Source organism: Cannabis sativa, chromosome 3 (genome assembly GCF_029168945.1).
Source record: "Cannabis sativa cultivar Pink pepper isolate KNU-18-1 chromosome 3, ASM2916894v1, whole genome shotgun sequence".
NCBI classification, from domain to species: domain Eukaryota; kingdom Viridiplantae; phylum Streptophyta; class Magnoliopsida; order Rosales; family Cannabaceae; genus Cannabis; species Cannabis sativa.
The window spans coordinates 19,793,507-19,865,595 of record NC_083603.1 but is presented as its reverse complement, the minus strand read 5'-3'; the positions used below and the strand labels follow the sequence as shown (position 1 = coordinate 19,865,595).

The window sequence follows — 72,089 nt, the reverse complement described above, 5'->3', positions numbered from 1 at the left end:
CTTGTTATCTCGTCACTACTACCTATAACAACACATGGGTCAAGGCCCTATCATTAAAATTTGTACTCGTACAGTACAACAGAAAGAACACTATTTTTGACCAATAACTACACGAACTCAGTGAAAGTTTCCTTCATGAAAATTATAGGAAATTCAATTATCTTTCCAACGATATATAGATCATTAAAAATGGATTAAAACTGAGGGAGTTATGATAGTTTTACTGAAACTATTTCTGAGAAGGAATATGGAGTAACGAATCACAGGAGACATCGGAAATACAAAGTTTTGATACTGAAATATTCTAAATCAGAAAATACTCTCTTCATAAAAGTTTTAGAAAATCGAATTCCCTTTCTAATGACACAAAAATCTTTAAATCGGAGTTATAACGTAAGAGATATAGATATTATACCGAAACAGTTTTTTTAGAAATCCTGAAACAAATGGATTTCAAACTACAGCAATAAAACAATAATTTTGACTTATAATAATCAATAATTGGTGAATGGTTTCTTCATAAAACATTTAGAACATTGAATTATCTTTTCAACGGTACCAATATCGCTAGAATCGGATCATTATTCAGAGAGATATTCAGATTTTACTGAGATAACTTATATAGAAAATATGAAAAACGATTTACAATAAACAGCGTAGAAATACTAATTTTTGACATAGATAAATTTCGATTCAGTAAAACCTTTCTTCATAAGAATTATGGAAAATGTAATAAGCTTTCTATAGACACCAAGATTGTGAGAATCGGATGAGTATTTTAAGAGATATGATAGTTTTACTGAGACACGTTTCATTTTGAAAAATAAGAAAAGGAGACCTACGAATATTGTCCTATTGTGATCAATAAATTAGTAAATGTAGAGTTTCTTACCTCAAATACATCAAGCTGATTGGATCGATAGACATAAGATGATGGTGATCAAAGATGAGAGTGAAGAGAGGTATAGATTTGGCTAAGGATGTAATGGAAAGATGACTTGAAAATTTTAGGGTTAGTCTTGCTCATGGGAAGAAAAGAACGATATAATTTTAGGGTTGAAGGAAACCTATACTATCTGACTCTTATTAGGTTTAGTTTTATGAATAATTATAATAATAACATAATAACAATAATAATATGATAAATTATTAAATAAACAAATATCTAACTTTTAAATTTAAATTGTAAGCTCTCAATCTCGTAACTTTAGGGCTTAATTTTTACCTAGAAAAATTACGAATTATGATATAGCTATTTCTACGAAATTTATAGATCTTTGAATTATCTTTCCAACGCCACTAGAATCACCTCAATCGGAGTTATAAAACTCTAGATATGGTTGTTTTAGTAAAACAGTTTCTAAACCTGCGAATTTCTCTAAACTTACGAATTTTCTCACATTAATTAAATAATAATATTATTTAATACCACTTATACAATTATTTAAATCAAATAAATATATTATAAAGAAAACTTAATGGACTTTCATATCGGGCTTTAATTAAACGATTACGTACTGATGAAAATACCATAATATTTTACTTTCGTAGTTAATACAACTTTAACTCTCTTTAGAAAATTGGTACAACTACTCTAAGCAATAGTCTCTACTCACTAACAACACAAATGAATGAGATAATTATCCTCGCACCATTAATATTCCAAAAAAAAAAATTAAATACTATTTTAATCTTGATATTACAAGGGTGTAACGGTAATCTAATCCATTTACAGTGTAGATCATTCATATAGAGGATCATTGATCAAATTAGGATTATAACAATGGATAACTAATGATGTGTCTATATGGTGGAACATATAGAGCATTCTATATACTGAGAGTGCAATTCTAAGTTCTATGCGTGGATTCAACGAAGAATAAATAAGTTAGTGAATTTTAGTAATAAATTCTTGATCTACTTATTGGAAGCTCGGTTATATAGACCATGGTCCCCGCACTAGTTGAGATAATATTGCTTGTAAGAGTCATATAATTGGTTTTGATTAATCCATTATAATTCTCAAATTAGACTATGTCTATTTGTGAATTTTTCACCAAGTAAGGACGAAATTGTAAAGAAAGAGTTTTAGGGGCATATTTGTTAATTATGATACTTTGTATGGTTCAATTAATAAATATGATAAATGACAATATTATTTAATAATTATTTATAGTTATAAAATAGTTAGAATTGGCATTTAATTGGTTGAATTTGAAAATTGGCGTTTTTGAGAAAATCAGATGCAGAATTGAGAAAACTGCAAAATCCAAGTAAGGCCCATTACTCTACATGGCCGGCCACTTGGAATGAATTTTCAAACTGATATTTTTATTATTTTAATGCCAAATAATTCAAACCTAACCTCAGTGGAATGCTATAAATAGATAGTGAAGGCTTTAGGAAAATTACACAATTTTCTTCTGACTTTTCATTCAGAAAAAACTGAGCCTTTCTCTCTCCCTATCTTTGGCCGACCCTTTCTCTTTCTTCTTCCTCTTCAATTTCGAAAAATTACTTAGTGTTAGAGTAGTGCCCACACACAGTAAGTGATACCTCAACCATAGTGAGGAAGATCGTGAAGAAAGACTTTCAGCAAGAAGGAGTTTCAGCACTAAAGAATCAGAGAAAGAGATCCAGGTTCAGATATTGATAATGCTCTGCTACAGAAAGGAATCAAGGGCTAGATATCTGAACGAAACGAGTCATATTATTTCGCTGCACCCAATGTAAGGTTTTACTAAACTTTATATGTGTTTATTTCATCGTTTTAGAAAATTCATATTTAGGGTGTTAATCAACATACTTGTGAGTAGATCTAAGATCCTGGTAAAATAATTTCTAACACGGAACTAGTCCCATGACTACTCGAGAACAATCCTATATGGCCAGAACCTTCATAACTATTCAAATTCACAAAACTCCTATACGAAACCAATTGTTTTTAAACTTAAAACGAAATTAAACCATACCTTAAGCTTTTCCTGTTCAAGGATTTGCTATCCTGCTACTATCGGAGCTTAGATCGCTAAGTTTTGGATAGAAAATCAAGGAAAATGGATATAGAAGGAGAAGGTTTTGTCGAAGGAAGGAGAACGAGGATTCGTTCGTTCGTTCCTTCTTCTTCTCTACTGTTATAACTTAAAACTTAATGTATATATATACATTTTTGAAACAAACGAAACTGATGCTTCGTTTTTATATATAATAATAATAATATAATATTAATAAAAACTTTATTATTTATAGTTATCTTATTATTTTTTAGCCACTAAGAAATCTCTATTTTTAGAGTATTTGGCCAACTTCGAGTACCCTAAAATACTCCGATATTTTTAAAATCAACTTATCCTAATAATCCCATCAATATTTCTAACTAAAACTGTTGTGACATTTTTGGCCTCCAATCGGGTCTCCAGGGTCGCCGAACATGAAAATATTTTTATTTCACAAATAACTTATATTATATCCACGTATTTCAAATAAATCTCCGTAATTAACAAATTACGCTTATATATCCACTTATCGAGTCTTCAGGGTCCCCGAATCTAAAAATTTATTCTACATATAGCTCATATTACATTCACACATGCTATATAAATCTCCGTAATTAACAAATTACGCTTATTTACTCACTTATAGCAAAATTTAAATTTTAGGCTGAAATACATTAGTAGGATCATAATCCTACTTATTACCTGATTAACCCATAATATAAATATAAACCCTATTATTTACCATTAGGCTTATCGGGATATTACAATCCGACTAAGAGCTTGTAAGCCAGAGGAATTATTTGAAAGGGGGCTATCCCTATCCGCGCAATAAATTTTGCAAAGTAACTCCTCAAGGGGAGTTATGCCCCACTCATGATGTGGGACCAGCTCCAAGCACTAAATTCCTCTGTGCTCACGGAAGCCGGCTCTTCTACGGTAGATAACCTATGCCACATCAACCCTGGAATGTTGTGTACTCTGGCTTTGGTGGGATAAATCTCCAGAATGCCATATGATCTGAAGTTGTAGAGTTTTTGATCTGTCTCCCAGATGGAAGCATTGAATACATGCGTAGGATGTGGATGTTGGGTTTTATGCCCTAAATAAAACTCATTTCAATATAATCAGATTTACTTATTAATATAGATCAGAAATAACATTTAGTGTTGCATGGTTCACATGATTTATTTCATGATTATATGTACATAATGTATAAATTCATCTGAAACCCTTTTCACATACTTGATCCTGTTTATTGTGCCGTCAACACATTGGAAAGTAAACATGACTATGTGAATAAAGTTTCCTAGATTTATCAGACACAGGGTTTTACTGATATGATAATCTACAACAAGAGTTTACTTGCATTTGGAGAAGTGCTATGTTCTTTCCAGAGCATTGGTTAAAGTAAAGCTCAGGTTGGATGCATGGAGTATGCATCGGAAGGGATCGATATTGAACTTTGACTTAGATTTAATTAAACTTACCGTAAAATCTATTCAAGTCAATATCGCCTAGTTGATCCTAGATCAAATGATCTTAATCCTGTTATGATTAGGCTCAATCTTGAAAGGCTATTCGTGTTCCTTGAATTGTTAGTTAAGCCTACCTTTTGGTCAGGGTGATACGTACTTTTTGGGAACACGGTAGTGCAATTGAGTGGGAGCGCTATCATAAACATGGAATCTATAGCTTCTATCTGGCGAATAGTAAGCAAAGGATGATCTCCTTCGAGCTTGACCAAACGAACATAAATGGTGGAGTACTCATTTCACATAAGCCGAAATATCATTTATACGGGGTCAAGTGTTTTAAGGAATAAATACATTGTAGGGTGTAACGGTAATTTAATCCCTTTACAGTGTAGATCATTCATATAGAGGATCATTGATCACATTAGGATTATAACAATGGATAACTAATGATGTGTCTATATGGTGGAACATATAGAGCATTCTATATACTGAGAGTGCAATTCTAAGTTCTATGCGTGGATTCAACGAAGAATTAATAAGTTAGTGAATTTTAGTGCTAAATTCTTGATCTACTTATTGGAAGCTCGGTTATATAGACCCATGGTCCCCCCACTAGTTGAGATAATATTGCTTGTAAGACTCATGTAATTGGTTTTGATTAATCAATTATAATTCACAAATTAGACTATGTCTATTTGTGAAATTTTCACTAAGTAAGGGCGAAATTGTAAAGAAAGAGTTTATAGGGGCATATTTGTTAATTATGATACTTTGTATGGTTCAATTAATAAATATGATAAATGACAATATTATTTAATAATTATTTATAGTTATTAAATAGTTAGAATTGGCATTTAAATGGTTGAATTTGAAAATTGGCATTTTTGAGAAAATCAGGTGCAGAAAAGGTAAAACTGCAAAATTGCAAAAAGTGAGGCCCAAATCCACTAGTATAGGGCCTGCCACTTTTGTAGGAAATTTAAACTGATATTTTCATTATTTTAATGCCAAATAATTCAAACCTAACCCTAGTGGAATGCTATAAATAGATAGTGAAGGCTTCAGGAAAATTACACTAAATTTTCTACACTTCTGATTCAGAAAAACTGAGCTTTCTCTCTCCCTATCTTTAGCTGCCACTTCTTCTTTCTCTTCCTTTGAATTTCGAACTACCTTAGTGTATGAGTAGTGCCCACACACATCAAGTGATACCTCAATCATAGTGAGGAAGATCGTGAAGAAAGATCATCAGCAAAGGAGTTTCAGCATCATAGATTCAGAGAAAGAGATCCAGGTTCAGATATTGATAATGCTCTGCTACAGAAAGGAATCAAGGGCTAGATATCTGAACGGAAGGAGTCATATTATTCCGCTGCACCCAATGTAAGGTTTCCTAAACTTGATATGTGTTTAATTTCATCGTTTTAGAAAGTTCTTATTTAGGATGTTAATAAACATACTTGTGAGTAGATCTAAGATCCTGGTAAAATAAATTCCAACACATATAATCTTAATTATATGTTCAAAAGTTTATTCCCTGATTTGTCAATTCACTGGATTTAGACTGGCATGACAATCAGCGATAGGTATTCTTACACCTTGGATAAGTGTTATGTCCTTTCCAGGGCATTGGTAAAGTTTACCAGTATCGAATGTATGGAGTATACATCGGAAGGACCGATATAGAACTTTGATTAGATTTATTTAAATTTACCGTAATATCTATTCAATTCAATATCACATGTTGATCCTAGATCAAATGATCTTAATCCTGATATGGTTAGGTTCGATCTCAAGAGTATTATACATGTTCTTTGATTTGTTAGTTAAGCCTACTTTTGACAGTCAGGGTGATACGTACATTTTGGGAACATGATAGTATAATTGAGTGGGAGCGCTAACATAAATATGGAATCTATAACTTCTATAGGAATTTAGAAGTGAAACGATGATATCCTTCGAACTTGGCTAAACTGAGATAAATGGTTGAGATCTCATTTCACTTCGCTGAAATATCATTTATACGGAGCTAAGTGTTTTAAGGATAAAATACATTGAAGGTAACGGAAATTTAGTTCCTATTCAATGTAGATCATCTATTAGAGGGTCATTGATCAAATTAGGATTATAACAATGGATAATTAATAGCGTATCTATATCATGGAACATATAGAGCGTTCTATATAACTGAGAGTGCAATTCCAAGTTCTAAGTGTGGATTCAATAAGGAATTAATAAGTTAGGGAATTTACTTGGTAAAATTCGGTTCGACTTATTGGAAGCTCGGTTATATAGGCCTAATGTCCCCATACTAGTTGAGACCATACTGCTTGTAAGACTCAATTAATTGATTTTAATTAATCAATTATAATTCTAAAGTTAGACTATGTCTAGTTTATGAATTTTCACTAAGCAAGGGCAAAATTGTGAAGAAAAGAGATTCTAGGTTTTATTTATTAATTAAAAGACTTTATATGTCTAATTAATAAATATATTAAAATGACAATATTATTTAATAATTAATTTTTAGTTATTAAATAATTAGAATTGGCATTTAAATGGTTGAATTGGAAAAATTAGTTTTTTTTTTTTTTAGAAAATGAGATACAGAATTGACAAAATGGCAAAATTGCAAAGAGAGGCCCATTATCCATATCATGGTCGGCCACTATGCAAGTATTTTACCATTTATATTTTCATTATTATAATGCCATACAATTCTAACCTAAACCTAGATGGCTTTCTATAAATAGAAAGTGATGGCTTCAGGAAACTAAGACTTGCATCTTATTTCTTTCAGAGAAAAAACCTGAGCCTCCTAGCCGCCACTCTTCTTCTCTTCAATTTCGAAATACCCTAGTGATAGAGTAGTGCCCACACACATCAAGTGGTATCTCAATCATAGTGTGGAAGATTATGTAGAATCCAATCAACAAGAAGGAGAATCAGCATCAAGAAAGGAGAGAAAGAGATCCAGGTTCAGATCTTGATTATGTTCTGCTACAGAAAGGAATAAAGGGCTAGAGATCTGAACGGAAGGAGTCATTATATTCCGCTGCACCCAATGTAAGGTTTCCTAAACTTTATATGTGTTTATTTCATTGTTTTAGAATTAATATTAGGATGTTAATGAAACATACATGGTAGTAAATCTAGATCCTGGTAAAATATTTCCAACAACTGGCCTCAGAGCCATGGTAATGATTTACTTTCATGAAATATGAATTAAAACAATGATATGTGTTGATTTGGATGGTTTCATGTTGATCTGTGTGTTATATGATGATTGATTGATGCTTGTGAAATTTTATGAAAAATAATTGAATTTTTGTTTCTGGAATTATTTTTATTGGATAGTTTGGAAAAAATTAAGCAATTTACTTTTTCACAGAACTTAATTTCGATTTTATTTGTATTAGTTATGATTTTTTGAAGTTTTAAAAAAATCGGGAGTGGTGACACACCCTTGTGCGCGCGGCTGGCTGCTGGCAGCACCCTTTGTGCACCCAAGCAGCCCCTTGCGCCCAAGGATGTGCACCTGGATGGTGTGCCTCGCATACCGTCCGTACATCTCACAATGTTTTCGTTTTTCTTCGATTTTTCATGCTATTTCATGGAATTAACTTCCGATTTTTTGTGTAGTTTTGTATTTAGATATTTTCTATACCTATTTCATTCTAATTATCAGAATTAAATTAATTGGATTTTTTAAAATTAATTTATGATATTAGTGTAATTTGAACTTGAAATATGTAAATATTTATATTTTTTGCTTAATTATCTATCTTATTTTTAAATTTGATTATTTTATCTTAATTTTAAATTTAGGGTCGCATATTCCTTTTTTAAATTATTTTATTTTTAAATTATTTGACCTTATTTAAATTTAAAATAAAATTACTATAATCATGATATTTTAAATAGAAATAAGATATTTTTGCTAACTTTTAAATTTTGTTATTTTTTTATTTAAATTAAATTATAAAATCAGAAAATATATTTATTATCATTCTATTTTATTGAATATTTAATTTATAAAATAACATGAAAAATTTAAAAGATGGTTAGCAAATTTTTGAAATGATATTTAGGTTAGTTGAAACCTAATTTTTCAAAATTGTAGGTTTAATTTTAAATTTTTATTTTTTTTTAAAAACCGAATTTTTTTTTTATTTATTTAAATATTATTTTTCGATTTTTTTTAATTAATTTAAAATTAAATAAATCCTACATCCAACTATCCAAAGTCAACTTGTTGCAGGAGTATGTGTTTTAGCTTGTTTATAAGTTTACTAAAACCTATTATTGCTCGATCTAAATTGCCATTGTTAACTTGTTGACAGATCCAATGATCTAATTTTAACTCATGGTTCAATTGTCAATAGGTCAAGTAAATAATTTGTAACAAGTAAATTTTACATTCTTCTTTCATATGTGTATGACCTAGTAACATGATAGGATCCATCCAAATCTGTGTACCTGTGTGAGCCTATATGTTTACTTTATGTTTAGATGCATATAGGTTGTTGCTAAATAAAATGTCACACCATGATAGATTTTATTTAGGCCCATTTAGTTTTTGGACCTATTCAATTAATAACAGTTATTTATTTTAAGGTTAAATTCCTCTCTTTTGGGCCTTATGTGAGAGATGGGGGCCAATAGAAGTGGGTACGACATACTGAACCCAGCTCCCCCTCACATGAACTACCCCAATTGTGAAGGCCCATTTGCCTGATTTGATTAACTGTATTAGGTTAATTAAATTAGTTTAACCTAATAAAATTGATTAGCAACATAATTAACTTTTAAAATATATTAAATTTATTTTCATTTTAATATTTTAAAGTTAATTTTAAGAAAAACACTCTTAATTTAAGATATTATTTCTAGATAAACTATTTGTATTTTTCTTGTATTTAATTAAATAAAGAATTTTAACTAACTAGATTTTTTTTGAAGCTTATTTTAATAATTTCATTAAATATTCCTATTTAAGTTATAAAGTAGTTATTTCTAACTAATTTTTTCATATCAACTTAAATTTGAATATCTTTTGAATTTGAAATTAAGTTGAGGAATTTTAGGAGTTGGTTATTGAAGATTCTAGAGATATTTTTTAAGTTGTTAAACTTAAAATGGAATATTCTTAAATTAGGTAGTTACAACTTAATTTTGATATTTAATTAAATTTTATTTGGAAATTTTTAAGTTGGTTATTTTAGATTCTTTCTATAACAGCTTAAATTAGATATTTTCCAAATTTTTGAAAAGATACTTAGTTAAATTGAGATATTTTCTAGATAGTTATTTCTATACTAGTTATTATTTCTAATATTAAAATAGGAAAATATCATAGATTGTGAAATTAATTGTTTAATAATTAATTTTGGTACAATCTAAGTTAAGTATATTTTTCCTAGTATTAAACTAGAATTAATAATTAAGTCTCCTCTACACTTAATTATTTATTTCTTGAATTTAATACATTTAATTAAATTAAAAATTCAATATCTAAGTTGATTTTCATCATGATACTTAAATATTGTTATTTTCATCATGATACTTAAATATTGTTATTTTCATGATATTTAATTAGATAGAAAATTATTTTAAGTTGGAAATTTTCTCTAAAATTTCATAACAGCTTAAATTTGAATATTTTTCAAAATATATTTTATTTTATTTTATTTTATTAATCTTTTTCCCACAATTTTGAAATTGCATTTCTTTAATGCAGAAATTTCGAATTTTATTTGAAAAATAGATTAAAGTTGAAAATTATTTACTTTTGGACCAACTTAAATCAATGATTTTTTCATTTAATGATTAATTAAAATAAATGAACTAAAATATATTTAATTAGAAAATGAATTAATTAGTCAATGAAAGTCTAGATAGATATTATCTGTTTTGCTTAAAGTATTTTTCTAGTGTATTTAATTAAATAGAAAATTAATATTTAAGTTGATTCTTAATCATGATACTTAAATATTTGAAATTTTTCTTAAATATTTAATTTAATAGGAAAATTATATTTTTGTTGAAAATTAATTTTTATTAATTAATTTTGGGCCAACATAAAATTAGAATAATTTTTCCAGGATTTAATTTTATTTTATTTTAAAGCATTGTTTGAAAGTATTCTTATATACTTCAATTTTTCGAAATACAATATATATATATATATTTATAGAAAATTAAATTTGAGTTGTAAATTAATTAAAATTAATTTTGAAACAACTTAAATTGAATATTTTTCTAAATATTTATTGGAAATTATTACTAAGATGGAAATAATTCATGTTATTTTCATATCCATCTAAGTATAATTTATAAATATTAAATTAAAATTTATATTTAGAATTTTTCATTCTAGATTGGAAATTTTAATTAAATAAATATATATTTAAAATAAATTGATTAAAATAAATATTAGAAGAAAATACACTTTAAATAATGAGCTTTACTATTATTAGGATATTCGATCTCCATTGTTGGTTTTACATAGTTCTTGTTTTAGTGAGTAATCCCCCCTAATAGAGGAGCGTTCATTAGCAATTTAACGCCGTAGAATCTCGAAAGATAAGTATTATTTCTAAGTGTTTTATATTAGTATTGATGACCCTAATGGTGGCGACGGTATTTGACTTACAAAAGTATGAAACAATGGTGGAAGCTCATAAGGTAGAATGGCCTTGAATCTCGCCTAAACGGGACAACGCTGGATTTTGATCTTGATAGAATAAAAGGTTGCTAGAATGTTTATCATTTTAGATTAGCTAACAACTCTATTCAATAGATGGTATCACTGACTCTCGCCTAAACGGGACATTGATATCAGTTTGTTGAAGACCTTGGAAATTATTTAGGATTGTATGTTTTAGTATTTTCACTTGTCATTTCTACTTGCTATACGTTTAATAATTTCTGAATTGTGTATGAATTTATATTGAACCATGTTATTTCTGTTATAAAATTGTAGTTTAATTTCGAATCTTCATTGTTGGTCTAACTTGGTTTGTTGTTCTAATGGGACAAATCCCTAATGGATTGTCAACCATTAGACAAAAATAATAGTGTTAGATCTCAAAAGATAAATATTGTAAATGCAACATCTAGCTGTTCATCCATTGATGACACCTTAGACTAGTATCTACAATATGAAACAAGAAGATTGTATAAATAAGATTACTTTGACTCTCGCTAATCGAAGCATCGTTGGATTCTTATTTAAAAACGAAATTATCCTAATTCCTCTTAGCTTATTCATTTCGAATTAACTCAATAACATATCATTGGATGAATGGTCTATAAATCATTTCATGTCATTCCATATTTTTTCTTAAGAAATTAAATGACGCATATGATTATATTCCCAAAATTCTATCCCAAAATGATATAAATCCTCACTCTTAGAAATCTCCTACTTGTATGGGCAAATCAGACTTAGAGTTAAATTAGTAGTGGTGGTCCAAGAAAGAATTACTCATTATACAGTTACACTTTCACAAGTGTTTAATAACCATTTTCTATCAATGGATTCAAACTGTATGGAATATGAGTTTAGTATTCTGTGACCAGGATCCACTTGCACTCTTTGATGTAACTAAAACTGAGTCATCAAAAGACACAACCATATTTTATAAATCTATGGCATTTGTATCTTGTTCATAGTGTTTTTGACAAGATTATTCTCTACAAAGAGTTAATATGCCTATATCCACTGAAAATAAGTTCATCTCATTCGCAGATGGATGTACATTCTGGGGTGGATATGAGTTTTTCGTTAAATTCTTAAAACGATCACCCTAGATTTTACCTTGTGCAAAAGAAATTTGAAATGTTTGAAAAATTTCATGAATTTCTAGCAATGGTAAAAACCATTAAGGTAAGTGGTTTAAAGATCTTACGAACTGATAGGGGTGGAGAAATAGTTAGTAGATATGCAGTTCAAAGATCATTAAGTTGATTTTGAATTATATCCTAACTTACCTCCCTAGAAATTCAATTTGCATATTGATGATTAGTTACTATTCGTTGCTTAAGTCCTTCTATGGTAATACAATTTTAGAATGATGCAATGGTTGGGTACTTAGTGTAAATCATTACTAGATTCATGGATGACCTAATCGAAAAGCTAGAACTGTTAACCATGGTTTGCATGTTTGTTAGCTATTCTAAGTGATTAGGGGTGGAACATCCCATAGTCAATTGATAAGAAAGTGTTTGTTTAAACAAATACTAATTTTCTAAGAAAATGACTAAGTCTGAAAATAAAGTAGCAAACAAAAGAGATATTTTTTTGTTGATTCCAACAATGTTCTATGATCTTATTCTACATATGATGATCCCACTGCCTCTGTTATCTTGACACAACCGAAGAGGTTAATACCATTTAGTTTTCATAGACATAATTCACGGTACCTTGTCGTAGTGGGAGGGTTTCTAGGAACTCACCTTCTTATGACTTGGAAGACACTAGTGATTAAAATCCATTGTGAGTTTAAACAAGTAATGGATTGTCAAAATAAGAAACTAAGAAGAAAAGCCAAGAAAACTATGGTTTAATCCATTCACATGGAGTAACCTAAAGTTTTCTATTACAAGGACATGAAAGGAAATTTTCGTTAATAAGTCTATTCAATGGACTTAACAAAACTTCATGTTCCTAGTATTATAGGTTTGAGTTTATCTAACCTATGGCTCATGGTATACCTGGCTAATTACTTACTCTAGTGCAAGCAGCTTACTTCGGTAAGATGATGAAGCATTTCCTTTTTAATGGCAATCTATAGAAGCTTCACAACTTCTAGACATAGATTTTATTTATCTAAGGAAAAGTCTCAACTATTCCAGAAAAGATAAAGCCATGAAAGAATTTCTTAAATCAACAGTGAGAGGTCTCAGATATGCTTTAGTATGCCTTAGACCAGACATGTAAAGCCCGCTTAGTTAATTTCGAAATTAGCAGTTGTTTATGACTAATTATGAAACTATTTATAGCTATTTAAATAATTTATTACTGTTATTTATGGAATTCAGAAATGCATGGTTATGTTATTCAGTAGTTTTCATATTTTGCATTTCCGGTGCCCGGTCTTTTGGAACTCGGCGTTTGGCTCAGTAGAAATCACAACTTAGTATGTTAGTAGTTTGGGGACGGGTTTTAGACATTGGGAATGTCGGGAATGGCCGGGAATTTAGGATTTCCCAAAAATACCCCTTTAGTGATTTTTATGTGATTTTAGTATGGAGGGGCAAAATGGTCTTTTTGCCCCAATGACTTTTTGTCTTTTAGTGACTTGTTTATTTGAAAAATAAATGCTATTTTATTTAAAACTTGGCTGAAATGAATAATGCATGTTAGTTTATTTCATTTTCCCTTTTTATCAAAAAAAATCACAAACTTAGAAAATAGGAAAAACCTCTCTCTTTTCCTTCTCATTTTCGGCTGGGTGCATGTGGTTCAAAGGCTGGGTTTTTCATCAAAATTCAAGCTAGATTCATCATAACTTTGGAACTCTTGTTTGTGGTAAGTGTTTCTTAATTTTCCTCCTTTATTTTCTTGAAGAAAATGGTAAAAAGTTGAGTAAATGCATGCTTTTTGTGGCTGTTGTTATTGCTGTGTTTGATTGTTGATTTCTGAAGTTTAAATCATGTTTAATTGATGTTAATTGAGCTGTTTTGAAGCATGTTAGTTAGGTTGTTTAAAGCTTTGAGTTTTCTATGCAAAAATGTGATTTTTGGAAGAAAATGTTGTGAATCTGTTTCTGAGTTATTGTTGTTGTTGTTAATTGTTTTTAGAGGCTTAGATAAGCTTGATTAAGTAGAATTAAGCTAGTGGAATGCATGATTAGGTGGTTTTGCTCAAGTTTGAGTTTAGAACTCAAAGCTTGAGCTCCAATGGCATTTTTCGTGTTTGAGGTTTCTGGGTTGTTTTGATGCCTTGGATATGTTCTAGGGAAGGTATAGAACAGGTCTGGAAAGTTTGAGGTGATTTGGGGTTGATTTGAGCAAGTTATGAAAATTTGATGTTGTCGCTCGCGAGGAACCGGAATTAGGTTGTGCATCCGAATTCGGATGAGGGTCCCGACTTCCCAGAACCGGAATTCCGGTTGGGCAACCGGTCTACCGGTTGGGGAATTTTCAGAACCCGTGTTTTTCCTCGTTTTTGTGTTTTAAGGGGTATTGCCATGCTTTTTATCGATAGGGAAACTTTTAGTTCCTAGTTTTAGTCCCCGTGAAGTGATTTAGCGTGTCACTTATAGCGTTGTGATTTTTATGGTTTAGGAGCCAGTAATCCGCTCGGCTTCGGTTCCGGTCGGGTTGACGGCACACCCGAATTCGGAATCCGGGTAAGATTAGTATAACAAGATGCATATGTAGATTACATGTTTAGCGAGCATGTAGGAAGCCTGTTAGATTACATTAGTTGTATGTTGGCTTCGAACCATCCAACCCTGTCACGTCGGTACAGTGCCGGAGTATGACCAAGAATGAGTATGACCGGCTTGACCGATCAGCCGACACTTGGTTGGTGGTTCCGTACTATTGACGTATCCCGTCGGTACAGCCGGAGTATGACCAAGCGCCGAGTATGACCGGCTCGACCGATCAGGAGGATATAGTAACACGCCCAGACAGCCGGAGTATGACCAAGAATGAGTATGACCGGCTCGACCGATCGTGTTGTTACGTGTCAATAGTACCGTCCCTATGAACGTTCAGAACTCAGTACCATGTTGGACATGGCAGTAGTGGCTCAGTACCGTGTTGGACACGGCAGTAGCGGGACTCAGTATCGTGTTGGACACGGCAGCTAGAATTATGTATGAGTATTATTATGCTTTTCTTACTGAGTCTGTCGACTCACAGTTCTACGTTATGTGTAGGTAAAGGCAAGGCTAAAGCTGATGGACCGTGAGCGAGCTTGAGAAGATTGTACATGTCGAGGCGGTTAGGCCTGGAGCGTACGATCATCGGGACAGCGAGGCTGATTTTTTGTAACTGGTCGTTAGACGACTTTTATTTTTGTAACAGTTAATCAGTTAAATCTTTTGTAAATGATTTTATTATCGGGATCCCGAGTCTTTTGTAATATTGTTTTATAAGTTTAATTAAAAAGTAAAATTTTAATTAATCACGTTTTTCCATAAACCTCGTTGATTAGCAACGAGCTGCACAGTACGTTTAAAAATCACGTAATACGCCTAAATTAGTTAGGGTGTTACAAGACACCTGCTGTTGAGTGGGAGTAATGAGTAGGTATCAGATTAATCCCGGAGAGGAACATTGGAAGACAATCAAGTAAATCTTAAGATTAAGAAGAGGAACTATATGTTAGTCGATAAGGGTGTGTTTAAAACTCTTAGACTACACCACATCAGATTTTGAGACTTACCTTTGTGCTAGAAAGTCTGCTGATAAGATGGTGATTACTCTGGGGTGGAGTAGTGATTTTGGAGAAGTGTAGAAACCTATCTGAAGTCTCTAGCTCTACCAGAGAGAGACTGAATGTTAAAGTTGCAGGAAAGGTACTTATTCAGTCTAAGGAAAGTTCAATACATTTGTGGCACCGTTCCAACTTGTCTTAACTACTGGTGTTATTTCCCGATTAACCAAAAAGTAGTTGCCAAAAGTATAGAATCCAGTATCCCAAGAGAGTGACATATAGAGAGGAATTTCACAATATCAAGGAGTTTGTGATTAAGGAAGAGTAATGGTGGAGAAAAGGTTGTGGTTAATACAACCTGTCAGATCCTATTACGAGGAGTATACTACTACTACACTTTATTTGTATATCAAGGTGTTAAGATTATTTGAAATGCACATTTTGTTTATATTAGTGCAAGTGGGAGTTTGTTGGGTTTTGTGCCCTAAATAAAACCCATTTCAATATAATCAGATTTACTTATTAATAAAGATCAGAAATAACATTTTATGTTGCATGGTACACATGATTTATTTCATGATTATATATAATGTATGAATTCTATTTAAGTCCAGAACATATGAATTTGTTAATGATTATATTGTTGTCAGCACAGTGGAATATAATCTTAATTATATGTTTGAAAGTTTATTCCCTGATTTGTCAGTTCACTGGATTTAGACTGGCATGATAATCAGCGATAGGTATTCTTACACCTTGGATAAGTGTTATGTCCTTTCCAGGGCATTGGCAAAGTTTACCAGTATCGGATGTATGGAGTATACATCGGAAGGGATCGATATTGAACTTTGATTAGATTTGTTAAAAATTTACCGTAATATCTATTCAATTCAATATCACCTGTTGATCCTAGATCAAATGATCTTAATCCTGATATGATTAGGTTCGATCTCAAAAGTATTATACATGTTATTTGATTTGTTAGTTGAGCCTACTTTTGGGTCAGGGTGATACGTACATTTTTGGAAAATGATAGTATAATTGAGTGGGAGCGCTAACATAAATATCGAGTCTATAACTTCTATAGGAATTTAGAAGTGAAACGATGATATCCTTCGAGATTGGCTAAACAGACATAAATGGTTGAGATCTCATTTCACTTCGCTGAAATATCATTTATACGGAGCTAAGTGTTTTAAGGATAAAATACATTGAAGGTGTAACGGTAATTCAGTTCCTATTCAATGTAGATCATCTATTAGAGGGTCATTGATCAAATTAGGACCATAACAATGGATAATTAATAGCGTATCTATATCGTGGAACATATAGAGCGTTCTATATAACTGAGAGTGCAATTCCAAGTTCTAAGTGTGAATTCAATAAGGAATTAATAAGTTAGGGAATTTACTTGGTAAAATTAGGTTCGACTTATTGGAAGCTCGGTCATATAGGCCCATGGTCCCCATACTAGTTGAGACCATATGGCTTGTAAGACTCAATTAATTGATTTTAATTAATCAATTATAATTCTAAAGTTAGACTATGTCTAGTTTATGAATTTTCACTAAGCAACGGCAAAATTGTGAAGAAAAGAGATTCTAGGTTTTATTTATTAATTAAGAGACTTTATATGTCTAATTAATAAATATATTAAAATGACAATATTATTTAATAATTAATTTATAGTTATTAAATAATTAGAATTGGTATTTAAATGGTTGAATTGGAAAAATTGGTATTTTTTTTGAGAAAATGAGATACAAAAATGACAAAATGGCAAAATTGCAAAGAGAGGCCCATTATCCATATCATGGCCGGCCACTATGCAAGTATTCTACCATTTATATTTTCATTATTTTAATGCAATACAATTCTAACCTAAACCTAGATGGCTTTCTGTAAATAGAAAGTGATGGCTTCAGGAAACTAAGAGTTGCATCTTATTTCTTTCAGAGAAAAAAACCTGAGCCTCCAAGCCGCCACTCTTCTTCCCTTTTCTTCTCTTCAATTTCGAAATACCCTAGTGATAGAGTAGTGCCCACACACATCAAGTGGTATCTCAATCATAGTGTGGAAGATTATGTAGAATCCAATCAACAAGAAGGAGAATTAGCATCAAGGAAGGAGAGAAAGAGATCCAGGTTCAGATCTTGATTATGTTCTGCTACAGAAAGGAATCAAGGGCTAGAGATCTGAACGGAAGGAGTCATTATATTCTGCTGCACCCAATGTAAGGTTTCCTAAACTTTATATGTGTTTATTTCATTGTTTTAGAATTCATATTAGGATGTTAATGAAACATACATGGTAGTAAATCTAGATCCTGGTAAAATATTTCCAACAGTGGAGCCTTGGCTTTCCCCTTGCCCTTGCATTTTATGGTTACCCCGGATGGTGCAGCCTCTGGAGTAGCCTCTAGGGTAATGTCCTGCTAAAGTTTCTGGACAGGAGCCTGTTAGGTTATAATTAGCCTATGTTTCGGGTCTTTAAAGTTAGCATTATCTCGTCTATTGGTGTCTTTTGGAGCAGTTTGCCTATGTTTCGGGTCTTTAAAGTTAGCATTATCTCGTCTATTAGTGTCTTTTGGAGCAGTTTTACGCTTGATTTTCATTATTTCAGGTTCCCAGAGTGTTAAAGTTCAAATTCAGTCAAATGGCGAAAAACTGGGATAAACTGGAAAAAAATTGGAAAATTCAGCTCCACAAGCTACAGTAGTCGCGACTTCATGAGAGCTAGGTCGCGACCCTTTTCCCAGGTCGCGACTCTGGTCGCGACTTCGAGATTTGGCAGAACCTCTAATTTTCGAGGTTTGCCTGTAGTCGCGACCAGCTTAAGGGCTAGTCGCGACTTGGTACGGACGTCGTGGTTTTGACCTAATTTTGATTTTTCTCTCAATTGGAGGCACACTACTCATCCCTATATAAGGAATACGACACTGAAGGTCAGGTGAGAGCAGAAATAGACCTAATAGTGGATGCAAGTGGAGAGGAAGCTATCTTGAAGACCCGGAGCGATATCACCTTCTAGTTTCTTTCTTTTACCCTTTAAATTCTTCTTTATGTTTGTTTTTGTTTCTGAATTAATCATGGATGTTTTTAGAGTTATTATGAACTAAATTTCCCAATAAGGGAGGATGGTGATTGTTGTTTAAGTTTATGCCTAGTTAATAAATAATTGCCATTCCTTTATCTTATGTGTGAATACTATCTTTATTTGTGTTTAATCCCATGTGCAAGCTTGATCACCTTTTACATGTTTAATGATCTCAATTTGAAATCTGAAAAGTGAGAATTGAGAATGCTAAAATTTAGATAGTCTAGGTTTTGATGTGAAACGAAAGTATTTACATAGCCTCAGTGACTAATAGATTATTGCGTAATGCTGATTTTGTGTTGATTTAATTAAGAAGTTAATTAGAGAATACATTATTTAGAACCTAAAAGATCTGAAAAGAGTTAGGCTAATTTATAATCTGTCATTCACATTGGTAGCTTAACAACAGGATTCACCTCCCTAATCTCTCATCTTGATTAATCTTCGTTTATTTTCTCTTTAATTTCTGAGTTATTTACTTTCAAATTGCAAACTTATTATTTTACCAAATAGAATCATAAGTATAGTTTAGTAGTACTTAATCCAATTCCCTGTGGTTCGACCTCACTTGCGTGAGATACTACTTGATTGCGTACACTTGCGTAATAAACAAAATTTTCGTAACAAGTTTTTGGCGCCGTTGCCGGGGAATTGTTTAAAGATTAATATTACACAAATTATACTAACTTCTACTTTGGTATATTTTCTCTTGCTGATTTTTCTAACCTTTTTCTTGCAATATTTTCGTGATCCATTTCAGGAATCCTAAGTGTATGCGCCATCAAGGAAAAGCTGTCATATTACCAGTTGATCCTGAAATCGAGAAAACTTGTAGGAGAAACCGAAAGAACAAGAGGCAAGAAGGAGTTTCAGAAACTGCTGAAACTTCAGAAATCATGGCTGCTAATGTGAATGCTAATGCTGCGAACAATGGAGGTAATAACGATAATAATGGTGCCACCGTGGAAGATCAAGCTAATGGCCGCAGCTTGAGAGATTACATTCTCCCTACTCTGACGGGCTTGCAGTCATGTATCAGGCCACCGGCAGTGGATGCAAATAACTTTGAGATCAAACCTGCCATACTTCAAATGGTGCAGTCTTCAGTTCAGTTTGGTGGCCTCCCTTCTGAAGATCCTAACCTGCATCTCTCTAACTTCATGGAACTGTGTGAAACTTTTAAAGTTAATGGAGTTAGTGATGATGCCATTCGACAGAGACTGTTCCCATTCTCTCTCAGAGAACGAGCCAAGAGCTGGCTAAACTCCTTACCACCCAACTCTATTGCCACCTGGAATGATCTGGCAACGAAATTCTTGTCAAAGTTCTTCCCTCCAGCCAAGTCTGCAAAGCTGAGAGGAGAAATCAACAACTTCTGCCAACAAGACAATGAATCTCTCCATGAGGCTTGGGAGAGGTTTAAAGATCTGATCAGAAAGTGCACTCATCATGGTATAGAGAAGTGGATGCTGGTCCACAACTTTTACAATGGGTTGGTAGGAAACACTAGAACTCTAATAGATGCAGCAGCTGGAGGAGCCTTTATGAGAAAAAGTGCTAATGAGGCTTATGATCTATTGGAGGAGATGGCTCTAAACAATCAGCAGTGGCCAACTGAAAGGAGTTAATCAAAGAGGGTAGCTGGTGTGTTAGAGGTTGATGCCATCACAAAGTTGACAGCTCAGGTTGAGGCATTGACAAAGCTAATTGCAGGGCAAGCTAAACAAGCCCAAGTTGTTTGTGAGTTATGTGGAGGAAGTCACCACTTTTCAGAGTGTTAAGCAGATGTGGATGATTTGCCAATGGATGAAGCTAAAGCCATTGGAAATTTTTCACAGAATAACAACAACAATTATGGGTTCAACCAGGGTAATAACCGAAGAAATAGTGGGTTCTATCAGCAACGAAATCAGAACCAGAATCAGAACGAACAGTTTAATCAGCAACAAACCTCTGGTGGAAATTCTAGTTTGCAAACAGATTTATTGCTTCAATTCATGACTGAAACTAGATCTTCAATCAAAGACCTGTAGACACAGATGGGCCAACTAGCAACTCAAGTAGCAACTCGTCCTCAAGGGAATCTGCCTAGGACAACTGAATTAAACCCCAAAGAAAACTGCAAAGCAATTACCCTGAGAAGCGGTAAAAATTATGATGGTCCTGAAATGCCACAATTAGTGAATGGAGAAAAGGAGAACGAAGCTCAACCAATGTCAACCCCAACACCAACATCAGAGAAGGCTACTGACAGCCCAACACAACCACAACAGTCTCCACCAATTGTCAGTGATCACCATGTAAAAATACCCTATCCTCAAAGGCTTAGAAAGTCAAGCCTAGACAAGCAGTTCACCAAATTCTTAGAAGTCTTCAAAAGACTTCACATCAACATTCCCTTTGCTGAAGCTTTAGAGCAGATGCCAAGTTATGTGAAGTTTATGAAGGAAATTCTATCAAAGAAGAGAAAGATGGAGGATTATGAGACAGTGGCTCTAACTGAAGAGTGCATCGCCATTCTACAGAAGAAACTCCCTCCCAAACCCAGAGACCCAGGGAGTTTCACTATTCCTTGTACTATCGGGAGAATTGAAGGAATAAATGCACTTTGTGACTTGGGAGCCAGCATTAACTTGATGCCTCTATCAGTGTTTAAAAGATTGCAGCTGGGTGAAGCAAAGCCAACCACAGTAACTCTCCAATTGGCGGACCGATCACTAGCCCATCCTAGAGGAGTCATTGAGGTTGTGTTAGTTAAAGTCGACAAGTTCATCTTTCCAGCTGATTTCATCGTTTTGGATATGGAAGAAGATAGCAATGTCCCAATCATTCTTGGGAGACCATTCTTGGCAACTGGCCAAGCCTTGATCGATGTTCAGAACGGTGAATTAAAGCTGAGAGTCCAAGGAGAAGAAGTGGTCTTTAATGTGCTAAAGGCTATGACGTACCCAAAGGCAAGTGATAACTGTTTCTTCATTGACTTGATTGATGAAATTGTTGGTGAGAAAAAGCTGATAGATGATCCTCTTGATCTAAGCTTAACTGAAGATGAATTGACGGAGCAAGTGGGACTAGAGGTCATGGGTTATGTGAAGTGGCTTGATTCTTATGGGCCCTTGAACAGAAGGTATTTTGAGGAATTGGGAGCAGTTCCAAAAGAGCTAATGCCATCTACTGAAAAGCCTCCAGAACTTGAATTGAAGGTGCTTCCTAGTCACTTGAGGTATGAGTTTTTTGGTCAAGATAAAAAGCTGCCAGTTATTGTTTCAGCTTCTCTTTCTGATGTGGAGACTGATAGACTTCTGAGGGTATTCCGAGCTCACAATAAGGCCATTGCTTGGACACTAGGTGATGTCAAAGGAATCAGTCCTTCAACAGTGATGCACCGAATTCTCATGGAAGACAATGCCAAACCAACAATCGACGCTCAACGAAGACTCAATCCACCCATGAAAGAAGTGGTCAGAAAAGAAGTAGTTAAGTGGTTGGATGCTGGAGTTACTTATCCTATTTCAGATAGTAAGTGGGTTAGCCCGGTGCAAGTGGTTCCAAAGAAAGGTGGAATGACTGTGATAAAGAATGAAAAGAATGAGTTGATCCCTACAAGAACAGTCACTGGTTGGAGGATTTGCATCGATTATAAAAAACTCAACAAAGCAACACGAAAAGATCACTTCCCTTTGCCCTTCATTGATCAAATGCTAGACAGATTGGCGGGGCAAGAATATTACTGCTTTCTTGATGGATATTCTGGATACCACCAGATAGCTATAGCACCTGAAGATCAGGAGAAGACTACTTTCACATGTCCCTACGGTACCTTTGCTTTCAGAAGAATGCCATTCGGCTTGTGCAACGCCCTTGCTACTTTTCAAAGGTGTATGATGGCTATTTTTTTTGACTTGATTGAATCTTGTATTGAAATCTTTATGGATGAATTCTCGGTTTTTGGTTCTTCCTTCGATCATTGTTTGGAAAATTTGGAAAAAGTGCTAACTAGGTGCGAGAAGTCTAACTTGGTACTAAACTGGGAGAAGTGCCACTTTATGGTAACAGAAGGAATTGTTCTTGGGCACAAAATTTCAAAGGCAGGAATTGAGGTGGATAAGGCTAAAGTTTCAACAATAGAGAATTTGCCACCTCTAGTTTCTGTAAAAGGAGTGAGGAGTTTCCTAGGACATGCTGGCTTCTACCGCAGATTTATCAAGGACTTCTCCAAAATCTCAAAACCTTTGTCTAGCTTACTTGTCAATGGTGTTCCATTTGAGTTTGGAGAATAGTGTTTAAAAGCTTTCAAGGTTCTAAAGGAGAGATTGATTTCAGCACCGAATGTAACTTCACCAAATTGGGAGTTGCCGTTTGAGTTGATGTGCGACGCGAGTGACTATGCCATTGGAGCGGTCTTGGGTCAAAGAGTTGACAGAGTATTCCACACAATTTACTATGCTAGTAGAACTCTGAATGATGCTCAATTAAATTATGCCACTACAGAGAAAGAAATGATGGCAATAGTGTTTGCTAGTGACAAATTTCGACCCTACCTGATTGGAAATAAGGTAATTGTCTACACAGATCATTCAGCGATCAAGTACCTTATGACCAAGAAGGATGCAAAACCGAGACTGATTCGGTGGGTACTTCTACTTCAAGAGTTTGACTTAGAGATAAAAGATAAGAAGGGCACCGAAAACCTGGTAGCAGACCACTTGTCAAGATTAGAGCTGGAAGAGAGTCAGAATACAAAGGAGGTACAAATAAACGAGCAATTTCCTGATGAACAACTCTTTAGTGTGAGGGAAAACCTGACGGTACCGTGGTACGGTGACTATGTTAATTTCTTGGCTGCAAAAATAACCCCTCCCGAGCTTTCGCGTCAACAATTGAAGAAGTTCTTTTCTGAGGTGAAACATTATTATTGGGAAGAGCCAATCCTCTACAAGCACTGCGCTGATCAGATAATTAGGAGATGTATTCTATCCTAAATCATTGTCATGCTTTACCATGTGGAGGATATTTTAGTGGAAACAGAACAGCTGCGAAAGTGTTGCAAAGTGGATTCTTTTGGCCAACGCTATTCAAGGATGCTACTACATTTGTGAAGGCATGTGATCGTTGTCAACGAACAGGTAATATCTCAAGAAGAAACGAGATGCCTTTAAAAGGAATTTTAGAAGTTGAATTGTTTGATGTGTGGGGAATAGACTTCATGGGTCCTTTTCCTTCATCCTTTAGCAATCAGTACATTCTTTTGGCTGTCGATTATGTGTCTAAATGGGTCGAAGCCGCAGCTACACCTCAGAATGATGGTAAGACAGTTCTCCGCTTTCTACAAAAGAACATCTTTCCTCGGTTTGGTACTCCTCGCGCAATAGTAAGCGATGAAGGGAGTCACTTCTGCAACAAGCAGTTTGAAGCACTTCTTTCAAAACATGGCGTCCGACATCGAACTGCTTTACCATACCATCCCCAAAGTAATGGCCAAGCCAAATTTTCTAATCGGGAGAGAGAAAACAGTGCAAAGATCAAGGAAATATTGGTTAAGAAAATTAGATGATGCATTGTGGGCGTATAGAACTGCTTTCAAAACACCGATTGGCATGTCCCCATATCGGTTGGTGTTTGGAAAGGCTTGTCATCTACCTGTGGAGTTAGAGCATAAAGCTTTTTGGGCCATGAAGACTCTTAACATGGAACTAAAAGCTGCAGGGGAGAAAAGATTGTTACAGCTGAATGAGTTAGAGGAGTTTCGAAACGAAGCCTATGAAAACGCAAAAATATACAAGGAGAGAACTAAGAAGTGGCACGATCAAGGTCTAGTACGGAAGGAGTTTCAACCAGGACAGCAAGTGTTACTCTTTAATTCAAGGTTGAAACTGTTTCCTGGAAAGCTGAAGTCAAGGTGGTCAGGACCATTCATAGTGGTCAAGGTGTTTCCTTATGGAGCGGTGGAGTTAAAAGGTGTTGGTCCAGCAACTTTCAAAGTTAATGGACAGCGTTTAAAGCTTTACTTGGGAGGTCAATTTGACCAAGCCAAGTCCGCCATGATTCTGGCGCCACTTTGAAGCACAAGGCTCAGCGTCCGGCTATATGACGATAAAGACAGCGCTCTTGGGAGGCAACCTAAGTGTTTTTTTTTAATTTTTCAGACTTTTTGATTATGTTTTTAGTATGCTTTAGTATTTTTAGTATTTTCAATTTTTAGATTAGTACCAGACATTATTTCTTTTTAGTTGAATCGTGAAAAGCGTGAAAAAAAACAAACAAACAAATTTTCGACTAGGAGTCCAGAAGTCGCGACCTGGCAGTTCCTGGGTCGCGACCTATTTTTCAAGTCGCGACCCTGGTCGCGACTTAGACTTTTACAGAAACTCACGAATTTTGGTTGTTCCAGTAGTCGCGACTTGCCTGTGGCCAGGTCGCGACCTATTTTCCAAGTCGCGACCCCAGTCGCGACTTCCCTATTTTCCAGAGAAGGCTAAAAATCGATCGTAAGCTAGTCGCGACTTGCCCTAAGCCAGGTCGCGACTTGTTCTCGAAATTTTCTATAAAATCCAATTTTTCCCCCTCATTCAACCCTACATCAAAAATTCAAAATTTAAAAACCCTCTCAGCCGACTCTACCCCTTTTCCTCTCAAAAATTCAAAAATTTCTTCACCAAACTTCCAATTCTTTCATCTCAAATCCAATTTCTTAATCCCAATCCATCCTAAAACCCAATTTCTTTCATCAATATACACTTTCCATCAAAAAAATAATCCAAATACTCATCAATTTCAACCCAAATTCAAAAAATATATTGGTTCTTCATCTTCAACTTCAAACATTCAAAGATAATCAACAATAGAGGTGGAGTAATACGTCTTCCGGTTTGTAAGTATTCTTTTCTATTGAATTTGAAAAGTTGCATGAAATATTAAGCATTGTGTGTGATTTTGGTTCAAATTAGTGATTGATGTAAGGATTGTTAGGTTTATAGTGTGATTTGGGATTGTGAATGTAATTGTGTGATTTATTGGTGAATTTTCAATTTTTGGGGATATAGAAAATTAAGGGGAGGTGCTGCCCAATTTTTTAGAAAAAAAAAAAAGTTTCAGAAAAAAAAAAGAGAAAAAAGAAAAAAAATATATATGGCACCTAAGAGGACTAGGAATGTAGAGGAGGGTTTGTCTTCAAATCCACCACCAACGGGTTTTGAATGGACCCGCTTTGGAGACATTGAGGCCCAAAATCGCTTCATGAGGCTAAAGAATAGGGCTTATATTGATGACCGGGGTATTGAATTCCCCGAGAATCCTTTGAGGCGTCAACCTCAATTTGAAACAATCAGAGCTCAAATAGAAAGAATGAAGTGGGGGAGTTTTGTGGATGCTCGGGGTCGGGCTAATGTTACTATGGCTTGTGAATTTCTTGCAAATTGGCCCGACCGCCGGAATGGGGAAGTGAAAGTGCGTGGAAAAAAAGTTCCCGCTACTGTTGATGCATTTAATGTGATGTTCTCTGTCCAAGATTACACTAGGGAAGAACAACGCCTCCGGATTATTGAGGAGGAAGAGCAGTTTGATATGGTGGATGTGGCGGAGACAGTGGGATTTCTTGGGTTGAGGTTCCATGACAATGATGGCACAGAGGGGTCGCCAAATATCCTATACCGGTGTGAGCTGAACCCGGTGGCAAAAACATAGCTGTACTTTGTGAGTGCTCAGTTAGTGCCAAATAAGCACTTTTCTGATATCCAAATGGATCGCCTAAAATATGTGTACGCCATAATGAAGGGGTACAACATTAACATTGGACAAGTCATAAGGCAAAGCATTGAGCAGATCATGCAAGGAGCCACGGGAGGTGGTTTTGGTTTGGCGGGAGTTATCACAAAACTCTGCGGGGCATATGAAGTTCCCCAATTAGAGTATGACAACACGGTGTTGCCACTTCACAAAATGGACATCGCCTTTGTCAACAGTCTGAAAGAGCCACATCCCTTTGGCCAACCACCACCTGATGCACCGCAAGGGCGTAGGCGGCAACGCGAGCCTAGTGTTGAAGAAGAAGAGGAGCAGCCCCTACAATTTCCTGGGCTTATCGATCCTACAACACAATACACTCATGCACAGCTGAGTTATATAATTCAGCAGAACAACCACATGCAACAATACATGGTGCAGAGGAGTATCTATGATGAGGGGCAAGTTCAGCAACTTAACTCTCTTATCAACAGAATGAACATTGGGATTGATGATTCGAACTATTTGGCACAACCTCCTCGGTTCTATCCCTATGACCAGCCGCCACCACCCAACCCTTTATGAGAGGGTCTCAGGTAAGTCTCTTTTCTCTGCATATTACTGTATACATTGGGGACAATGTCATATTTAGTTTGGGGGGAGAGACTTAAAAATTTTAAATTCTGCACTTTAATTTCTGCATTTTAATTTTCTGTTTTAGTTTCTTTGCTTTAGTTAAGGAATGGCAAGAAGCTTGACGATAGTTGTATACTGCTGATTAGTATAAGGTGATCTGAAATTGTAAAATCACTATGTGCTTGATTCTATTAACTCTTTGGATTAGTTTGGATGCTTAGAAACTTGTGTACAATTGCAATTACTCAATTTGTGAAAATTGTTATAACTATTTTACTATGGTTTGTGGTAAGATTGACAGGATAGCTTAGAACTTGCATGTTTATTCTTTTGAGGTGAAATCCTTGATAGTGTTCAATTGGAATATGACTTAGGCATTTGTTGGATAGTTTGAGCCTTTCAAGCCTGCCATAATAATGTGTATCCCTAGTGAACCTTTTGAGCCTAAACCTATTTCGTTTTTCACCCGTTGATTTGAGAAATTGTGCAACCACACTATTAATTTTTTCTTCACCATGTTATCCATGATATCATAAGCTACATAATTAGTTTGGGGGAGAAGAAACATTTAGTGAGAGGAATTAGTGAGAGGGAGAAAAACTTGTAAGATTGAGAAGAGGAAAAATTGTAATGTCACTGAAAAATGAAATATGAAAAAAAAAAGAGAACAATAAAAGGTAAAAATATGTTTGAAAAAAAAAAGATTCAGTGATGTTGGAAAAATAATTGAGATATCTTCTATCAATCTTGGTAAATTTGGGGAGCATTATGGGATTCTAGAAAAAAGTAAGAAGCTTGTGGGTTCTATTTGTGTGCTTATGATATTTTGAGCCAAAAATTGTCTTTTGCCTATCCCTGAATATCTGAGCCATTATACTTAAGCCTTTAAAAGACCTAATGATTCCGAAGAACACTGTCAACATTAGTGGAGAAAGGTAAGCATGCAAGCTTATGAGTTATCGGATTGTGGAACTGTTGGAAAGAGTAAAACTTTTATAATAATGTTTCACATTTGAATAAATTGTTGCAGTTGTACATAGTGTTATTAATGGAGCATCCGAGTTAATTGTTTGAGTTAGTAGGATCAAAATTCTAGTTTATGCAAGGAAGAAAACAGAGCATGAGTCAGCAGCATAGTAATTATCTGATAGCGTAGTTAGTTTTTTTTATCTTACTCGGGGGCGAGTAAGAATCTAGTTTGGGGGATTTTGTTAGGTTATAATTAGCCTATGTTTCGGGTCTTTAAAGTTAGCATTATCTCGTCTATCGGTGTCTTTTGGAGCAGTTTTACGCTTGATTTTCATTATTTCAGGTTCCCGGAGTGTTAAAGTTCAAATTCAGTCAAATGGCGAAAAACTAGGATAAACTGGAAAAAAATTGGAAAATTCAGCTCCAGAAGCTACAGTAGTCGTGACTTCATGAGAGCCAGGTCGCGACCCTTTTTCCAGGTCGCGACTCTGGTCGCGACTTCGAGATTCGGCAGAACCTCTGATTTTCGAGGTTTGCCTGTAGTCGCGACCAGCTTAAGGGCTAGTCGCGACTTGGTACGGACGTCGTGGTTTTGACCTAATTTTGATTTTTCTCTCAATTGGAGACACACTACTCATCCCTATATAAGGAATACGACACTGAAGGTCAGGTGAGAGCAGAAATAGACCTAATAGTGGATGCAAGTGGAGAGGAAGCTATCTTGAAGACCCAGAGCGATATCACCTTCTAGTTTCTTTCTTTTACCCTTTAAATTCTTCTTTATGTTTGTTTTTGTTTCTGAATTAATCATGGATGATTTTAGAGTTATTATGAACTAAATTTCCCAATAAGGGAGGATGATGATTGTTGTTTAAGTTTATGCCTAGTTAATAAATAATTGCCATTCCTTCATCTTATGTGTGAATACTATCTTTATTTGTGTTTAATCCCATGTGCAAGCTTGATCACCTTTTACATGTTTAATGATCTCAATTCGAAATCTGAAAAGTGAGAATTGAGAATGCTAAAATTTAGATAGTCTAGGTTTTGATGTGAAACGAAAGTATTTACATAGCCTCAGTGACTAATAGATTATTGCGTAATGCTGATTTTGTGTTGATTTAATTAAGAAGTTAATTAGAGAATACATTATTTAGAACCTAAAAGATCTGAAAAGAGTTAGGCTAATTTATAATCTGTCATTCACATTGAGATAAGGATAGCAATTAGGTATTAACATTGGTAGCTTAACAACAGAATTCACCTCCCTAATCTCTCATCTTGATTAATCTTCGTTTATTTTCTCTTTAATTTCTGAGTTATTTACTTTCAAATTGCAAACTTATTATTTTACCAAATAGAATCATAAGTATACTTTAGTAGTACTTAATCCAATTCCCTGTGGTTCGACCTCACTTGCTTGAGATACTACTTGATTGCGTACACTTGCGTAATAAACAAAATTTTCATAACAGAGCCTCTGCTAGAACTTCTTCAATAGTCACCTCCTTCGCAAGAGCGATTGCTGGATTTTCTTCAATGTCTACTGCTTCGAGATGGAATTCCTCATTCAAATTTATCACTGAAAAAACAAAGAGAAAAGAAAAACCAAGCAATTAGACACCCAACATCCAAATGACAGTACAGGCATTGGGGAAGGCCTTTCCCAAAATTTCTTTGAGAGGTCCCCACTGGACCCAGCACTCCCAAAAGCCTGTCTTTGCCAGTCGACTCAAAGTGACAGATCAGGAACCCAAGGAAAAATTACCAAAATAAGATTTAAGGAAATTTTTTGGAATTAAGTCCATTTGGAGTCCGAACAACTCCAGATAGCATATAAAAGATGGATGAATTCAACAGCCACTCGAAAGTTCATTTAGCCTGGTTCAAAGCCTAACTTCAGAACCCTAAGTACATGAAAAAGTCCATAAAGTTCAGACGGTCATACCTTAACCATCTAGACAATACCAACACTCCCCTGGCGAAAAAATTTCAACATAATCCTATCCTAGATATGTAACTCTATGGGCATCATTTTACCATTCACACATGTCAAATATCCTAGACCTAGCTTGATCTAAGCATTTCTATCCTAGATACAAAATAGCAAGTTTTAACAAGCATCGGGATACTTAATTGGTATATAAGTGGAAAATGGAAGGTTATTGTGAAAATATGCCTAGGAGTTGTGTACACAGTCAATTACGTGATCGAAGCTGGCTTAAGTGTCGAAGTCCTCATCAGGCTGGGGCTGGAGTAGTTCAGGGTTTAACGGCTTTGTGTCTAAAAATCGGGTTGAATGAAGGTTTAAGAAATCCTGAATCAGGATATCAAAAACTTATTGCATTCACCATTAGAAATCATTGCAAGGTAAAAGTTTTTCTGGAGTAAGAAGTTTTGGTTTGAAATTCAAAAATGGGATTTTGAAGAGTCTGAAGTAGTGAAAAAAGGAAAAGTGGGTTTGATGAGTCTATTTATACTTTGGCCAAATCCTCGCAATTTAAAATGAATGGTACAGATCCTCTCTCCAAAAAGCACGATTTGATCCGAGGGATGGGAAGTTTAAAAGATGGCATTTAAAACTTGCTCAAGGCATTCATTTTTCATCATTGCTCGCCTTCAGTACCGCACACATTAAATAAGGGTCATTTCAATCGACATGCCATCATTATAACATTTTTTGAAGGACGCACCTCCTACACGCATGTGTTATCAAAGGACGCATTAAAAGCGCAACATGTATGCCACGTTGTGGCACTATCAGTTCTTGGTCCTATAATTGATGATAGCTCAAGGAATACATCCGTGATCCCAGCAATCACCACATGTTGTAAACTTATCTCCGTGAGCTGGAAGAAGACTGCAAGCTCCCATAACTCGAACAGTCGCAGAAGCTTGGGGGTAAATGTTATCCGTGTTTCTGGACAAGTGACACGACACATAGAAAGGAGAGATAGTCTCATAATCTTGCTAATTAAAATCCTTTAACAAACTCAGTCACAGAGAAGCCTCACTGATCCGGTAACAGGTCAAGATTGAGAGGTATGATGAGGTCTACATTGCCTTACTTCAGCTTCCTTGACATAGAAGACTTATTACCACTCTGGACTCGGAGTGGCCCAAGTTCAAAGTCTGCCCACATGATACCTAGACGGGTACTTGAAAGGCCTATCGCAGACGTTGACTGCCCCAAAGAATCGCGAATGTCTACCTTGGATGAAAACTTGGATCGCCCAGTGACGATTATGCTTTTTTTGACACAAAATTAGATCTTGTCCCTTGTGTCTTGACATGGTAGTGCGCGCACCTCATACACATTTTTACCAGACGGTTATTCCAAGCATCTACTTTTCAAGGTCAAACCTTTTAGTGACACGCGTCCATTACGTATAATGGTCCCTTTTTTTCTAGCTGCTGCAATGCACGAGCACAAACCCTTCCAAGGGGCCCAATAGTCAGCTTTTTTTGCATGTATTTTACCCCATTAGTGGGCTCTTTGGAAGAAATCCTAGGCGGGTCATGGGCATGTCCATACCCCCCCGACAACCTAAAAATACCCTTCTATTTCAATATGTAGAGGGGATCACAACTTAGAGCCAAAGCTCTGCTCATATTATTCTAAGCTTTCCTCTTCTTTAAGAGAAACAAAGAATACAGAGTTAGGATTTTCTGCAAAACATTGTAAAAATAGCATATACGCCCTTTGAGGCTAATAGACCAACTTGTGGACTAAGGTTTATTAATACTTGAACCACGTAAAATTCTCCATCTCATTTATTTTTGCATTTTATTATTTCTTAAGCTTTGAAATATTTAGTTTCCGAAAATTTTGATAAACAACCATAATAGCAAATTTATAGAAAAAATTAATTTTCAAATTTAAAGTCTCCTAATATCTAAAATTAATTTTAATCTGATAATTAGGTTTAAAGTTTGGAAATAAGAATCTACACAAAAATATACCAAAATTCAAATTTTGTTTCATTAAAAAGTGATTTTTAAAACTTGAAAAATTGAAAAAATGGAAAAATCGGACAGTATGCATTGCATACTGTCTACGCGCGCACATGGGAGGACCTAGACTGAGGCTAGAAACTGCTTGCAAGGTCTTCTGGGTGCGCGAGAGGCACCTGGCAGGGTGCATGACTGGGGTTTCTCAAATACGCCTTGTCTGAATGGCATGTTTGTTGGAACATCAACCCCACGAAAAGCAGCCTCATGTCCCATCGACACACGCATGCCAGGGTTTCAACCCTAGCATGTGTGGCAACTGTAATTCCAATCTTCAAAAAATCATATCTTTTTCAATTTAAATCCAAATTTAGTTCCGTAAAAGACTAATTTGCTTAATTTTTAACCAAACTTTCAAATAAAATAATTTTAGATCAAAAATCAGATTATTTTACATAGAAAATTTTGTAATAACACAATCAATCATCAAAATCACATAAACACAACATGAAACATCCAAAGTAATCAAAAAATTGTTTTAAGCCCATATTTCATGAAAATAAATCATTACCATGGCTCTGAGGCCAGTTGTTAGAAATATTTTACCGAGATCTAAATTTACTAACATGTATGTTGGATTATAATTCTATAATCTAACATCCTAAATATGAATTTCCTAAACACAATGAAACAAACACATAAAGGTGATAGAAAATCTTACATTGATGGTAGCAAAATAATATGACTCCTTTCGTTCAGATCTCTAACCCTTGATCCTTTCTGTTGCAGAGTATGATCAAGATCTGAATTTGGATTCTCCTTCAGGTAATAAAAAGACTACATAGTCTTCCACACTATCTTGAGTATGGCCTTGAAATGTGTGGGCAATTACTCAATGTTCAAAAATTACAATAAGAAGAAGAGATTTAGAAAATATGAGAGCTCTGTTTATTCTTCTATTTTGTGTGACAAAGTGAGTCCATTGTGTTATGAAAATAAGAGCTTTCATATTCTATTTATATTGTAACTTTAGGGTTAGATTTAAAAGTCAAAATAGAATAAAAAAAAAAGATAAAAAATGGCTTTATTAAACCCCTTGTTGGCTGAAATCCTTATATGGGCCCATTAGTTTCAATTTTGGCATTTTATTGAAACTTATCTTTCCTTTCTAAATTACCATTTTTTATTCTAACTTTATAAATATCAATTTTATCTATTTAATAATTATAATTAGTTATAAAATGATATTTCTATTAAGCTTATTTATTAATTAGACTGTTTATTATCTCTTAATTAATAAACAAACCTTAAAACTTCTTTTTCTTCTCAAAATTGTCATTGCTTAGTGAAACTCATAAGTAAGACATAGTCATTATTTAGAATCCTAATTGGTTAAATAAATCAATTAATTAAGTCTACAAGATAATATTATCTCAAGTAGTGTGGGGACCATGAGCCTATATAATTAAGCTCCCAATAAGTAGTTGTAGAATTTACCGAGTAAGTTCTCTATCTTATTAATTTCTCCTGACTCTATTATAGATTCAAAATTGCACTCTTGATTACATAGAACGCTCTATTCACCGAGAATAGATACACTATGAATTTTTTATTATTTTAATCCAAATAATTAAAGATCCTCTATACATGATTTACATTAAGTAGGGAAAAATGTACTATTCCACCCTTCAATGTATTTTATCCTTAAAATACTTAGCTTCTTATAAATGATATTTCAGTAAACTAATATAATTACTGAAATAAGAGCTCTTCCATTTATGTCTATTAGGCAAAGCTCTAAGAAAATTATCGTTTCACTTCTAATTAGCTATAGAAGCTATATATTTTATATCTATGATTTCCTACTCAACTGCACTACTGTGTTCTCAAGATATAAGTATTGGGCCGATCTAAGTGGTCAGCTTTAATGAACAAGTCAGAGAACATATATAATACATGTAAGCCAGAACCTGATCATCTCAAGATTAAGATCTTTTGATCTAAGATCAACTAAACGACATTGACTTAGAAAAGATATTACGGTAAGTTTATGATATATTTTCTACTATCAATATCGGTCCAGTCCGATGTATAGCCAATATATCCAATACTACTATACTTTGTTAATACCCTGGAAAGAACATCCACATATCAGTGTGTAAGTAAATTTTATCATTGATTATCAGGCCAGTTAAATCCAATGTACTAATAAATCATAGGACTAAATAGTTTGAAGCATATAATCATGATTATTTTCTACTGTGTAGACAACACTATAATCATGAACGATAATATGTTCGAGATTTAATAGAGTTTGTATAATAAAACCATAGTGATGAAAATTATATGTAAACCTAAATGATTTCTAATCTTTTATTGATACTAAATAAGATTATATTAAAATGAGTTTATTTAGGGCATAAAATCCAACAGGTTTCTAAGGTGCTTTTGACATGAATTTATGGTGATAAATTCATGAATGATAGGCTTGAGTTTTTGTGCTGTTTGAGGTTTGTAGAACCTAGATTTTTAGGTCAATTTATTTTGCTAAGAAGTGTTTGAATTTTGAGCATCTTTTGAGGTTAGGCTGTGCTTAGTTTTCTAAGCTTTGATTATGTGAATTTTGTGAATTTTTGAGCTTGAATGTGTGTGTGTGTGTATTACACATGTTATTTTTGTTTTGAACTTGCATACAATCTTAATTGGTGTTAGAAACCAATAGCATGTCATGTTTGAAGTTTGGTTTGAGTTTGTGTATGTTTGGAGTTGTACAATCTAGGTTTTCTGGGGTTTCAGGCCTAGTCGCCGCAACTAGATTTATGGTGGTCACGGCGAGGCTTTACCCAAAATAGGGGATAGCCCATACCCAATTTGGTCACGGCAACCACGTGGTTGGTCGCAATGACCCTGAGGCGACAATTTAATTTTTTCCCATTTTGTTTTTGTCATAACTTTTGACTCCAAACTCTATTTCAGACGTTCTTTTATCATTGAAAAGCTTGTTTCGAGCTCTATTACTTGGTCCATAGTTAAGGTCCTATATGTGAATATTATTAAATGTGATTTTGAGATTAACCTTATTGTCTACAAACCCAAGATTTGTGACTAGGAACAACGACACTTACTTGAGATTACCTATGGATTGGAAATTTTCCTCTTACATTAGATTTTAAGTAAGAAAGAAATCCTTGCACATAGAGTATAGCGTAATGGCGCATTTATAAATTATATGAACAATTTGATAGAAACGTGAGTTAGGGTTGTTACCCTAAGCTTCCTATGTCTATGCATACATTAAATGAATTAATTGAGTATATGTCAAGATTTATGCGACAAGGCATAACTATTTTAGACTTGGTGACCAAAACTGAGAGGAACCCTGATAAGGCCTTATGTAATAAATAGGCGTGTGAGTGTAACATGTAGTGTCTATATAATATAGACTTAAGATGCGGTGGCATCATTATAAGCACAGTAGCATGTTATCTTAGTGTGGTGGCACGATTTTATGCAGTGACGTATTATGTGTGATATGTATGTTATATATTATATTTGATTGATTATGCTTTCTTGTTGGGCCTTGGCTCATGGGTGCTCTATTGTGTATGCAAGGGAAAGAAGTGCTAGGACAACCATGAGTTCGAGAGCTTTAAAAATGAATTGTACATATTGCAACCAAGCTAGACCACGAGGGTTGGGTCCAACAGGGGGATTGTATAAAAATCCTATTTTGCCGCTTAAGTCGGCTTGTATGTAAATCACTTATATTTTGCAAAAGATTTTACGGGATCCCAAATATGTATTTATATTATTTTGAATTTAAGTTAATGATAAATTTTATTACTACAAGTTATTTTATTTAATTAAGTTATTTTGTTTTAATCACTTGGCTTATTGAACCCGATTAAATGAGATTAGCGTTATGTAATCATGACACTCAGCATCCCTTGTTGGATTTATTTTACCAGGATCTAGATTTACTAACATGTATGTTTCATTAACACCCTAAATATGAGTTCTCAAAATAATGAAATTAAATACATAAGAGTTTAGAAAACCTTACATTGATGGCAGCAAAATAATAATGACTCATTTCGCTCAGATCTCTAACCCTTGTTCCTTTCTGTCGCAGAGTAATAACAAGATCTAAGCTTGGACCTCTTTTTTCCCTTCGGGTTTGGTTAACCACCGTCTTTCGTACTATGATTGAGTACTTGACTTATTATGTGCGGGCATGGTCCTATATCACTTTTCTCGAATTGGTGAAGAACAATGAATAAGGTGCGAAATCACTATAGAAAGGAGTCTCTCATCTACTAGTTGTCAGAGAATGAAAACTAGGTTTAGTTTGGTTGAAAGTGAGTTGTATGAGAATGAGAGAATCATGTTCCTTTTATATTATTTCAACTATGGTTTAAGATTTAATTATATGGATTAAAAAAGAATAAAATGGGAAAAATACACTAAGTGGCTGGCCACACTAATGGGCCTCACTAGTTACAATTTTGCCACTTTATTTCAACCATTTCCTTCTTTCAATAATCCCATATTTTCCAATTTCAATCTTATAAATGTCAAAACTATTGATTTAATAATTATAATTAATTATAAAATAAAATTGCTATTTATATTATTTATTAAGTAGACTTAACAAAGTCTCTTAATTAACAAATAAACTCCAAAACCTCTTTTCTTCACAATTAAGCCCTTGATTAGTTCATAAATAAGACATAGTCTAATTTTAGAATTATAATTGATTAATCAAAACCAATTAACTGAGTCTGCAAACAGTATTATCTCAACTAGTGTAGGGACCATAGGCCTATATAATCAAGCTTCCAATAAGTAGATTTAGAATTTACCAAGAAAAATCTCTAACTTATTAATTCCTTCTTGCGCCACTATAGATTCGAAATTGCACTCTTAATTATATAGAAAGCTCTATATGTACCAAGATATAGATACGTTATGAATTATCCATTGTTACAATCTAAATAGTCAAAGATCTTCTATAGATGATCTACATCGAATAAGGACAAATTTAACGTTCTGCCCTTCAATGTGTTTTATCCTTAAAACACTTAGCTACCTATAAATAATATTTCAATAAACTAATATAATTACTGAAATGAGGCCTCAATCATTTATCTCTATTAAGCCAAGCTCAAAGAAATTATCGTTTCACTTCTAAATACTTATAGAAGTTATAGATTCCATATCTATGATTAGTGCTCCCACTTAATTGCGCTATCATGTTCCCACAATGTATGTATTCAGCCGATTGAGCTTTAACGAACGACTCAAAGACCATAAATAATACAATTAAGATCAAACCTAACCATCTCAGGATTAAGATCTATAGACCTAAGATCAACCAATGATATTGACTTAGAAATATATAACAATAAGTTTAGGATATTTTATCCAAGTTCAATATCGGTCCAATCCGATGTATACTCCATACATCTGATACTGGCATACTTTTCCAATGCCCTAGAAAGGACATAACACTTATCCAAGGTGTAAGTATACCTTATTTCTGATTATCATGTCAATCTAAATCTAGTGTATTGACAAATCATGGGACTTAAACTTTTAAACATATAATCATGATTGTATTCCACTGTGTTGACAACACTATGATCATGAATAAATATATGTTCTGGACTTAATAGAATTTATATATTAAACATGTAATTATAAAATAAATCATGTGAACCATACAACATTAAATAATTTTTGATTTTTTATTAATTAGTAAATCTGATTATATTGAAATAGGTTTTATTTAAGGCACAAACCCAATATCCCTTTAATTAGGGTGTCATAATTTGGTATCAAAGCACCAAGGTTTTTAAACTTCCTGAAGACCGACTGAACATGTAGAATCATCGTCAAAGACAAGCTCGACTCATGGTGCAATAAGTGTTGAGAGTAAATACTTATCTGCATATGTGATTAAATGTTTACTACTTTTGGTAATGGGCAACATATGACCATCTAGAAGATAATGTTATTTAATGAAAAGCATGACTATTATTTGTGAATAAGTATTGTCATATGTCAAAATAAATTGTATGTGTTAACTTAGGATTTTGGCATAAAATGTGTAAGTGTGGAATTGGTGCCTGACTCGCTAGGATTTTTGATTTCAGGGTATTTGAAAGAATGGGCCCTAGTAAATTAACTAGATCACAGGGCAAGCATGTACAACATGATGCTAATCAAACCATTCCACTGACATTACCAATGCCTTCATAAAATCTTAGGGATAATGCAAGAGTGAGCAATAGTAATCCTCCTACCGAATGGTAGTAGATGTTTATTGAAATGCGAACTATCATACTTCATCAAGAAGAAAAGTTGCATCGAATTAGGCAATTGGTTCGGGCTGCTCTAGTAGAGCAAGTGATTCTTCCATCTCTTGCTCTAGTGGTAGCTAACACTAGACTAACTCTGCAACCGCATAAGGATTAAGTTTTTGAAAGGTTTGTCAAGTTGCAACCTCCAACATTCCTGGGTGGTATTGATATTATCAAGGAAGAACAATGGATATTTCTTTATAGAAAACATGGATATTTGAATAAGCTTTCCAACAATGCTAAGATCGTTAAAAATGAAACAGTATTCAGAGAGATAAGATAGTTTTAATGTGACTAACAGTTTAGAAAAAAAATAGAAAGATCAAGATTATAGATTTTAGACCAATAAAAGAGTATTAGGGGTTCCTTACCTTAATGGTTAAGCATGGAAACAGAGACCGAAGATGAGAATAATTGCACCAAGCCTTCTTGAAATGTTCTAAACTACACCTTACTTATAATAACACGACTTTAAATTAATACGTGATTAAACAATCTTAAACCACTCAAACAATCAACCTCAAACTCGGACATATCTATAGGTAGAACACCTTTAGTCGAAACTCTACTGAAGTTACTTCTTGAACGATTAATTGTTCTAAGATCTTTTTTTTTTTTTAACTATGATTGGGTGTGACAACTTCTGATCTTTGTGGTGCGTGTGAATATGGAGGTTTCAATATAAGACGATTTTTTTTTGAAGTGGCTTATATCAAGATATCATAACTGCTAAAATATAAAACTTACATACTATACTACTCTAAATATCTTCAACTTAAATTTAAAAAGTATTTGACCTATTATCTCCAACCAATATCCCTATTTTCTCTCTCTACACATCGATCTCCACAACAAAAATAGCAAGAATAAAAAGATCAATACTTATCTTCAATCAATTAGTTATAACACGCAAACAATATTTATAACCATTACTTAATTACTATGTAATCTTAATTATATAAGACTAAATTACATTTGGTCAAACTCAATTCATTCATCACTGTACATTATATTTAAGTTCTTGATGATATATCTACTATGAACTTTGAATAATACCATAATATTGATCAGTCTAAAAATATGTAAACTTTCTAAATTATCCAATCATTTCCTTTTCATCCCACAAGTAAAATAATTATAAGCAATTACTATCAAATTAATATTGTCACACATAATTATTGAAAAATTAAAGTTAGTGTTACATTCTACCCTCCTTAAAATAAATTAATAATATGCATTTTATTAGACAATATTGCACTACAATATATATTTATATATATCGTGAATACTAATGCAGGTGAAAATTTAAAAAAAAAAAATTATTTTTTCCTCCTAAAATCAATTACGACATCTGTTAAAAAACTACCGTTATTAACCTATATCGTGGGTTCTTAACCGCTAAGATTGTACATATGTGTGAGCATGTGGTACACCTATCTCGGCAGTTCCCAACCACCAAGATTGGTCATCACTACTGTGTCGACGGTCAGATCCTACGGTTGATAACTACTGAGATAGGTCTATCTCGTGGGTTCTTAACCCTTAAAATATGGTCATTTTCTTGTAGTGTATTGGTGGTGATCAACCTCTCCAAGTAAGGGTATTCTTTAGATGTCTTGGGAGAAATTGGTGTTTCACAAGGATAATGGTGGATTGAGTTTTTGTAGTTTAAGTGATTTTAATATTGTTATTGTAACACCCTCGCTTCAAGCTTTTATTAGGCTTTCCCCATAGATTTATGGCTATTATACACGAGTACGTCACTCTAATTGCTTCCTAGACTAATGACTGGCCCTACAGACCAATACGAGTGTATCCAGCGTGCTTTGTCCTCACTTACATGCTTCTTGGGAAAACTTCTCAAGAGGTCACCTATCCTGAAATTACCCTAGGTCAAACATGCTTAACTGTGGAGTTCTTTTGTGATGGGCTACCAAAAAACAAGATGCACTTACATAGTGTAGTCTCATACCTACATAAGTCTCAAAATCATCACAGTTGATCTTCCATAGGTAATGTAAAATTGCACAGCTTACCCAGTGTTTCACCTTTACGTGTCACAGGACTACTGACTGTCACAATCACCCCCTCTTATAGGGTCCGACGTCCTCGTCCACCGCACTTCTGGTTGGGTCAAGGCTCTGATAAATTTTGTAATGCCTCCGCTTCAAGCCTCTATCGGGCCTTCCCCCATAAATTTATAGCTCTTATACATGAGTACGTTACTCTAGCTGCTTCCTGGACTGACAACTGCCCCTACAGACCAACAAGAGTGTATCCAAAGTGCTTTGTCCTCACTTGCACACTTCCTGGGAAAACTTCGCAAGAGGACACCAATCCAAAAATTACTCCAGGTCAACCATACTTAACTGTGGAGTTCTTTTGTGATGGGCTACTACAAAACAAGATGCACCTTGTTGATATAGGTAGTACCAATCAATAAATTTAAGTCCTCTTCAATTATGTAGTCCCATATCTACACAGTCTCAGAAACATCACACTTGACTTTCCCCAGGCTATGTGGGATTTCACAGCTTATCCAGTGTTTCCTCCTTAGGGATCATGAGACTACTAATAGTCACAACTAGGCTCGGGAAACAAGGTTGGCGGTTGTTAGTCCATAGTTATTCTTTTATTAGTCAAAATTTTCAAGCTCGATATTATCTTTTTGGTTCTTTCCTCTCGGTTACAGTTGGTCATAATCCAAGTTTTGATTGGCGTTCTATTATGAAATCTCAAAGTTTGTTAAAGGAAGGATGTCATTGGAGTATTGTCAATAGTGCTTCAGTTGATATTTTAAATCAACCTTGGTTACCAAGTGAGGAGAATCCTTATTGCTTCGACTCATCCTGGTTTGGAAACCACTAAGGTGGCTCAGCTTATGGTTCAAGGTGCTCGGATTCGGGATGTTGAATTATTGTCTGATCTTTTTAACAAGCAGGACAAATTTCTTATTCAGAGTATTGTTCTTAATGATTGGTTAGGGGAGGACCAATGACATTGTAATAAGCAGGGTTTAGGTATTTATAACGTTAAGAGTGCCTACAAGTATCTTCAAAGTTTGAATGACAAGTGGGATGAGAGAAATATTTCTAGTTTTTGGAGGAATCTTTAGAATTTGAAAATCCCACCAAAGGTACATCATGTGTTATGAAGAGCTTGCTAAGGTATTTTGCCCACATCCACGCAGCTTCAGGGGAAACATGTGGATGTTCTGTTGATGTATCAAGTGTGTCATAAAGGAGACGAGTCTATCATTCATATCATGGTTGAATGTCTATTTGCTTCACTTTGTTGGTAGTAGTTTGATGTTTCGGTTCTAGGGACAATGTATACTAATTTTTTTTAGATGGTTTCTTATGTTATGATTGTTTTATCAAAAGTAAAAGCTAGTTAGGTAGCAATAATTTGTTGGACTTTGTGGCAAGTTGTAATAGGTTAGTTTGGCAAGGAAAAAGTTCTACAGCTAATGAAGTTGTTTCATCTACTATTGCTTATCTTAATCAATGGAAGAATGCTCGAAAAGATAACACTGGTGTAGGGGAGTCTACTTCTTCCTCTGCTGGTAGTAGCGAGTATTGAATTTTACCTGTTGAGAACACGATTAAGATCAATGTGGATGCTTCTGTTATTAATGGGATGATAGCTTTGAGATTGGTTGGGTAGCGGATGACCATGAAGGAAATGTCATTGAAGCTGATTTAAAGTTGTTGTCTAGTTGTGTACAACCGATTATGGCAGAAGCTGCGAGAGTCAAAGAGGTTCTTAGCTGGATCAAATATAATAATTTTTCTCAAATTGTTATTGAAACTGACTGTCAAGTAGTTGTTCATGCAATTCGTCACACTCTCCAAATATTTTCTCTATTTGGCCTGATTATTTTTGATTGTAAACTTCTACTTTTTTTTTTCTTTAAACAATGTTTCTATTATCTTTATTAAACGATTTGCGAATAAGACAATCAATTATTTGACTTGTTTGTTCTTTTTCAGGTCGTCGATTCAATGGAAGGTTTGTCGCAACTGATTTTTATGCTGTTTTATTAGCGAATTTACATTTTTAATTAATAATACAATGAACTTTCTGTGTAAAAAAAATGAAGTAAAAAATTAAAAGAAATAAAACGTTGATGAAAAATCAAAAACAGGAAGAAGAATAAAATGATGAAAAAGTATAAGAGTATACGGTAATATAAAAAAAGTATAAGAGTATACCATAAATTTTCCTTAGACTATGTTTGGTGGGAGGGAGGAAGAGTATGATGAATGGAGAGGTTAGAGAGATGGAGAGGATTGGTAATCTCCTTTATGTTATTTAGTATTAAGTAAAAGGTGGAAATGATAATGTAAAATTATAAAATTGTCTTTTTGAATATGAAAAATTATTATTTTTTTAAGAATAATTATTGTATTTTACAAATTATATTTTTTCTTTTTCTACAATCCTCTTAAATTTAGAGAAATTAACACTATGTTTAGTAGAGGGGAGAGAAGGAAGGAGGGAGAGGGGTGGAAGGAGAGGGATGGAAGGAGAGGGATGGAGGGATTGGTAAATCCTTTTGTTTGACAAGAGGGAGAGAAGAAGGGAGAGGAGAGATGGAAGGAGAGGGTCTCCCTCCAAACACATTATTTTTAATCCTCTTAACATGAGAGAATTCAAGAAAAAGACAACAAATTTATACAAAATATCATTTTTATCCTTAAAAAAATAATATATATAATTGTATTAAAAATAATAAAATAGTAACTATGTTTGGTGGGAAGGAGAGAGAGTAGGATAGATAGAGAGAGTAGGATAGATAAAGAGTAGAAAGAATGAGGAGTAGGAGAAACGAAGAGGATATTTGTTTTCTTTTGTGTTGTTTGGTGTTAGGAGTATATGGGGAAGGATCAACATCAGGGCCGGCCCTGGGCATAGGCGGGCTAGGCCTGTGCCTAGGGCCCACCTAGTCCAGGGGCCCAAAAAAAAAATTTTGCCTTTTTAAAATTATACAATTTTTTTTGCTGATTTTGAAAAATACCATTTTTTTCTAAATAAGGGCCCAAAAAATAATTTTTACCCTATAGCCCACTACATTTTAGGGCCGGCCCTGATCAACATCAAACAATACAAAGAAAAACAAATATCCTCTCCATTCTTCCTAGTACTCCCCATCCTTTCTGCATTCTCCATCTATCCTACTCTCTCTCATTTCTACCAAACATAGCCTAAATTTTGAAGGTTTGAAGGCAGTATGTCACCCTCAATCTCTCCTTTCCCTCCTTCTCTCCCTCTTACCAAACAAGTAATTTAGTCACTCCTATCACTCTCTCTCCACACCTCTTCATCCATCCATCTTTCCCTCCTACCAAACATATTGTTAATTTAAAAAGGACCTCGAAGATAGATGTGCCGAGAATTGTCCCAATAAGGTTTGGGAGCGCGTGTGTTCCACTCACGCCCACCATGGCTGCTGCTGCTGCTGCAACAGCTGCAAAGCCCTCGAGCTTCCTTATCCTCCGTCCACGACTTAACCATTATTTGAAGCCCTTGTGCGTCTCTCTTGCCAATCCATCTTCGTCTTCGTCTTCTTCCTTTCCATTCAACCGAGCTTGCGTGCTCCCAATCCTAAAGCCGCTCCTCTCTTCGAACCCCAGACATCACTCTTCCGTGGCCTTCGCACGCGACAATGGAGGCGGCGCCGGAGGTAGGTCGGGAGCTCTTGGTCCGGCTCCGGTTGCGGAAGTCATACAGAAGATCGACGTTAATCCTCCCAAGGGAACCAGGGATTTCTCGCCTGACGAAATGCGCCTTCGCAACTGGCTATTCCATAATTTCAGAGAGGTTTGTTTCAATTTGTGTGCAATAATTTCATAGGTTATGGTTTTTTTTTTTTTTTTGGTTTCCGACATATGTATGTATATATCTTTCCAGGTTTCACGGCTGTTTGGGTTCGAAGAAGTTGATTTTCCGGTGCTTGAGTCGGAGGCTTTGTTTGTTAGAAAAGCAGGAGAAGAGATTAAAGATCAGGTTCGTATAATATTTTCAAATTATAGGCATTTGACATCCAATATGATATCATATATATGCATGCACGTGTGTGTTTATATATGAATAGTGTGCATACATTCTTCATGTTTTCATCGACGAAATCTGAGCCTTTTTATGTTGTTTTTAATTATGCATTGAAACAGCGTTCTTATCATTAAATCATAGGAAAATTTGATAATTTGAATGAGTTTCTGATCTCTCCTCAATCGAAATGCAGCTGTATTGTTTTGAAGATAGGGGAAATCGTCGAGTTGCGCTGAGGCCTGAGCTTACTCCTTCTTTAGCAAGATTGGTGATTCAGAAAGGGTAATGTATTTCTTATTCTGTAATTTGGCTCTTCTGTTTTGTTGAAAACAAGGCAAAGTGTTTGTTGTTGTTGTTGTTGTTGCTTTGATAATCGCATTGTTAAACGGTATGAAACTTGTAGTTTAAAAATGTATTTATTTACATATGATTTTTGGATTCAGGTACAGATCGATTTTGATGTCGATGTTTTTTTCTGTTCAGAAAATCTTTGTCCCTTCCAGTGAAATGGTTTGCAATAGGGCAATGCTGGCGGTATGAGCGAATGACCAGAGGCCGTCGTCGAGAGCACTACCAATGGAATATGGACATCATAGGTGTACCAGATGTCATGGTGTGTGCTGTTACTGGGAATTACAAACATTAGCAACTCAATTATTTGATTTAATGTACCTTATGCATTGTTGAGCTTAAGTTTACCTCTTTGTCTTTAGGCTGAGGCAGAACTTATTTCTTCAATTGTCACATTTTTCAAGCGAATTGGAATTACAGCATCAGATGTTGGATTTAAAGTCTCAAGTCGGAAGGTGGGTGTTTTTCTTTTTTAACTTGCGTGAACCTTGTTTTGGAAGTTTCATGACACATCATTGTTCTTAATTTGTGGAGAAGTTACGTTTACCAAGTTAGTTGGATACTGTTTCACCGTGTTCTTGGTTAACTATACATGCTCTTGATTTTAAATTTCTCTTTCAAGTGCCATAAGCTTCTAAAGGATTTACTTTTCTTATCACAATTAATCTCAATAGCACTAGATAGTAGCAAACCAATAGCAACAACAATAGTAACAGTAGCAGATTAGTAGCCAATAAGTCGGAAAATTATATTGAATGTATAAGAAAAGCCAATTACAAGCTATTGAAGCCCTTACTTAGGCCCCTTTGAGGCAAGAGAGACTTCTCAATACATTGCACATCTCATTTCTTTCCTCACTTACCTATATATAGAACCTATTCTCACTCACAAACCCACCCTCAATCCAATGACTCTAATATTCTCTTTATTTACTGTATGCTAGCACATCATACTAATCCTAGGACCTAACATTATCGACAGCTCGATATTCACCTTATCCTCAAGGTGATTGATGGCACCAAGCTCTAAACTTGAATAATAATCCTTTGTCAAACTGTTATAGCAGCGTCAACGTATAGTCGTTGGCAAAGGATTTACGGAAGCGCACCAAAGGAGAAGAACAAAGCAAGTTGGGAGAATATTTAGGTTGGTTGTGGAAGCTGTAAGAGAAAAGGCACCACTCGCAAGTCGACCTCTTTCGAAAAACCAATTCAGCAAAGTTAGTTGACCTCTTTTCATCATCAGAATGAGGGAATCAAAGCGTCACTTGCATGAGCCTTTGTACATGTCGACTAATCTTCTTCCCACCGAATAGTAATACCAAGCAATTCACTCCTGGAATAAGCTATACTCATCACATAGATGCACAATTCATACTCGAAAGCGAATCAAATGGCAGAATTTGAGTTTTTCGCCCTCTATCAAAAAGCCATCCAAAATATTTGAGCAATTCTTTCTTCAATATCTAGTTACACATAGCAAATTGCTCCTCTTCATGAACTCCATTAATCTTATAAATTTTGTGCGAGGAAGGAAGAGGGAGAAGTTCATCCAAGTCTACCACTTAGTTTCCTCTATCAAAATCAATTCCTTCCCAACTTCTTGTATGTATTTGTTGTCTTTCTCGCTCAAAAACCAATCTAAGAACAACCATATTACCTTTTGGAACCCAACACGACGAGGAGAAATAAGAGAGAAGAATTTCTCAGAGATAGTCAGACCCAGAGAGCCTCCTCCATTTTTCCAGCAAGCCCATAGCAACGAAGAACACGAGAAATAATTCCCATGGAGAACAAGCTAGAAAGCTCGACTTGGATTCCTAACGAGTTTGGAACCCATTAATTCCTTGGGGTCGACAAATGGGGAGACTCGAGAAATTCAATGTTGTTGTTCCCCATTGGCTGACACCACAGTGGTTGCCACCTCCACACGCAACATCAGAGACAGGACACACAAGCTTGGGTCCTTGCGACCATGGTGATTGAAGTTGGTGAGGGGGGCTATTGTAGAAGGTATCCCTTCGCATGACCAGGAGATGAAAATAAATTCTGAAATTGGAATAGATATACCTGATTAGTGTGTTGGGCCTTACTTGAGTCCCAACAAGTCAGCCCATTAACTTGAATTAGGGATTGACATTCTCTTATATTCGAAACAAACATAATGGGTTCTTTGATGCAAGAGAGACTTCTCAATACATTGCGTACCTCATTTCTTCCCTCACTTACTTATATATAGAACCTATTCTCACTCACAAACCCACCCTAAATACAATGACTCAAATGCCCGCCTAACAAATTGTTTTGAGGCTCTACGAATGAGTTTTACTATCAATTTAATAGACAACAGCCTACATCTGTTGTTAGAAAGTGCTCATTTATATTTTTTTTAGAAATCACGGCAAATGATCATTTATATATTTGTTTACAGGTTTTACAAGAAGTATTAAGCCGCTACTCAATTCGTGAAGATTTGTTTGGCAAAGTTTGCATCATTATAGACAAAGTAAGTTGAACAAATTTTAGCAGAATTTAATTTGGTACTCTTTTATTAGGGTTATCGTGTTGTGTTGAGTTGATGTTTTGTTGTAGCTTCTATTTGAATGAATAACCATTCATGCCTCTCTTGAGTTTAATTTTTTCAATTTGATGTTTTAATTCTTTCTGATCTCTTTGCGTATTGGTGTTCACTATCAGATTGAGAAAATTCCACTCAATGATATTAAGGAAGAGTTGAAGGCCGCTGGTGTTTCCACAGAAGCTGTTGAGCAGCTACTGCAAGTTCTTTCAATAAAGTCATTGACAGAGTTGGAAGGTTGGTAGAAACATTGAAGATAGTAGTGTCATTATCTGCTTGTTTTCCTACTCAGATATAGCAAACTGTGTGCATTCCTCTAACATGTAGAGATACTTGGAGATGCTGGGGAGGCAGTTGTTGAACTGAAACAGCTATTCTCACTTGCTGAAAAGTTTGGTTATTCTGAATGGATTCAGTTTGATGCATCCATTGTCCGTGGTCTGGCCTACTACACTGGTATCGTCTTTGAGGTTAGATTGGGGCTGTTTTTTGGTGGCCTATAAGTAGTAGTATGGACTATGGAAGAATGATCTTGAGCTAAATACATTCTACCTTTTGTTATTATGTAGGGCTTTGATAGGGATGGAAAATTAAGAGCCATTTGTGGGGGTGGACGATATGATAGGTTGCTCTCTACTTTTGGTGGTGATGACATTCCTGCTTGTGGCTTTGGGTTTGGTGATGCTGTCATAGTGGAAGTAAGTGAAACATTCGGTGTCCTGTTTTTTCACTTGTACTAGGCAGTTCCTTGCATAAAGATTGTGTCCTATTATATCTTTATTGAAATTTTGTGCAAACATCAGCTAAATTTATTTATTTATCAGCTAAACATTTTATGTTATTGTTTCTATTGTGGTTAATATTTCATGCTATGCATTTTGTGGCTATTGAAGAAGACCCGCTTATGCTCTATTTTTATTGTAATATTGGCAATGTTTTTTCTTGGCTGATGATGTCTGCAGATTTGGCACATTAATTTTGACACTTGTTATTAATTAATTTCTTTTTGTTGTCCCTTTTTTTATATTATTATTATTTTTAGTTTTGCTAATAATGTTAGACTATGTATCATTCCTCATTTTCTGACATATGGATTGCTGGGGTTCACAGTTACTTAAGGAGAAAGGTCGTCTGCCAGCACTCAGCCTCCAAGTAGATAACATTGTGTGCGCTTTAGATCATGATCTTCAAGGACCAGCTGCCACAGTTGCTACCATACTCAGAGAAAAAGGTCAAACTGTTGATTTAGTTCTCGAGAACAAACCCCTTAAATGGTAATATTTTCTGCCTAGCTTCTTATGCCTAATAATGTCCACTGTATCTGCTGTTTTATATTGCTAATAAACTTATCTCTTGCAGGGTATTCAAACGAGCAGCACGCATAAATGCTGAGAGGCTTATATTGGTGGGAAGTGCTGAGTGGCAGCGGGGTATGGTTGGTGTGAAAATTCTTTCTTCTGGTGAACAACATGAAATAAAACTTGATGAGCTAGAGTGAGGAATTAGAGGATACCTAGTTTTTAATCTTTATTATGTTCAATTATCATAGGTTAATTAAGTCTGGCTCATTTTCTTTTAATGAACTATTCTTTGGTTGAAAATCATCTTTATTTAAAAATATTTTTGGCCGACGATTTGTGAAATTTATTGAGGTTGCTGATATTTAACTTATGAAATCTACTCTCCATGAAAGTGAGAATTCCATATGGTGTACAAGACTTGCAGATTCAAAGTTTGGCCTTTAAGGCTAGTTTCCTTTGGCCATCTGTTTGATACTAGTAGTGCACTATACTTATTGTTACTCAAGTATTTCTTCCTCTGCTTGGTTTGACTAAAATTTTCAGAAAAGCAAGGCGCTTATGTTTCTTGAGCGATAACAGCTGTGATAATGTAAGTACAAAATGTATTATTACCTTACTTTCATGCGCCTTCTAGTTACCCCTGAGAAAACTTGCCATTTTAAGAATGTCTTATCATATGACGGCCTATGTGCTTGGACAAAACTATCTCTTTTACTTTCTGACTGGTGATTGGGTTAGAGAATCTGCATATGTTAAATTGAGTAGTTTAGGTATGGAATAGGTGTAGGTTAGGGAAAGAGCTTGGCTCTTGAGCTTTTCTTATGCTTCGAAGTTGGACTCTTGCATGAGATTTGAGAGGAAGAATTTAGTTGAGCAGTTCCAGAAAACGAGAAATTCTATGAAATAAAATTCTAAATACCCAGGGAAGTTTCAAGCATTCTGAAATTTGCAGAGTTAGATAAGCCCATAGAAGTTTGAAGCATTCTGAAATTTATGAGCACTGAAAATGTTGCTAGTATCCTATACTTTACATTTTAATCAAAGATCACCATTTCTTTTTCTTCGTTTGGAGATGTAACACTTTGTTTATTTATGATATAAATTGAAATGCTACAATCCATTTATACATAATACCAAAAGAACTTGCTGTATAGGTGTTATTTCTTCTGATAGAGGACAAATTATTGTGCATCTGTTCTATAATTTATACGATTCAAAACAAAATAGTTTGCATTTTCTTTTACCTAGACACTTAAAGCTAAGGTAGAATAAGGAAAAGTCTATCACATGTGCAGGTTGATCACCTCTGATAAGTACTCAACCACATCATCTGTCCTGTCCTTTTTACACTAATTAGGAACAAAAGTTCCTACATGTCCTAAAGCCATTATAAAGAAATCCCCAGCTTGCAGTAAAAGATAAAAGAAAAAGTGATCTTTCTTGTATAGTAGATTGTAGACTGCACAACACAACATAAACATTCCCATTAACAGCTCTAGTACGTGAATTCTGTTTCAAGATAATTAGTTAAAAAATCATGCTAGAATAGTGAGAAGAGTATCAGCTAAAAGTCAGTAGTTTCCTAGGAGAAGAAAGAAACAAAAAAATAGCAGCCAGCTATTTTAATGCTAGGGAGTGTTATACTCAGAGTAAGAGAAAAAAATATTGGAATTGGAAAAAAAAAAAATAATAAAAAGTAAGAAAATACCTTCTGCTAGTTTGAGGTCGTGGCTTCCTTAGAACATGGTTGACCAAATTGCTCTTTGGCGTCACTGTGTTTCCAAGCTTTTCTGTTGCAGCCCATTCATCAACCCAGTTTGCTTGTAAGAGTCCTATGATTGTTGCTTTAGACAGATGGATTGACATGACATTCTCAAACAAGATCCAAAACACAACCAGGTTTAAAGATCTGCCTCGTGGTAAGTATTTTCACATTATTATTGCTAACATTAAAGAACGTAAAAATGAACTCTGTTTGTCTTCAGATTTCTAATACCTTGAGGTGCTGACTGCATTGAGAATCGTGATGCTTGCTGGAGTGTAAACAGCCAGTGGCTTTGAGATTTGAACTTCAGGAACAACAATGGTTGGTATAACAATGCAGTAGAAGAAGAATGTGACCCAGTGAGCAACAATCTTCCTCTTGAAAAAGAAAGCATATATCAGATGTAGTCTCTTCCAGATTGACACCCTCTGCGTGATATATGAAGGTACGCAGCGATCTTTCTCTAGAACAAAGCCTAAATTTAACCCTTAATAATTTTATCCAAGTTGGGCAGGTGTGTGTGTGTATATATTATATGCAAATTATTTTGGATTACTCAATCGTGAAGGATGATTTCTTAGGACATTTTTCTTAAGAGGTTAGGTGGACCACATGACCAGCGGTGTTACTGGTATCAATGTGCCTTAAAAGTACTTGGTAGTTCATTTTTAACCTAGCAAAATAGGAACATAGGTTGGTGAGGATTGATGTGCTTGGTAAAGTTAGAAAAAGGGTTGCAGGCATCAAAAAAGCAGGAGAAATTATAAACTTTACTCCTAAGTCCCCAACAAAGATAACCCTTTAAGCTAATTCTAACTACTAGATCCATGTCTTCCACTGTGGTTCGATCTTTCCATCCACCAGCATCTTTTATGGCTTGGATTCGCCACAGACTTGCAGTTCCTGTAAATGTATTGTGAAGACAAAGTACATATTCATAGTTTGATTTCATCCCTAAATTAAAGGAAAAACATTGATGTGGTTTGCTATTGAATCCAAAGAATGAACATGTTGATGACCCCACTTCTTGCTCAACATTGAAGTGATAATCGAGTGACATTTCCCTAAGTCGAATCATTAAACATTCATCAGCATTCACTGTAGAGTAAAAGAAAACAAATTCAATTTTTAGATTATTAAAGTTAGTCCCACATTGCTTATGTATGGAAGTAAAATATCATATATAAGATGAATGGGCTACTCCTCCCATTGTCAATTAGTTTTGAGATGGAACCCCATTCACCTTATCCCAAATCCTAACATGGTCTTAGAGCCACTTGTGGTCCATTGTAAGCTCAAAGTGCTACTGGTCTAAAAAGTCGTTTGTGATTTGTTGTGAGCCAAGTGCTGCCGGTCCAAAAAGATATTTTCGTTGTTTCCCCTTTAACCTCCATTTGGAACCTTTCGACCAATGTGTGCCAATTTCCAGTGTTGAGGTCTTTGACTTTTTCAAAATTCACAAATTTCACGACGTGTACACCCACAAATTTCTCGATATTTGGCCTTGTGGGATTCTTTCATATGTCACGTTCAGCCCTGTGGTCTCTTAAAGGTTGTTCGTTATACCTACACTTTCCAGGCCCAAACGCGAGGAGGGTGAATTAGATTTAGTCCCACATTGTATATGTGTGGAAATAAATTGTCATATATTAGATGAATGGGCTACTTCTCCCATTGCTAATTGGTTTTGAGATGGAACTCCATTCACCTTATCCCAAATTCTAACATAGATTGCCAAATGCTTGATGCCTGAAACTGAGGTGCAAAACTTTCTTAGATTATTCTCCTTTCGGTTGTGCGTGACACGTGTGCAAGTGATAACTATTAGATCCAAAGTTTCGATACCGATGCATTTCATCTGAAACAGTTGCCATATTATGAAACATAAGAATAAATGGTTATAATCTAGTAGCATATATTAATCATATGCTCTTACCAAAATTTCCATCTAGCATGGACCAAGCCTATGTCTGGATTCTCAAGCAGATATGGAATGGTCCTCCACAGGAAATCCTCTTCAGGCTGGAAATATGCATCGAAGATTGCCACAAACTCAGTCTTCACGTATTGCTTCTCTAAGCCTTCTTTAAGGGCGCCTGCCTTGTAACCATTCCTATTGTTCCTAGTTTTGCAATTAATATTTTCCCCTTTCTCCATCCATTTATGGCATTCCATCTCCACCAACTCCTGTAGGTAAGTAAATTAGAGTGCAATAACAGGTTTGATGATGGGAATTTTGCAGGGGTTTCGAACATATACCCTTAACACTTCGTTTGTTGAATCATCAAGAACCTGAATTATGAGGCGATCTGCTGGCCATGAAATTCCACATGCTGCCTCCATGGACAACCTGTTTACCTGAATAGAGACAATATATGATATAAATATATCTTTCTTATTAAGTTTATTTAAATTATTTAGACATGTGCTATAATAACTTAGACCTGAGATGGTAAATAATTATGAAAGTACAACAATTTAATTCTGACAGATGCAAACGAGGAATGTTGCCTAGCTGACCTAACCTCAAGCTTCTATGTGGCTATAAAAAATGAGTGGAAATTCAAATTGGAAGGTCTGCAAGAGACTTACCTAGCCTTTTCATCTTTAATTTGCCTGTTTATCAGACTTGGGTGCTTTTTTTCCTTCTTCTTTTTCTGATAAGATATATTTATGGGGACTTGAACCTCAGACAACTCACAATTTTCTACCAGATTTTACCTTAATCATATCATATGATTGTCTTATCTAAGCATGACAAGTTGTTGATTATGAGAATCAATCTAAGTTATGCAGGATAAGCCTAAGCATATGAATGCATATTGCACTCTGTATACACGAATATAGTATTACACTATTTGAAGCTTGGGATGCTACTGCTCTTTCATGATGATAACATTTTTTTATTTGTATGTAGATACTATTTACTGTGTGAAGAAATAATATAAGGAAACAAGGATATTGAATGGACGATTTTCTTTATTTTAGAATCAATTGGAACTTGGTTACTTTAAATAGAAGCAAGGAATTGCATCTAATAAATATGCCAAATTAATGACAATATTAAGATTTGATGACATCCTTTGGAGGCAAGAAATTTCTTTCCTTTGTCAAAATTGCAAATGAAGATCAATTAATTACATATTTTCGATAGTTAAAATGGCATAACAAACTGAACTACATAGTCCAGGATATGTACAATTATTTATAGATATCTTTTGGTATTAGATTGTGGTGCAGATTTCTTGATAGAAGTTTGAGAAAAGTTATCTTAGACAAAATATGAGATTGGTTTACAGTGTAAGTTTAAATATGAGTATCAACACTTTGTTTCATTTTCATATGCTTAAACTTTCTACTTACATATTTGCTAAATTGAACTATATCTCTTTCTCATTGAACCTAGGTATTTGAATCAAAACCAGCGGGTAGCTTTTGTCAAGCTCCACTGCTTCTTTTATGCTCTTTTACTTGTATTTGGTGTATCTATTCATCCCCAACAGTTTTACGAACAAGATTACCATTGCCATGTAAACTCGCTCGATGAAAAGCATAATAGACATAACTGAGCACCATGTCATTGCTAGGTTTAGTAGTGGTGCTATCATGGAAACCCTCAAAGAATCCCAGTTATAGCTTAGACTTGTAGTAACATCATCTGTCACTTTCACCTCAGGCTTTTGGAAAACTAGATTTCTCATGATGATGAGTTTTTCTAGCAAGAAAAAGACAGAGCCTGAAAGGGATTGTATCTTGAATTTGTGGGACAAGGGCAGCAATTTAATGCCAGGGGATGCAACAGGCAGGTATAAAGAATCTCACAGTAAAATGTGTACAATAAGTAGAATGTGATGATTGTTGAAGATAAGAGGAAGACATGAATTGGCTTAGGTTGAAGAATATAGTACAATGAATGTAATGTATTATGTACTGTTAGAAAGGAGGTCTTAACTTATATGGAAGACACCAGGTAATCATGCCAGTGGCTTACTGCAAGGTATTTGATAGCTTTTTTTTGAAAAAGAGAAGAGATCCTCTTGTCTTAGACAGGTTCCTCCCCGATATATATTAAAAGCCTCACTTGTGGTGGAGGAAAACCATGGTTACAATTAATAACAAAATAGAAATTCTAAGGCAATAGTACTCCCCTGCTTTGCCTCAGAAAAGGGAAAAGCTAAACAAAACCACCTACAGCCCCTAAAAATTGTCTTCCATTCTCTACATAAATCTAAAAATGATAAATCCTCAAAATGTTTGGTTCTAAAGACCCAAGTAGCTGTCCAAAATTTAACTTGCTCCCACACATCCGCTTCTGATTTAGTAGTCCCTTCAAAGATTCTGGCATTTCTTTCTAACCATACGGCCCAGATTGTTGCTAAGATCACTGTTTTCCAAAGCTTTAATCTGCGTTTGCCTCCGGTTCGCTTGGACGCTATCAATTGTGAAACAGACCTTGGCATAACCCAGGACAATTCAAACTCTGCCAACACATATCTCCATAATCGTCGGGTATATTTGCAATCCAAGAACAGGTGGCCAACATCTTCTCCGCTGCCTTTGCAGCAAACGCACCACCTCGGGGAAATGTAAAGAAAAGGCTTCCTTTTTTGCACCTTGTCATGGACATTTACTTTGTCCAAAGCCACAAGCCAACCAAACACTTTAACCTTTGAAGGAACACAACTTTTCCAAAGGGTTTTTTTCCAATCCAAACCCCTAGTTGATGGATTTGATGTCAGCCAGGAGAAAGCTGATTTACAAGTGAAAACTCCAGATGGATCTGGTTTCCAAATACGGCTATCCTCCGAGATACTCAACACTTTTACATGTTCCACCTTTTGCATCAATGAAATTAGGCTTGGTAACTCTCTATCCATTAAGTGCCTTCTGAATTTGAAGTTCCAACTCTCCACCCATCCACCTGGTAACCCCTCGTCAACTATCATTTCATTTATAGGGGTGTTCCTCCCATTTGAAATCACTGCTAAATCAGGGAATGCAGTGACCAAAGGATAATCGTCAATCCAGACGTCTTCCCAAAACCGAATTCTATCCCCTCTTCCAATTTTAAAATGTACCAAACCCAGAAACTCGTCATACAAATCTGAGATATCTCTCCACGGACCTTTAGGAGACAGACGACTTCCTTTCTTAGAGTCCCAGAAATTATCAGCCTTACCATATCTACTGACCACCACCCTATGCCACAACGAATTCTGCTCTAAGGGAAATCTCCACAACCACTTCATAAGCAAACTTTTGTTCCTTAAATCTAACCTCCCAATGCCTAAGCCTCCCTCATGTCGAGGCCTACAAACCTCGTCCCAAGCCACTAGATGATCCCCACCTGTAGACTCACTACCTTCCCAGAAAAAATCTCTCATCATCTTCTCCAATGCTTTAGTTACTGACTTAGGTGCTTTAAATAATGATAGGAAATATAAGGGAAGAGAGGATAGGACTGACTGAATGAGAGTCAACCTACCCCCTTTCGATAAAAATGCACATTTCCATCCATCGAGTCTTTTGGCACACTTGTCCAAAGATCGGTTCCCAGAAACTCCATTTCCTAGGCGAACCCCCCAAGGGCAATCCTAGATATTGCAATGGCCAACTTCCTATTTCACATCCAATCCTCCTTGCAAGCCTTGAAACAATCTCCTCATCCGTACATATTCCCAACAATTGACTTTTGCTCATATTAATCTTCAGTCCAGATATAGCACAAAATGCTTCTACTAGCCTCAACAACTTGTGTAATGATTGCTCATTATCGATAAAAAATAACGTATCATCTGCAAATTGAAGGTGACTAACTTGGACTCTCTCCTTTCCTACCAAAAATCCAGAAATATTACCTGAGCTAACAGCCTTATTCGTCATTCTCCCCAGCACATCTGCCACCAGTGTAAATAGAAAGGGCGAAAGTGGGTCACCTTGTCTGAGTCCTCGCGACCCAGAAAACTTTCCCCTAGGTGCGCCATTGACAAAGACTGAGAAAGAGGTAGATGATATACAACCTTTGATCCATTTTCTCCAAGTTTCCCCAAATCCTTTCTTGCACAAAACTAAGTCCACGAATTCCCATTCGACTCGGTCATAAGCTTTTTCAAAGTCAATTTTGAAAACCAAGCCGCTTCTGCCTCTGCTTCTATAGTTTTCTACTGTCTCATTAGCAATGAGAACTGAATCCAATATTTGTCGACCTTCAACAAAGGCCGACTGAGTTTCAAGGATAGTCTCACCCAAAACATCCCTGAGTCTAATTGAGAGCATCTTAGCAATAATCTTATAAACACTTGTTATAAGGCTGATTGGTCTGTAGTCTCTAACCCTACAACTGCTAAGCTTCTTAGGAATTAGGCAAATAAATGTTTCGTTGATGCTTCCTTGAATAATGCCATCTTTTTCAAACGACTTAACAACTTTCATCAAATCTTCTTTGATTACCTCCCATTGAGACTGAAACAAGGCCAAACTGAAGCCATCTGGTCCCGGGGCTTTACTGCCTTCACAGCTGAAAACTGCCTCTCTGACTTCGCTCTCATCAAACGGTCTTTCTAAGTGCCTAGAGGAGTCATCTGGTATTGCGTGCCAGTCAATTCCTTCAACACTCCTACCCACCCTTCTTTCAGAAGTGTACAGGCTTGAGAAGAAAGAAGTTATCTCCTTGACTATTTTCTCCTCAATAATTGATCCATCTTCTCTTTCAATTCTTGATATTGTGTTCCTGGATTTCCTTGCATTCAACAGATTATGAAAGAACCTTGAATTTGCATCGCCTTCCTTAGCCCATTTGCACTTTGATTTCAGCCATACACCCCTTTCCTCTTCAAAGACCAATTGCTGCCATTCTTTTTTGATTGCCCTTCTTTCCTCCATTAATGAATGGTTCCACTCATCAGAAGCTTCCAAACTGTCTAAATACATTAGTCTTCTTTCCATAGCAGTTTTTATCAAGTGTTTGTTGCCGAATGTCTTTTTGCTCCATTCCTTAATTTTTCCTTTGACTTCCCTCAATTTACTCATAAACTTAGTGCCCTCCCAATCGGATCCTTCAGTCTTCTGCCACCAACTCTCAAAACTCCTGGAGAACATATTTGTTGGAATTTATTTTACCAGGATCTTAGATCTACTCACAAGTATGTTTATTAACATCCTAAATATGAACTTTCTAAAACGATAAATTAAACACATATAAAGTTTAGGAAACCTTACATTGGGTGCAGCGGAATATAATGACTCCTTAGTTCGGATATCTAGCCCTTGATTCCTTTACGTAGCGAGCATTATCAATATCCGAACACTGGATCTCTTTCTCTCGAATCTTTGATCTTTGAAACTCCTTTCGATGATCTTTCTTCACGATCTTCCTCACTATGATTGAGGTATCACTTGATGTGTGTGGGCACTACTCATACACTAAGGATTTCGAAATTATCAAGGAAGAAGAGAGAGAGTGGTCAGCTAAAGATAGGGAGAGAGAAGGCTCAGTTTTTCTGAATAGAAAAAGTCAGAAGAAAAGTGTAATTTTTCTGAAGCCTTCACTATCTATTTATAGCATTCCACTAGGGTTAGATTTGAATTATATGGCATTAAAATAATGAAAAAATCAATTTAAAAAAGCTACAAAGGTGGCTGGCCATACACTTAATGGATTGGGCCTTGGGCTTTGCAATTTTGCAATTTTAACACCTTTTGTATCTGATTTTCTCAAAAATGCCAATTTCCTAATTCAATCATTTAAATGCCAATTCTAACTATTTAATAACTATAAATAATTATTAAATAATATTGTCATTTATCATATTTATTAATTGAACCATACAAAGTATCATAATTAACAAATATGCCCCTATTAACTCTTTCTTTACAATTTCGCCCTTACTTAGTGAAAAATTCACAAATAGACATAGTCTAATTTGAGAATTATAATTGATTAATCAAAATCAATTACATGAGTCTTACAAGCAATATTATCTCAACTAGTGGGGGGACCATGGGTCTATATAACCGAGCTTCCAATAAGTAGATCAAGAATTTAGCACTAAAATTCACTAACTTATTAATTCTTCGTTGAATCCACGCATAGAACTTAGAATTGCACTCTCAGTATATAGAATGCTCTATATGTTCCACCATATAGACACATCATTAGTTATCCATTGTTATAATCCTAATGTGATCAATGATCCTCTATATGAATGATCTACACCGTAAAGGGATTAAATTACCGTTACACCTACAATGTATTTATTCCTTAAAACACTTGACCCCGTATAAATGATATTTCGGCTTATGTGAAATGAGTACTCCACCATTTATGTTCGTTTGGTCAAGCTCGAAGGAGATCATCCTTTGCTTACTATTCGCCGGATAGAAGCTATAGATTCCATGTTTATGCTAGCGCTCCCACTCAATTGCACTACCGCGTTCCCAAAATGTACGTATCACCCTGACCTAAAAGTAGGCTTAACTAACAAATCAAAGAACACGAATAGCCTTTCAAGATTGAGCCTAATCATAACAGGATTAAGAACATTTGATCTAGGATCAACTTGGCGATATTGACTTGAATAGATTTTACGGTAAGTTTAATTAAATCTAAGTCAAAGTTCAATATCGGTCCCTTCCGATGCATACTCCATGCATCCAACCCGAGCTTTACTTTAACCAATGCTGCGGAAAGAACATAGTATTTCTCCAAATACAAGTAAACTCTTGTTGTAGATTATCATATCGGTAAAACCCTATGTCCGATAAATCTAGGAAACTTTATTCACATAGTCATGTTTACTTTCCAATGTGTTGACGACACAATAAACGGGATCAAGTATGTGAAAAGGGTTTCGTATGAATTTATACATTATGTACATATAATCAAGAAATAAATCATGTGAACCATGCAACATTAAATGTTGTTTCGATCTATATTAATAAGTAAATACGATTATATTGAAATGAGTTTTATTTAGGGCATAAAACCCAACAAACTCCCACTTGCACTAATATAAAACAAAAAGTGCGTTTCAAATAATCTCAACACCTTGATATACAAATCAAGTGTAGTAGTAGTAAACTCCTCGTAATAGGATGCGAAAGGTTGAATTAAACACAACCTTTTCTCCACCATTACTCTTCCTTAATCACAAAATCATTGATAATGTGGAATTCCTCTCTATATGTTTACTCTCTTGGGATCTTGGATTCTATACCTTTGGCAACTACTTTTGGTTAATCAGGAAATTAACACTAGTGGTTTAAGGCCATTTGGAATGGTGCCAAAGATGTATAGAACTTTCCTTAGACTGAATAAGTACCTTTCCTGTGACTTTAACATTCGGTCTCTCTGGTAGACCTAGAGACTTCGCATAGGTTTTTACACTTCTCCAAACTCACTATTCCACCCCCCGAGTAACCACCATCTTATCAGAAAGATTTACTAGCACATAGGCAAATTTCGAAATCTGATATGGTGTAGTCTAAGAGTTTTAAACACACCCTTATAGACTAACATATAGTTCCTCTTCTTTATCTTAAGATTTACTTGATTGTCTTCCAATGTTCTTCTCTGGATTAATGCGATACCTACTCATTACTCCCACTCAACGAGATGTCCGGTCTAAGGCATACAAAAGCATATCTAAGACCTCTCACTTGTTGATATAAGAAATTCTTTCATGGCTTTATCTTTTACGGAATAGTTGAGACTTTTCCTTAGATAAATAAAATCTATGCCTAAGAAGTTGTGAAGCTTCTCTAGATTGCCATTAGAAAGAAAATGCTTGACATCTTACTAAAGTAAGTTGCTTGCATTAGAGTAAGTAATTACCAGGTATACCACAAGCCATAGGTTTAGATAAACTCAAACCTATAATACTAGGAACAGGAAGTTTTGTTAAGTCCATTGAATAGACTTATAAACGAAATTTCCTTTTATGTCCTTGTAATAGAAAACTTTAGGTTATTCCATGTGAATGGATTAAACCATAGTTCTATTGGCTTTTCTTCTTAGTTTCTTATCTTGACAATCCATTACTTGTTTAAACTCACAATGGATTTTAATCACTAGTGTCTCCCAAGTCATAAGAAGGTGAATTCCTAGAAACTCTCCCACTGCAACAAGGTACCGTGAATTATGTCGAAGAAAACTAAATGGTATTAACCTCTTTGGTTGTGACAAGACAACAGAGGCAGTGGGATCATCATATATTATATAAGATGATAGAACACTTTTGGAATCAAGAATTAAATACCTCCTTTATTTGCTACTTGTTTTTCAGACTTAGTCATTTTCTTAGAAAAGTAGTATTTGTTTGAACAAACACTTTCTTATCTATTGACAATGGGATGGTCCACCCCTAATCACTTAGAATAGCTAACAAACCATGGTTAACAGTTCTAGCTTTTCTTAAGATTTTGATTAGGTCATCCATGAATCTAGTAATGATTTACATTAAGTATACAACCATTACATCATTACTAGATTGTATTACCATAGAAGGATTTAGGCAACGACTAGTAACTAATCATCAACATGCAACTCGAAATTTACGGGAGGTAAGTTTGGATATAATTCAAAAAGCAAATTAATGATCTTTGAACTGCATATCTACTAACTATTTCTCCACCCCTATCAGTTCGCAAGATCTTTAACCACTTACCTTAATGGTGTTTAACCATTGCTAGAAATTAATGAAATTTTTCAAACATTTCAAATTTCTTTGCATAAGGTATAATCTAGAGTTATCGTTTTAAGAATACAACGAAAAACTCATATCCACCCCTGAATGTACATCCATCTGCGAATGAGATGAACTACTTTCAGTGGATATAGGCATATTAACTCTTTGCAGAGATTGATCATGTCAAAGTCACTATGAACAAGATACAAATGCCATAGATTAAAAAAAAATGTGGTAGTGTCTATGATGACATAGGTTTAGTTACATCAAAGAGTTCTTAGAATACTGCAAGTGGATCCTGGTCACAGAATACCTAACTCATATTCCATACAGTTTTAATCCATTAATAGAAGATGGATATTAAACACTTGAGAAAGTGTAACTGTATTGTATTCTGGAATTAGAAATATAAGAAAATTTCTATTTGGAATCTAAAATTAAAGTCAAAGACTTAAATTTATACCAAATATTATGAGTAATTCTATCTTGGACCACCACTACTGATACAAACTCTAAGTCAGATTTGCCCGTACAAGTAGGAGATTTCTAAGATTGAGGATTTTTATCAATTGGGAATAGAATTTCGGGATTATAATCATATGCGTCATTTAATTTCTTAAGAGAAAATATAATGACATGAAATGATTCATAGACCATTCATCCAATGATATGTTTTGAAAGCTAATTCGAAATGAATAAGCTAAGAGGAATTAGGATAATTTCGTTTAAAATAAGAATCCAACGATGCTTCGATTAGCGAAAGTCAAAGTAATCTTACTTATATAATCTTCTTGTTTCATATCGTAAAAATACTAGTCTAAGGTGTCATCAATGAACAGCTAGATGTCGCATATACAATATTTATCTTTCGAGATCTAACACTATTATGAATGTCTAATGGTGAAAATCCACTAGGGATTTATCTCATTAGATAAACAAGCCAAGTTAGACCAACAATGAAGATTCGAAATTAAACTACAACTTAATAACAGAAAATAACATGGTTCAATATAAATTCATACACAATTCAGAAATTATAAGCATATAGCAAGTAGGAATGACAAGTGAAAATACTAAAACATACAATCCTAAATAATTTCCAAGGTTTTCAACAAACTGATATCAGTGTCCCGTTTAGGCGAGAGTCAAAGCTACCATTCATTGAATAGAGTTGTCAGCTCGTCTAAAATGTTAAACATTCTAGCAACCTTTTATTCGATCAAGATTGGAATTCAGCGTTGTCCCGTTTAGGCGAGAGTCAAGGCAATTCTATCTTATGAGCTTCCACCATTGTTTCATAATTTGCAAGTCAAGTATGGTCGCCACCATTAGGGTGATCCATACCATACAAAACACTTACAAACTACTTATCATGCGAGGTTAAACGGTGCGAAATTGCTAATGAACGTTCCTCCATTAGGGAGGATTACTCACTAAAACAAACGCGGTGTAAAACCCACAATGGAGATCGAATGTCTCTTGATAATAAAGCTCATTATTTAAAAAGAGTTGTATTTTCTTTTATTCTCTTTATTTATTCTATTTATTTTAAATATATATTTATTTATTTAAAATTTCCAATTTAGAATGAAAAATTCTAAATATAAATTTTAATTTAATATTTATAAATTTTACTTAGATGGATATGAAAATAACATGAATTATTTCCATCTTAGTAATAATTTCCAATAAATATTTAGAAAAAAATATTTAAGTTGTTACAAAATTAATTTAAATTAATTTACAACTCAAATTTAATTTTCTATAAATATATATTGCATTTCGAAAAATTAAAGTATATAAGAATACAATTTTCGAAAAAAACATATTAAAATAAAAAATAAATCCTGGAAAAATTATTCTAATTTAATGTTGGCCCAAAATTAATTAATAAAATTAATTTACAACAAAAAATATAATTTTCCTATTTAATTAAATATATAAGAAAAATTACAAATATTTAAGTATGATGATGAAAATCAACTCAAATATTAATTTTCTATTTAATTAAATACACTAGAAAAATACTTCAAGCAAAAATATCACCTATCTAGATTTTCCTTTGACTAATTAATTCTATTTCTAATAATATACTTTAATTCAATTTATTTTAAATTAATCAATAAATGAAAAAATCATTGATTTAAGTTGATCCAAGAATTAATTAAAATAATTAATTTACAACTTAATCTATTTTTCAAGATAAAATTCGAAATTCTAGCATTTAAGAAATACAATTTCGAAAATTGATTAATAAAATAAAGAAAAAATATATTTTGAAAATTATTTAAATTTAGTTGAAAAAAAAAATAAATTTCAACTAAAAATAATTTTCTATTTAATTAAATGTCATGAAAAAGAAATATTTAAGTATGATGATAAAAATCAACTTAGATATTTAATTTTCAAATTAATTAAATGTATTAAATTCAAGAAATAAATAATTAAGTGTAGAGAAGGCTTAATTATTAATCTCTAGTTTAATACTAGGAAAAAATATATTTAAAATAAATTGTACCAAAATTAATTAATAAATAATTAATTTCACAATTTATAATATTTTCCTATTTAATATTAGAAATAATAAGTAGTCTATAAATAACTATCTAGAAAATATCTTATTTGACTAAGTATCTTTTCCACAAAATTTGAAAAAATATCTAATTTAAGTTGTACTAGAAAAATCTAGAACTTAAATATTTTCAAATTTAAATTTAATTAAATATCAAAAATTAAGTTGTAACCACTTAATTTGAAAATATTCCATTTTAAGTTAATATTTGAAAAAGATATTAACTTAAAAAAGTATCTAAAGAATCTTAATAACCAATGCCTAAAATTCCTCAACTTAATTTTGAAATTTTGAATTCAAAAGATATTCAGATTTAAGTTGGTTAGTTGAAGATAACTAAATATCAACTTAAATAGGAATATTTAATGAAAAATTTAAATTAAGTTCCAGAAAGAATCTAGATGGTTATAATTCTATATTTAATTAAATACAAGAAAATACATATAGTTTAGCTTAGAATATAAAATTCCTTAAACTATATTTTTCTTAAATTAATTTCAAAATAAATGAAATTAATTATGTTGCTAATCAATTTTTATTAGGTTAAACTAGTGTAATTAACCTAGTACAGTCATTCAAATCAGGCAAATGGGCCTTCACAATTGGGGTGGTTTGTGTGAGGGAGTCTGGGTTCGGTATGTCGTACCCACTTCTATGGCTCCCAACTCTCACACAAGGCCCAAAAGAGAGGAATTTAACCTTAATAAGAACAACTGTTATTCATTGAATAAGCCCAATAACTAAATGGGCCTAAATAAATTCTATCAAGAACTATGATAATTTATTTTAGCAACAACAACCTATATGTATCTATAATCAAATTAAACACACAGGCTCACACAGGCACACTTTGGATGGGTCCTATCATGTTGCTAGGTCATACACAGATGAAAGAAGATTGTAAATATACCTGTTACAAATTATTATCTTGACCCGAAGGAGCCATCGGATCATTAGATACGGCAAAAAGTAACCATGGCTATTTGCAATCAAGTAATAATAGGTTTTGAAAACTTACAAACAAGCTAAAACACATACTCCTGCAACAGGGTTAGCTGGATAGTTGGAAGTAGGATTTATTTAATTTTAAATAAATAATTTCGAATAAATAAATAATTAAATTAAAAAAAATTTAATATTCGAAAAATAATTTTAAAAAAAATTAATTTCGGAATTTAAAATTAAATTTCGAAAATAAAAAAAATTTAAAATTAAACCTACTTTTTATCTTATATCTATTTAAAATTACATGATTATAAATATCTATTTTAAATTTAAATAAGGTCAAAATATCTTAAAAAGATTTAAAAAAAAATCTTAAAAGATAAGATATTTTTAAATATCTTAAAAGATAAGATATTTTAAAATATCTTAAAAGATTTTATAAATATCTTAAAAGATATTTTTAAAATATCTTAAATATCTTAAAAGATATTATAAATATCTTAAAAGATATTATAAATATCTAAAAAATCTGACCTTAAATTTAAAAAAAAATATAATCAAATTTAAAAATAAGATAGATTTTTAAGCAAAAAGATAAATACTAATTCTATTCGAATTCAAATTACACTAATATCTTGAATTAATTTAAAAAAAAATTAAATTAATTCAAAATGATAATTAGAATTGAATTAGGAATAGTAATAGTATATATACGAAACCATACAAAAAATTGGAAGTTAATTCCATGAAAAAGTATGAAAAATTGAAGAAAAAGGAAAAAATCCGAAACTGTACGGACAGTTACGCGATCGCGAAACTATCAAGACACGGCCGATTTTGTCAAATCTTCAAAAAATCATAACTAATTCAAATAAAATCCAAATTGAGTTCTGTAAAAGGCTAACTTGCTTAATTTTTTCCATACTATCCAATAAAAATAATTCCAGAAACGAAATCACAATTATTTTTCACGAAAATTTCACAAACATCAATCAATCATCAAATAACACTCAATACAACATGATACCATCCAAAGAACATACAAACAATCGTTTTAAAGTCCAAATTTCTTGCAAGTAAATCAATTACCATGGCTCTGAGGCCAGTTGTTGGAATTTATTTTACCAGGATCTTAGATCTACTCACAAGTATGTTTATTAACATCCTAAATATGAACTTTCTAAAACGATAAATTAAACACATATAAAGTTTAGGAAACCTTACATTGGGTGCAGCGGAATATAATGACTCCTTCCGTTCGGATATCTAGCCCTTGATTCCTTTACGTAGCAGAGCATTATCAATATACGAACCTGGATCTCTTTCTCTCGAATCTTTGATGCCGAAACTCCTTTGCTGATGATCTTTCTTCACGATCTTCCTCACTATGATTGAGGTATCACTTGATGTGTGTGGGCACTACTCATACACTAAGGATTTCGAAATTATCAAGGAAGAAGAGAGAGAGTGGTCAGCTAAAGATAGGGAGAGAGAAGGCTCAGTTTTTCTGAATAGAAAAAGTCAGAAGAAAAGTGTAATTTTTCTGAAGCCTTCACTATCTATTTATAGCATTCCACTAGGGTTAGATTTGAATTATATGGCATTAAAATAATGAAAAAATCAATTTAAAAAAGCTACAAAGGTGGCTGGCCATACACTTAATGGATTGGGCCTTGGGCTTTGCAATTTTGCAATTTTAACACCTTTTGTATACGATTTTCTCAAAAATGCCAATTTCCTAATTCAATCATTTAAATGCCAATTCTAACTATTTAATAACTATAAATAATTATTAAATAATATTGTCATTTATCATATTTATTAATTGAACCATACAAAGTATCATAATTAACAAATATGCCCCTATTAACTCTTTCTTTACAATTTCGCCCTTACTTAGTGAAAAATTCACAAATAGACATAGTCTAATTTGAGAATTATAATTGATTAATCAAAATCAATTACATGAGTCTTACAAGCAATATTATCTCAACTAGTGGGGGGACCATGGGTCTATATAACCGAGCTTCCAATAAGTAGATCAAGAATTTAGCACTAAAATTCACTAACTTATTAATTCTTCGTTGAATCCACGCATAGAACTTAGAATTGCACTCTCTGTATATAGAATGCTCTATATGTTCCACCATATAGACACATCATTAGTTATCCATTGTTATAATCCTAATGTGATCAATGATCCTCTATATGAATGATCTACACTGTAAAGGGATTAAATTACCGTTACACCCTACAATGTATTTATTCCTTAAAACACTTGACCCCGTATAAATGATATTTCAGCTTATGTGAAATGAGTACTCCACCATTTATGTTCGTTTGGTCAAGCTCGAAGGAGATCATCCTTTGCTTACTATTCGCCAGATAGAAGCTATAGATTCCATGTTTATGCTAGCGCTCCCACTCAATTGCACTACCGCGTTCCCAAAATGTACGTATCACCCTGACCTAAAAGTAGGCTTAACTAACAAATCAAAGAACACGAATAGCCTTTCAAGATTGAGCCTAATCATAACAGGATTAAGAACATTTGATCTAGGATCAACTTGGCGATATTGACTTGAATAGATTTTACGGTAAGTTTAATTAAATCTAAGTCAAAGTTCAATATCGGTCCCTTCCGATGCATACTCCATGCATCCAACCTGAGCTTTACTTTAACCAATGCTCTGGAAAGAACATAGTATTTCTCCAAATACAAGTAAACTCTTGTTGTAGATTATCATATCAGTAAAACCCTATGTCTGATAAATCTAGGAAACTTTATTCACATAGTCATGTTTACTTTCCAATGTGTTGACGACACAATAAACAGGATCAAGTATGTGAAAAGGGTTTCAGATGAATTTATACATTATGTACATATAATCAAGAAATAAATCATGTGAACCATGCAACATTAAATGTTGTTTCTGATCTATATTAATAAGTAAATCTGATTATATTGAAATGAGTTTTATTTAGGGCATAAAACCCAACAAAATGCTTTAGCCATTGATTATCAAAACGAAAAGGACTAGGACCCCAAGAAGGGGGGTTGGAGTCGAGTACAACTGGACTATGATCCGATACAATCCTAACCAACATCTCTTGTCTCACAAAAGTGAACGCATTGCTCCAATTGTTGGTGAAAAGGAATCTGTCCAGCCTACAACAGATCGGCTTACTTCGAAAGTTCGACCAAGTAAACTTTCCATTATTCAAATTTGGGTCCATTAGCTTCAATTCTCGCACCAATTGATCGAACATCTTCATACTCTTAGTCCAAGAGTTACTATTTAGTTTCTCTTGCAGCCTCCTAACCACATTAAAATCCCCTCCTAAACACCACATATCACCACAAATTGCACTTAGGCCAGCCATCTCATCCCAAAAAGCTAACTTATCTTTGTATGAACATGGACCATAGACCCCAGAGAACCACCACGGTCTTCGACCTTCTGCTTCAATCAATACTGAAATTGAAAATTCGCCGACCATGGACTCCAAAACCTTGATACGTCTAGTATCCCATACTAACAATGTACCTCCTGATCTTCCTATGGCAGGCATCAAAATCCACGCTTTAAAATGGGATCTCCAAATACTGCCAATGAACTTCTTGTCAACAGCTGTCTTCTTCACTTCTTGCAACACCACCAAATCCGGATTCACCTTACTGATTGTAGCCTTGATCGCCTTTTTCTTCATCTTGTCTCCACTTCCTCTAACATTCCAAGTTAGGATTCTCATATTGATCTTTTTGGAAGCCCTTCTTTTTTCTGACCTTTCTCATAATTTATATTAAAAGTCAAGTTTTTGAGTTCTCTATTGCTCTTCCTTCCACTCTTGAGGCACTGAATTTTATGTTTCTCTACATTCTCATTAAGTATTAGATTCATGCCCAAATCCGCCATGGATTTAACTAAATCTATTTCAGAAAATAACAAAGTCTCTCTCTCTTTTGGGTCGGCCAAATCCACTCTTGCAGTCTTAGCAGCAAGCTCACGGGGTTCTGAGCCTCTTTTAAGACTATCATCCTCTGGCCAAAGCTCCTTGATATGACATACAATATCTTCAATTTTTTCATCTTCTTCTGTACAAGAATCATCTTCTTCTTCTGAATCATCTTCTGCTGAACTGAATTCATTAATTCCTTCCACACTTGGGTCTTCATCCTTCTCCAATTCCTCAAAATGATATTCCCCGACTATAGGCTCAAATACTACCTCGCTGTCAAAAGAAATGGATTTTATTTTCCTAAGGTATACTTTCAGCTTTCTTTCACTGATGGCTTCCTCCTCAAGTAGAACTTGTTCCGATTCTTGTATCACTGAGTTCGACCTTATTCTTCCTCTAGCATTGAAGTCTTCCCATAAATTAATGTCTGCACTTCTAAACTCTTCTCTTCTCTTCGGTCTAACTATCTTGAGAATACCTTCAAAAATGATGTTTATATTATCCATAGTAGCTTTTACTTGTCTTGAAGAAGGCACTCGAACTTGCTTTTGGTCTGGTAAAATAGTAAAAGGGCCCAAGTGTTTGTAATTAAATTGGCCCATGTCACTTCTCATCACCTCCAATCCCATTAAAGGGACAATTTCCCTCACTGACCCACTTAAAATCTGGCCCATACTAACCTTTGGCCCCAAACACTCCAAATAATTAATATTTGGCCACTCACTAACACATATACGGCCCATCTCCATTAAAATATGTCCCTGGCCCCTTTTATTAAATGACTTAATCATTAATTGATTAAATCCAATTGAATCCAGGCCCATCTTCCCAAGGCCCAACAACCTCTTTGGGACACATAGAGGGTTTGTCCCACTAACACCATTAATCCACGTGTCATAAGGGTGGAGAAGAATCATCACATCTGGTGCTTTATCCACATACTTACCACATAAATTTTGAAATAACCGACCAAAAATTCTCTTAAGAGTCACTTCTTCTTTCTTTTTGGCTTTTCCAACACAAGGCACATCAATGAAGACCGAACGGCACTCCTCCTCAAAACTCTCAGCCGTACGATTTAAATGTCCTTCTTCGTGTCCTACGGCCTCCACAGCAGCTTTTCTCTGCACACTAAATGACTTTTCGACTTCGCCTGCCTCGGGAGTCGAACTCTCATTAAATGCGTTAAAATTACAGCAGCTATCCACCTCGAGAACTGATGTGACATTAATTGCCTGCCCCCACCCAGTCTTCTCGGCTTCTTTCTCAATGTAGTTGGACTCCACCGGCGTCTGGTTCTCCGACATCTGAGCACCATCTTCGTTCTGAACATTAATGGCCTCACCGTCCTTCATTACCTCCGTATATCGATCAGCCCTTGCATCTTCCCTCGTCGTTCCCTCAGTCAGACCCTCTTCAAACCCCTCATCATCATTTTCGATCAACCGACACATAGCCGTATCTTGAAACCAGAGAGTGCTGAACCCTCCATTAAATCTGTAGTTTCTATCGTTGAGTTTGAAAAATTTCAAAACCAGATGAAGATTGTCAATTGTTACTGCTAAGATCTCAGGAATAAAACCATCGGAGTGTCCCTCCAATTTCAATCTTAAGTGGGGCAAAAAATTCATTTCAGCCGTCTCCTTATCAACGTCTAATAGGCCTCCGCATAGAGCACCAATCTTCCTCATCGTTTTCATCCTTCAAAGGCTTATGGGAAGCCCTTCGATCCCAATCCAAGATCCCCTACAATCAATCTTCACATCTTTGCTCTGTTTTTCGAGCGACCAATTGACAAAGGTCACTACTGCACATGCACCTGCCACTTTCTTCTGTTTTAACTTCATCAATTCCTCCTTTTCATTTTCATCCTTGCACCATATAATTGTCCTATCATCAAACAACTGACTTACTTCGAGTTTTTTCCCCAATTCCATAGATAAATTAAAGAAAATACAACTCCAAGAACTTTCACTGTTGTCTCTGAACATAATAACCGCCAACTTCCAGTCTTTAGTGCATTGTTTAGCACTTAAATATTCTGTGAAATTTTTCTGGTTGAGCCGCTTTGCTGGAAAATTATTTTTAAACCAAAATCCTGGCTTGAAGGATGGTAAAAAATCCCATTCACCAAGATTGCCATATTTCATATTCCTCTGTTGCTTCTGGTGTCGTCAACTCTCTTCCCTGGCTTTGCTTCCATATTTTTGTGGTGCTACCTCTTTATCCACTGACTGTTTTACCACATTAGCCCATGAAGCTTTATTGCTTGCCACAGGGATATCTTCTATTCGCCCCATGGGCTTTCTTTTCAATAAGCTGCTAAGACAACCTTCGAACTCCCTCCAGCCTCTCGCCTCCTTTTCTTCAGGTACGATCACCATCTTTACCATGTTGTTTCTCAGTACAGAGATCTTAAGAAATACACCCTTCGTATTCTGGAAGACCTCCAAGAAGCAGCTGATTGTATAGTTCCGAAAGGATCTTTTGAATGAGTTCCGCTGCCTTCCATCTTTTTTCTGTATCTCCTCCAAATTTTCCAGAATCCAAGCAGCTGCATCAATTGTTACAGCTATCTCGAATCCTGCTATTCTAGTCCTCTCGCAAATTCTCACCATTCCACCATCATTGGATAATGTTAGCATGAACACTTTGTGTTCAGTTCTGAAGCTCCAATACCTATGTGGCCTTGGACTAACAAACTCAGAACACTTCTCACCTCCAAAACCAGTGGGGTCATGGATGTTTTTCTTCCCATGACCAGTGGGGCCACGGTGCCGGGACGACCAATACTTGTCATGGCCAGGAAGGCCATTGAAGGATCGTACGTGCATGAGTTCTCTCAAAAGTAGGAGAGAGAAGAGAGCATTTTTTTATCCTAGAACCTGGGTAGTTCCAACAATGCAAATACAAGCTTTGGAAATTATTTTACTATGGATCGTGATTGCCTATTTTAAATTATTTACTGAGCTTGCTGTCTTGTGAATTTTATGTTGGATAGGTGCAAAAATCAAGTTGGCATATCTAGTTTCTTATCTAGTGCCCAGGTACTTTTCTGTATCCTTTTTAATTTCTTGTTTCTTAATGAAGTATAATACTAAATGTCTTCTATAACTCTGGAATCCTTGCTAACTTTTGTGAACTTAGTAACCGTAGAACGTCTATTAGGAAACTAGAAGAAAATGTAGAACACTAACTAATTACAATTAATTTTAATGAATTTTTTACGAACAAAATGACAATCAATCTCAATGTGTTTAATTCGCTCGTAGAATAC

General features: G+C 34.6%; 2 protein-coding genes and 1 non-coding gene across 3 annotated transcripts; 2 read left to right on the top strand and 1 right to left on the bottom strand.

Moving 5' to 3' along the window:
• Positions 1-20,311: 20,311 nt before the first annotated feature.
• LOC115715515 (small nucleolar RNA R71) lies at positions 20,312-20,418 on the bottom strand. The gene has a single exon (XR_004011383.2). It is a non-coding gene; the product is annotated as a small nucleolar RNA R71 (small nucleolar RNA).
• Positions 20,419-24,559: 4,141 nt separating this feature from the next.
• LOC133035964 (uncharacterized) lies at positions 24,560-25,944 on the top strand. Its single transcript, XM_061112419.1, has 2 exons — positions 24,560-24,977; positions 25,910-25,944. Exons 1-2 carry the CDS (start codon positions 24,560-24,562, stop codon positions 25,942-25,944), a joined length of 453 nt encoding a protein of 150 aa, XP_060968402.1.
• Positions 25,945-43,693: 17,749 nt separating this feature from the next.
• Positions 43,694-49,287, top strand: LOC115709462 (histidine--tRNA ligase, chloroplastic/mitochondrial). The gene is made up of 11 exons (XM_030637576.2): positions 43,694-44,425; positions 44,516-44,611; positions 44,850-44,938; positions 45,140-45,269; positions 45,370-45,462; positions 47,438-47,512; positions 47,704-47,821; positions 47,912-48,054; positions 48,154-48,282; positions 48,695-48,858; positions 48,944-49,287. The coding sequence occupies exons 1-11, from the start codon at positions 44,048-44,050 to the stop codon at positions 49,080-49,082; spliced, it is 1,554 nt and encodes a 517-aa protein (XP_030493436.2). The 5' UTR covers positions 43,694-44,047; the 3' UTR covers positions 49,083-49,287.
• Positions 49,288-72,089: the final 22,802 nt, after the last annotated feature.

Excerpts from the sequence above, each read along its gene's own strand:
- LOC115709462 (XM_030637576.2), top strand. The coding sequence starts at position 44,048 with ATGGCTGCTGCTGCTGCTGCAACAGCTGCAAAGCCCTCGAGCTTCCTT. Across the intron at positions 45,463-47,437 it reads TTAAAGTCTCAAGTCGGAAG|GTTTTACAAGAAGTATTAAG; the intron begins GTGGGTGTTTTT and ends ATTTGTTTACAG. Across the intron at positions 48,859-48,943 it reads GAGAACAAACCCCTTAAATG|GGTATTCAAACGAGCAGCAC; the intron begins GTAATATTTTCT and ends TATCTCTTGCAG.
- LOC133035964 (XM_061112419.1), top strand. The coding sequence starts at position 24,560 with ATGTCCCCATATCGGTTGGTGTTTGGAAAGGCTTGTCATCTACCTGTG. Across the intron at positions 24,978-25,909 it reads TTTAAAGCTTTACTTGGGAG|TGATTGATGTAAGGATTGTT; the intron begins GTCAATTTGACC and ends GGTTCAAATTAG.